This window comes from Dipodomys merriami, unplaced genomic scaffold (genome assembly GCF_024711535.1).
Source record: "Dipodomys merriami isolate MVZ:Mamm:240054 unplaced genomic scaffold, mDipMer1.0.p SCAF_22, whole genome shotgun sequence".
Classification (NCBI taxonomy): domain Eukaryota; kingdom Metazoa; phylum Chordata; class Mammalia; order Rodentia; family Heteromyidae; genus Dipodomys; species Dipodomys merriami.
Genome location: NW_027203604.1, coordinates 19560534 through 19630974, shown reverse-complemented (window position 1 = coordinate 19630974; position 70441 = coordinate 19560534). Strand labels below are relative to the sequence as shown.

The 70441-nt window shown below is 46.3% G+C and overlaps 3 protein-coding genes across 8 annotated transcripts in view; all 3 read right to left on the bottom strand.

The window, feature by feature from the left end:
• Positions 1 to 3017: 3017 nt before the first annotated feature.
• LOC138834845 (zinc finger and SCAN domain-containing protein 21-like) lies at positions 3018 to 9618 on the bottom strand. 5 transcript variants are annotated; one of them, XM_070033611.1, is made up of 4 exons: positions 9540 to 9618; positions 7384 to 7871; positions 6955 to 7129; positions 3018 to 4255 (listed from the first exon to the last, which is right to left on the bottom strand). In XM_070033611.1, exons 2-4 carry the CDS (start codon positions 7777 to 7779, stop codon positions 3426 to 3428), a joined length of 1401 nt encoding a protein of 466 aa, XP_069889712.1. In that variant the 5' UTR covers positions 7780 to 7871; positions 9540 to 9618; the 3' UTR covers positions 3018 to 3425. The 5 variants fall into 5 exon arrangements, with proteins under 5 accessions (XP_069889712.1, XP_069889715.1, XP_069889714.1 ...); XM_070033614.1 differs by having other exon boundaries at positions 7384 to 7810; positions 9540 to 9602; XM_070033613.1 differs by lacking the exon at positions 9540 to 9618 and adding an exon at positions 9241 to 9477.
• Positions 9619 to 31353: 21735 nt separating this feature from the next.
• Positions 31354 to 49484, bottom strand: LOC138834836 (zinc finger protein with KRAB and SCAN domains 1). Of its 2 annotated transcripts, XM_070033599.1 has the most exons (6): positions 49368 to 49484; positions 39691 to 40190; positions 39050 to 39203; positions 35996 to 36087; positions 35613 to 35739; positions 31354 to 32339 (listed from the first exon to the last, which is right to left on the bottom strand). In XM_070033599.1, exons 2-6 carry the CDS (start codon positions 40108 to 40110, stop codon positions 31447 to 31449), a joined length of 1686 nt encoding a protein of 561 aa, XP_069889700.1. In that variant the 5' UTR covers positions 40111 to 40190; positions 49368 to 49484; the 3' UTR covers positions 31354 to 31446. The 2 variants fall into 2 exon arrangements, with proteins under 2 accessions (XP_069889700.1, XP_069889701.1); XM_070033600.1 differs by lacking the exons at positions 35613 to 35739; positions 35996 to 36087.
• An 18605-nt stretch (positions 49485 to 68089) lies between these two features.
• The window catches only part of Azgp1 (alpha-2-glycoprotein 1, zinc-binding), a 6148-nt gene continuing 3796 nt past the window's right edge, over positions 68090 to 70441 (bottom strand). Inside the window, exon 4 of the mRNA XM_070033617.1 lies at positions 68090 to 70325. Within this exon, the coding sequence (XP_069889718.1) occupies positions 70042 to 70325 (284 nt within the window). The 3' untranslated portion in view covers positions 68090 to 70041. The remainder of the gene's footprint in view (positions 70326 to 70441) is intronic.

Here is a 70441-nt window from a genome sequence, read left to right as displayed (position 1 = left end):
GTAGGTGGGCCCTTTATGAAATGTATCAACTCAGGTTATTGGGAGAAAAAAGGACTCAAATGGACAGCCTTAGAAATGGGGTTCTCAACTAGGCGATGAGCCTGGGGTCCAGTCCCGGTTTATGATGGAGCCCCAAACACTTCTTTTTGCGGGTCTGGGAATGTGGCTTAGTGGTAGCGTGGTTGCCTAGCAAGCATGAAGCCCTGGGTTCAAGTCCAGCTCCACTGTCCTGATAGTCTCAGGCACTCCACAGGGTAACACCACTTCCGGCCCCCTGGCCAGGAATAAAAGGTCCTACTCACACTAGAGGACACCGGACGCCCGAGACTCAGCGCAGGTGCCTGGCCCCGCCCACTTCCGGAAGAAGCCATCCTGGGCGGGCCCTTGAGTTCAGGGGACCTCAAGCCCCTCTAGGACCTCGGGTTTCCAACAACTTCATGATCTCCCACCCCCCGCTAGTCGGGGGGCCAGAAGAAAGGGGGCGCAGCAAGGCCTTACTTCGCGGCAGGCAGGACTGATCGAATATATATGCCTTAGAGGGTGAAGGCATAAAAGCTATATTCAGAATGAACCAGACTTGGCATTTTGAGCCCGCAAATTTCCAAGTGAGCAGATAGAGGGTGGTGTGCAAAAAGAGTTAGAGAAACAGGGATGGCCATCGGGATTTTTTTTTTTTTTCCAGTCATGGGGCCTGAACTCTGGGCCTGGGCACTGTCCCTCAGCTCTTCAGCTCAAGGCTAGCGCTCTACCACTTGAGCCACAGCGCCACTTCCAGTTTTGTTTTGTTTTTTTGCTTATGTGGTGCTGAGGAATCGAATTCAGGGCCTCATGCATGCAAGGCAAGTGCTCTACCACTGAGCCATCTTCCCAGCCCCGGCCATCGGGATTTTATAAGGGTTTGAAAAGAGAACAGCCGAGAACTGCCCAGACCTCAGGCCTGGGGAGACCCCCGACATCCCAAGGGAGGCCTGGGGGCCTTGTTAGGGACATTTCTGGGCTTCCAGAGGAAGCTTTATGTCCTGTGGCTTCAAATCAGAACTGGCAGCTCCATCTCCTTTTATTTGCGCCGGTACTGGGACTGAACTCCAGCCTCCTGCTTTCACTTGGCCTTTTCACTTAAGGTTGGTGCTCTACCACTTAAATCCCACATCTACCTCTAGTTTTGTATTGGTTAATTGGAGATAAGACTTTCCTGCTGGAGCTGGCTTCAATGCTCAGATCTCAAGCCTCCCAAGTTGCTAGGATTACAGGCATGAGCTGCCAGCTTTATTTTGTTGGTTGTGGGGCTTGAACTCTGGTCCTGGGTGCTGTCCCTCAGCTCTTCTGCAGAAGACTAGTGCTCTACCACTTAAACCATAGCACCACTTCCGGTTTTCGGAGTGGTTTACTGGAGATAAGAGTCTCATGGACTTTCCTCCACCGGTTAGCTTTGAACCTCGAACCTCATTTGTCAGCTTCCTGAGTAGCTAGGATTACAGGCGTGAGCCACCGGCACCCTGTCAGCTTTATTTTAAGACTATTTTTTTAGGGCAGATGAACGTTTACAGCAACATTGAGCAAAAGACAAAATTTCTCAGATACATCCCATAATCTACACCATAGGCAGACTTCATATACATCCAGTGTCCACACCACACAGGCATACTCCATTACCAACATCCCCACCTAAGTGATAACAGGGCCTATAATACTAACATCTATCTAAAGTCACAGATTACATTAAGACTCAGTGGTGTACACTGCGCATAGATTTAGACTATAACACCAAACCGTTTAAAAATATATCATTGTGATTATACAGCTTGACTTTACTTAGTAAGATTTACAATTTCTCCAAGCCTTTTTATGGCTTGATAATTCATTGCTTCTTAAAACCGAGTAACATATACTGTCCTGACTTATCACAGGCTTATTCCCTGCCAAAGGACATCTTGGTGCTTTTGAGCACTGGGGAATAACAGGTACAAGTATCCATGTGCAGACCATTTTGTAGTTACAAATTTTTAGTTCCTTTGGGTAAATACCAAGGGATATGATTGCTGGGTCATACATTAAGAGCGTGTTCAGTTTTGTTAAGCTGTTTTATAATTAAGATCTTTTTTGGGGGGCGGGGGGAGGCTCGGTCATGGGGCATGAACTCTGGGCCTGGGCCATGAACTCTGTCCCTCAGCTCTTCAGCTCAAGGCTAGCGCTCCACCACTTGAGCCACAGCGCCACTTCCAGCTTTTTTTTTTTTTTTTGCTTATGTGGTGCTGAGGAATCGAACTCAGGGCCTCATGCATGCAAGGCAAGCGCTCTACCACTGAGCCACCTTCCCAGCCCCAAGGTCATTTTTGCAAAATGTCTTGTATGTGTCTATCATAGGACGTAGGTCACTAGATCTGGGGACTACAAAGATTCTGATCTTGTCAGGGACTTAAGCAGCAGTGGGTTTATTAATGCAGAAAGCAGAGCAAAAGTGTGCTGTCCAGATGGAAGTGGGCAGAGGTCCCAGTCTTGGAAAACTGGGCTGTGATGTTAGCTTCTGGAAATTGGATTGTACAGATTTTCATCAGCTTTGTATCATAACCAAAACCCATATGAAGATGACAGCCCAATGGGCAAAAGTACACTGATGTAGAGAAAGCATGTCATTGCACCTATCATAGCCACACCCAGCCACACACACACACCTGTAAGTCCCTAATCGAAACGTGCCAGAAGTCCCCATCTTTAAGAACAGTCAGTTTGCTGGGCACCGGTGGCTCACGCCTGTAATCCTACCTACTCAGGAGGTTGAGATCTGAGTATCTTGGTTCAAAGCCAGGCTGGGCAGGAAAGTCAATGAAACTCATCTCTAATAAACCACCAGAAAACCGGAAGTGGCGCTGTAGCTGAAGTGATAAGAGTGCTCACCTTGAGCTGAAGAGCGCAGGGACAGCGCCCAAGCCCAGAGTTCAAGCCCCATGACTGACCAAAAAACCCCCAAAACATTCAGTCACCAACACACCACTCATCACAATAATGGTCCTGAGGCATTACAGTGCTATGTTTATTCTGAATGCAATAAACTGTCTTCAGTGTGGCTCAATTCTTTACAAATACACTTGTGGAATATACAACGTTGAAATAGTTAGTTTCCTCCTTAAGCTTGATTCACATCAGATTTCAACTACAGAGGCAGGGGCCCTACAAGGCCGAGTGAGGCCTAGGGCAAATGGGTGGGGTGTCAGGTGGACTGGCCTTGGAGGACAAAACAGAGCCACAAGTGCCCTGCAGGCCTCCTGCCTAAGCGGCCGCCACAGAGCACCAGCTCTCAGGCAGCCCTGGCCACCAAGTGGCACAAAATCTATCACGAGCTGTTACTGTCTTTAGGGCTTCTCTAATATTATTAACCTTCTGAAACTTACTTACAAAACTCAAACAAGAAACAAGTTGCTGGGCAGCTAGAGCCCCTGCCCCTCCCCGGAGTGGACCTTCTGGTGTTTGGAGAGGTTGGACTTGCTGCAGAAGCTCTTCCCACAGTGGCTGCACCAGTAAGGCTTCTCCCCAGTATGAATCCGGTGATGCTTGTTGAAGTTGGAGCTGTGGTTGAAGGCTTTCCCACACTCCTTGCACTTGTAGGGCTTCTCGCCCGTATGCAGGCGCTGGTGCGAGCTGAGGCCTGCGTGCTGACTAAAGCTCTTCCCACACTCATTACACTGATAGGGTTTCTCACCAGTGTGGATGCGGTAGTGGCGGATGAGGCTGCCTTTCCCACTGAAGGCCTTGCCGCAATCTTTGCACTGATAGGGTGCCTCCTCTGTGTGCATCCTCTGGTGTTTCAGGAGGTCTGAGCTCTGCCCAAAGGCTTTCCCACACTTACAGTCATAAGGCCTGTCCACCAAGTGCGTTCTGTAATGCAGGGTAAGGTTGGAGCTGTGGCTAAAAGCCTTTCCACATTTGGTGCACACATATGGTTTCTCCCCAGTGTGCGTTCTGCGGTGTTTGGTAAGGTTGGAACTATTACTAAAGGCCTTTCCGCACTCGGCACAGATGTATCGTCTTGCCCCAGGGGCTGACTTAGGAGAAACCGATTCTGCCCCTTTCTTGGACCCTGCATGGTGAGGAGGGGCTTTTGCTCCTCTTCCCCTTTCTGGGTTCACCCACTGCCTCTCTGCCCTGACCTCACACTTGTTAGCAATAATCACGGGGATGAAATCCCTCATAAGTCCATCTTCTTCAGAACTTTTCTGCTCATCTGCTGACTCCTCATTCTGGGGGTTTGATTTGCAACCTGGAACAGGAAGCATAGTGAGGTATGTCACATGTCCTTGTTCTAAGCAAGGAACAGGATTGCCAAGTGAGGCAGACTGACTCAGAAGGGTGATGAAATACAGGAGAACTCAGCATGGCTGCAGGACAAATCATCCAATCATCAAAAGCTCAGGGGGGCTGGGAAGGTGACTCAGTGGTAGAGCGCTTGCCTTGCATGCCTGAGTCCCTGGGTTCAATTCCTTAGCACCACATAAGCAAAAAAGAAAAAAGCCAGAAGTGGCGCTGTAGCTCAAGTGGTAGAGTGCTAGCCTTGAGCTGAAGAGCTGAGGGACAGGGCCAGGCCCAGAGTTCAGGCCCTATGACCAGACCCCCCAAAAAACAAACAAAAGCTCAGGGACTGCCTTCAGGCCCTAAGTTCAAGACAAACCAGGACTGTAGCATACACATAAGGCAAAAACAGATGCAGGGACTGGGAAGGTGGCTCAGCGGTTGCCTAGCATGCACAAGTCCTCAGGTTCAATGCCCAACAACACATACCCACAGCCACACCCATACACGGTGGACACTCGCTCCATGTAAAATCACTGCATGGTCAGATCCGTGAATGAAAGCACCTGACTCTCAGCCCTAACCATCCACATGTTGAAAAAAAGGATTGTGAAAAATCAATGAAAAAACAAGTTGTCCTTCAAAACCTCACTCTTCTCTCTTCACCTGACCATCTCTTTCCTTCCTTGGCCAACAGGTGCTTCCAGGCTCATCCCTTCTCTGGCTGCCAGTGACCAGAACCTTAGCAAAGCTCCTTTCCATTCTCCATAATGAGCCAACCCTCAGCTGCGCACAGATACCCCTTCAAGTCCCTGCAGAGCCACAGACTTCACATGTGGGAAGAAATAACCAGAAATGTTAACATTTTAAATTTTCTCTGAGAAGTTGAAAACTTTTTCTTTTTGTGCCAGTCCTGGGACTTGAACTCAGCGGCTGGGCACTGTCCCTAAGCTTTTTTGCCCAAGGCTAGCATGCTACCACTTGAGCCATAGCTCTCCTTCCAAATTTTTGCTGTTCAACTGGAGATTCGTCCTCCAGACTTTCCTGCCTAGACTGGCTTTGAACTACAATCCTCAGATCTCAGTCTCCTGAGTAGTGAGGATTACAGGCATGAGCCACCGGTGCCTAGTTCACCTATTTTATTATATCTTGACTCCTAAGACATCGGACAAAATTTGACATTTTGTAGTTTTACCACCTAGATCTTATTTACTTGGATTGTATTTCCTTGAGGACTTTCTTTCATCAGTTCTGGACAATTCTGTCATTTTCTCTTTCTCCCGATTCTGTCTCTACATCTGGAGCGGCTAACTGCACAGACAGCAGACTCCACAGCTCCCTTAGCCCTTCCATCTTGGTCTTCCTACGCAGCAATTCAGGTAACAGTCTCAGATGCTGAATTGTCTATGACCACAGACTCACATTTACAAACTCTATGTATATTTTTAATCAAAGCTGCTTACTCTTCCCTTGAATGCTTCCTTTCTTCCTTGGGATGTGAATTCTTTTAAGCCAGTTTTTTTTTTTTTTTTTTTTTTTTTTGTCAGTCGTGGGCCTTGAACTCTGGGCCTGAGCACTGTCCCTCAGCTCTTCAGCTCAAGGCTAGCGCTCTACCACTTGAGCTACAGCACCACTTCCGATTTTCTGGTGGTTTATTGGAGATAAGAGTTTCACGGACTTTCCTGCCCAGACTGGCTTTGAACCATGATCTTCAGATCTCAGCCTCCTGAGTAGCTAGGATTACAGGCGTGAGCCACTGGCGCCCGGCTAAACCAGCTGTGTGTGTGTGTGTGTGTGTATGTGTGTCCACTGGCGCCCAGCTAAGCCAGCTGTGTGTGTGTGTGTGCGCGCGTGCACACACACACACACACCAAAACTGAGGCTTGAACTCAGGCCGGGCACTGTCCCTGAGTTTTTTGATTAAGGCTAATGCCACAGCTCCACTTCTGGCTTTTTTTTTTCCTTTGGCAAGTAACTGGGGATCAGAGTCTTATGGGTTTTCCTGCCTTGGCTGGATTTGAACGGCAATCCTTGCATCTTGTCCTCCTGAGTAGCTATGCTTACAGGTGTGCCACCACCACTGGTTTCCTAACACACTTTTCACTTCTGACAAGCTCTGTACAGCGTCAGCAGGGAAGGAGACTTCCAATGCCTTCCAGTTGCCTTCCCAGAGGCATCTGTTTTTTCTCTGTGGTCCAGGAAACTGGCCAAGGGTAGCACTGCCTGTGTGGTTAAAAAAGTAGAGACCTTTACATTAACTGGAGTGGCTGGGCGGATATAGTTCCCTCTCCTCCCCCAGATGCAGCGTCCTCAGCCAGGGTCCCAGCACAGAAGACACACTCTTGGAGGATCAATGAGTTTGATAAACAAACTGACCACACAGCTATGCACAGCTTGAATGAGCCACAGGAGATAATGTCACTGCATGAGACAACAGTGAGAAAGTGTTAAGAGAGACTATGATACCAGAACTAGAGAGAAGAGCACATAGTGGGAGGGAAGGTCATATGATAAGAGCTTTATTTATAGGTTATGCCATTGGGTAGGAAGAAAATTGAGGGAATGCCCCAATGCATTATTTTAAAAACACTGTATTAAACAGTTAGAGATGGGGAGCCCACCATCTTTGAACATGTCCCAAACCCAGGGGCATGGAGAGATGATCCTTACCTTGAATTTTTCTTAAATCTTGAGTGAAAACCTGCTCCTCACCAGTCTCTTGGATGTACAGAGGCCCCCAAGAATCGTATTTGGGACTGCTGTCACCAGACTGTTCCCTGCTTGGGGACTCTTCTGCAGTGCCTGAAGGTGACATCTGTTTCTGTTCACTTGGAGGAGTTGAGATCTGGAGACAGTAAGAAATGGCTGAGTTTGTGTGCAGTTCACTTTAAGATGAAAAATCTAAGAAGAATTATGTAGAACCTCTAGGAAAGGGGAAAAAAAAAAAATCACCCATTCTATTGGATTCAAGGACTAAAGGTGGTATACGATGGAGGAAACATGGCCTGATTTAGAAGCTTCCATGAAGCTAGTCTTACTCAAAGGCCAAAACCACATTCCTCCCTTCAACCCACTGGCCACAGAAAGCCTCCTGCCTACCTGCAGTCCTGGTTCGTCCAGCTCCCGCTCCAGGTCTTCTAAAAGAGTGACAGCCTCTTCTGCACTCTCTGGGCAGTGCTCCTGCACCCAGGCCCGGAGTTCCCGGGGCAGGATGGTCAGGAACTGCTCCAGCACCAGCAACTCCAGGATCTGTTCCTTGGTGTGGATTTCAGGCCTCAGCCACTCGCAGCAGAGCACCCGGAGCTGGCTCAGAGCCTCGCGGGGTCCTGGGGTGTCATGGTACCCAAACTGCCTGAAGCGCTGGCGGAACATCTCCAGGCCAGGACGGCATTTCCTTTTGTCTTCCTCCTCCTCCACTTTCACAGCTATTGGCCCTGCATGCTCCTGAGCCAGCCTGGGGCCAAGAACTGTGGCCATGCCTACCACTTTGGTCATCAGACTCCAGGAAACACTTCTCTAAGGTGGGCTGAGGAACAAAAATACTGGTTCCTTTAGGTTTCTGGTTCTTAGGGCCACACACCTTAAACCTATGAAAATATGGTTGTCATATTACCACCAAAATGGAAAGTATGGATTTTGGTCTTTATAGCCATACCTTTCAGCACACTGAACTATGGAAACTTTAGCCCCCATAAAACTGCCACATAAAAACAATAATTCTGACAAAAAAAAAAATGAGCTGGGCACTGGTGGCTTATGCCTATAATCCTAGCTACTTGGGACAATTAAATGTAAGAATGGAAATTCAAAATCAGCCCAGGAAGACAAACCAATTAATCAAGAAAAAGCCAGGTAGGGTACCAGCCAAGCAAGTAAGCCCACAAGACTCTATTTCTCACTAGCCAGCACAAAGTCAGCCAGAAAGCATGGCTCAAATGATAGAGGGGCAGAGTAAAAAAGTCAAAAGACATTCCTTGGGGTTTTTTTTGCCGGTCCTAGGGCTTGAACTGTGGGCTTGGGTACTGTCCCTGAGCTTCTTTTGCTCAGGGCTAGCGATCTACCACTTGAGCCAAAGTGCCACTTCTGGCTTTTTCTAAATAGTTTATTGAAGTAAGAATCTCATGATATTTCATGCCCCAGCTGGCTCTGAATCATGATTCTCATATCTCAACCTCCTGCCAATACCTAGTTATAGATGTGAGCCCCAGGTTTCTGGCTCTTCCTTAGGTTTTTAATCCCCAGTAACACACACACACACACACACAGAGTATAATTGCAATATAATTTTGGGCTTCATTTGATTGACACTTGTAACTAGAACATACTCAAGTTTTTGTTTTGTGGGTGGTATTGGGGGTTTGAACTCAGGGCCTTATGCTTGTTAGGCAGGTGCTCTACCATTTAAGTGACACCTCCTAGCCCTTTTTTGCTTTCACTATTTATTATTTTTGGGCCAGTCGTGGGGCTTTACCTCAGGTCCTGGGCACCATCCCTGAGCTTTTGTGTGCTCAAGGCTAACGTTTCACCACTTTAACCACAGCTCCACTATTAGCTTTTAATTGGAGATTAAGAGTCTCATGGTCTTTCCCTGCTTTGGCTGGCTTCGAACCGTGATCCTCAGACCGCGGCCTCCTGAGTAGCTAGGATTTTACAAAGCCTGAGCCACCAGGGCCCGGCGTGAGGCCAGGTTTGGATCTCAGTTCAGATGGCCGTTGAGAAGGGAGAGCAGCCCTCACTGGATGACCCGAAGCTCCGAGGAGGCCTGAGTCGCGCACACAAGTTCTTGTTTCTCTTTTGTGTTAACTGTTCCCTTTCCCTTCCTCCCGTCCTCGCGCTGCGCGGTGCGGCGGCGCCCGTGGCGGACGCCGGGCCCTCGAGCGCCGCCAGCGCCCCGCCCCGCGGCCCCGCCCCCCCGGGCCTTTTGTTTCTATTTGGTTTTCGCGACCCGGGCCCTACCTCGGCCTCCTCCGGTCTCCACCTCCACCGCGTCCCCGGGGTTACGCTCAGGCCCCGCCGCTCGCGGCCGGGACGGCTGCGGGGGTCACCGAGGCGGCGTTCGTGACCGCTCGGGAGGGTGGAGAAGGCTCTGCGGGGGCCCGACGCCTCCCCGGCCGGGGCGCCGCTCGGTCTTCCAGGACTGGGGTAGAGGGGACCCTTACAGGCCCCACCTGCCAAGCCCACCTCTCCCTCCCCAAACCTTAGGGCCCAGGCTCCCTCCTCCGCCCGATCCGCTAACCCGGGACCCGCAGGCTCACCGTGACTCAGAGCCGCGGGCGCCCGGAGACCCTTCCACGCACCGCGGGGCGGCGCAGCCGGAAGTACGTCACAGCCCCGCCCCCGCTAAGACTACTTGAGGGGGGCCGCTGCGCTCCCTCTAGGAATTTAGGAGGTCTTAGCTTGTTGGTTGGTGCCCATAACAGAGACGTAGAGGGTCCCAAGCCTGACTGGGAAGTTATGTTGCAAAATAATTTAAAAAAATATATATATATATTTATATATGTGTGTGTGGGTGTACATATATGTATTTTTATACTACATTATAAATATGTGGAATATAAACACATTTTATAGTATGTAATATATAATAGCATGTCACATACTGTTATGTATCATGTGATAATATATAATATAGCATATAATATATATTGTATATTATATAATATATACAGTATATAATATATGATACAATATATACCGTATATTATAATATATAATATACGATATATATTCATATGTGGTATATATGTGATATATTAATCTATATTACATATTATATCGTATATGTAATAAAATATATAATAATATTACTTTTTTTTTTCCAGTTCTGGGGCTTGAACTCAGGACCTGGGCTCTGTCCCTGAGCTTCTTTTGCTCAAAGCTAGCACTCTACTACTTGAGCCATAGCATCTGTGATGACCTTCCCCCAAAAAGAACATAAAATATGAAATCAGAAACATGGGTACAGACCCTAGGAATAAGACAGGTCTGACACTGACTGAAACGACCATTTGTATTAAGAATAGGACCAAAGGGCTGGGAAGGTGGCTTAGTGGTAGAGTGCTTACCTTGCATGCATGAGGCCCTGGGTTCAATTCTTCAGCACCACATAAGCAGGAAAAGCCTGAAGTGGCGCTAAGGCTCAAGTGGCAGAGCGCTAGCCTTGAGCTGAAGAGCTGAGGGACAGCGCTCAGGCCCAGAGTTCAAACTCCAGGACCAGCAAAAAAAAAAAAAAAAAAAAGCACAATTAAAAATAATAATAATTGGGCTGGGAAGGTGGCTCAGTGGTAGAGTGCTTGCCTCACATGCAGGAGGCCCTGGGTTCGATTCCTCAGCACCACATAAACAGAAAAAGCTAGAAGTGGCGCTGTGGCTCAAGTGGTAGAGCGCTAGCCTTGAGTTGAAGAGCTGAGGGACAGTGCCCAGGCTGTTCAAGCCCCACAACTGACCCAAAAAACAAACAAAACAAAACAAAACAAAACAAGAATAGGGCTAAATGTTAAATTTCATAAAAGGCTTGAGTAAAGTAGGGAGTTAAGCACCAGGGTGTCTCTGACAGGCACCTGCATTTCTAAGGTTGTCTTGTCTCACTTCTAGGCCATTTGCAGAGCTAATCAATGCTTTCCTAGGGCTGTGGAATCTGAATTTCTGCAAAGCAGAGCCCACCTAGCTCACTGCATTGAGCCAGGCATCTGCACTTCAAAGATAGCTTGCCTCACCTCCAGGCCTAGAAGCTGGGTGTCGCCTGCCGAGGCACCAGGATGTTTGCAAAAAATTTAGGCTCAGCCACCTTCATTACTTTGCTTTGATGACTTAGGGCCTCGGTTACAACCACCTGCGAATGCCTCCCCTCACTCCCCATTATGTGTTGGGAGCCAAGAAAGTGTATGGAAAGATAAGATTCCTCCAGCCCTAAGCAGACAACATTTGACTAACCATAAACATTTCTCTTATCTCCAGCCCTAAGCAAATGGCGCCTGGCTAACCATAAATATTTCTTAGAAAGACTAGAACAACGGCCAAAGGAAAAGCATGACCCATCCCTGACCCTGGGACTTCTCACCCTTGCTTCGGCAAAGTTTTTTCATTCTTTCCCTTCCCCTGTCCCTTCGGGTATATAAACCCTGCCTCACTTTAATAAAGCAGACCTTGACGCGACTCAGACTGACTTTGTCTTCCTTTATGCGCTTGGTCTCTTTTCTCTCTCGCCCCCATTGGTTTTTAGGAGGCGCCTCCTCGAGCCTAACGAATAACTGAACCTACTGGACGGGTCAATTATGAATATTGCCTTTAAATACCCTGAACTATTTGACTTTGCTGCTATTCTTCCCTATCTTGGTACAGTGAGTGGCAGTCACCATGGCTAATAAAAATTTCTAGCCCAATTGACTGAGTGTTGGTGACTCCTTTCGATGATTGTGGGTTGAAGTCCCATCAGCCCTGGGAAGTTGGGATACTTCAGTGCCACTTCTGGCTTTTACTGTTTATGTGGTACTAAGGAATCAAACCCAGGCCTTCATGCATGCCGGGCAAGCACTCTACCACTAAGCCACATTCCCAGCCCTCAGATTTGTTATTCTTAAAATCAAGAGCAGGTTGGCCAGGCAAAGGATTAGACAGGGGCTGGGAATGTGGCTCAGTGGTAAAGTGCTTGTGTTGTAAGGTAAATCATCCCAGAAGCCACGCCACATTTTAAAATATAGAATATTGGAGTCTTTATTATACAGTTAACAGGCTGCAGGCCGCCAGTTATTACAAAGGCCTGCAGCACGCAAATACACATAACACAGCTAGGAAACATGCTAAAGAGTAAAGAAATAACAAAAACAATACCAACAAGCCAATTCAGCTCCAATGGAGAGCTGAATTGGGACTCCATGATGACTGGAGATGAGCCAGGAGACAGGACACAGGACATGATCTCGGAGACACTCATAGCATGGCATCTGGCCGCTAAATTGGTCTGGGCCTAAATAGGTCAGCGCAGGGGGCAGATCCTCAGGAAATTCCCAGTCCCAGGCACTGGACTGACAGATTCACTAACCTATCAGCCAAGTTCCTGCCCCTGCCTCCAGGGGTCCGGGCACACCCATTACCTGGGAGGCCTGTGAATGGAGTGGGGGAGGGTCCTTCCCCCAGCATGAAGACAAGATTGCCAGACCCTACCATCCACCATGTGGCCAATATGGCACCAGCCAGAACTGGCCTTCTTCACTTGCTTCGCATGCATGAGGCCTTGGGTTCGATTCCTCAGCACCACATAAGCACAAAAAAGCCGGAAGTGGTGCTGTGGCTCAAGTGGTACAATGCTAGCCTTGAGCTGAAGAGCTGAGGGACAGCGCCCAGACCCAGAGTTCAGGCCCCATGACCGACAAAAAAAAAAAAAAAAAGGCTTAGACAGTTCTCACACCCCAATTAGGATGGCCTGTGTATGGTGACCTCTTCCTGCCTGTCCCCATGCAGAGTCTGCAGGTCATCACCGTGTGTGAATGTGGCCCATGTTGAAGAACACATGTGACTCATACACCAGTCAGGGACTTTTTTATTTTCTTTTCTTTTTGGTCTGTCATGGGGTTTGAACTCAGGGCCTGGGCTCTGAGTGAAGTGAGGAAACTGAGTCACAGCCATCCCAGATCCAGGCCAGGTTCTGGGAGCTGTTGTTTTACACAGCCATTCAGGTGCCTAGCCTGATGATGGGGGGGTGGGGTGGGGAGAGGTCTAAAGGTGGGGAGCTTCTCACTGAGCTCCCAGGCCTTGAGGTGAGACAAGCCATCCTTTCAATTGCAGATGCCCAGCTTAAAGCTCAGTGGGTAGAGCCAGGAGTGCCGGGCTTTGGGGAATGTGTAGATACATTATTTTGTTTAGCCCCAGGGGAGCCCTGCTCCTAGTGCTGCTACATTTAATACTTTTCTGAGGCTTGGTCTCCACCCAAAGTGGCCTTTGTCTTTAAAATCTCAGTGCAGGGCTGAGAAGGTGGTTCAGTGGTAGAGCGCTTGTCTTGCATGCATGAGGCCCTGGATTCGATTCCCCAGCACCACATAAGCAAAAAGAAAAAAAAGCTGGAAGTGGTGCTGTGGCTCAAGTGGTAGAGCACTAGCCTTGAGCTGAAGAGCTGAGGTACAGCACCCAGGCCCAGAGTTCAAGGCCCCACGACCGGACCCTCCCCCCCAAAAAAAAATCTTAGTGCAAGCTCTGTTCCGGGCTGCAGGTCTTTGTAATTAGCCACCTACAGACCACTAGTGCTCCAATAAAGACTCCAAAATTCAGACTCTTAAAATGTGCCTTCTCTGTTTTTCTCAGGACTGGATTTATATATGATTTAAGGTGTAATTATCATACACCATTGTAAGGTATATTAAATAGGTTGGTTTCATTAGGTAGCAGAGGAAGAGACTACCACACGCTATTCCGGCAGGAGAGGAAGTTTATTTACAGAACTGCTGCCACAACTGTGTGTGGTGGAGAGGCTTGGCTGAAAAGGAAAAGAGGTGACCCATCCTTGGGCCAGGACTTATCTAGGCCAGGAACAGGAAGAGGTGTGGCCTGGTGAGGAAAAGGTGTGGACACACTGGATCCTGTGACCTCAGGGTCTGGGACCCTCCTCAGGTCAGATGGGAGGCATGTGACCAGAGGTGGCCCAGGATGTGACCTAGCAGGAGGGGAAGGTGACTGCTTCCTGGTGTGCCAGTTACCTAAGTATAAACTTAGCCGAGAGGTAGGGCGGTGTCCCTGTGCAGACCTTACAACCATGAATCTTTTGTCTTTAGCTCTTTTTCTCAAGGATAGTGCTCTACCATTTTCAGCCACAGTGCTATTTTCCAGTTTTTGAGTGTTTAATTGGAGATAAGAGTCTCAGGAGGACTTTGGCTAGCTTCAAATGGGATCCAGATTACAGGCAGGAGCCACAGGCACCATGCACATTATCATTTTCAATCGTGTGTGTGTGTGTGTGTGTGTGTGTGTGTGTGTGTGTGTGTGTGTGTGTGTGTGTGTGTGTGTGTGTGTGTGTGTGTGTGGTGTTTGCAAGCCCTAAACTATGCACATTATCATTTTCAATCGTGTGTGTGTGTGTGTGTGTGTGTGTGTGTGTGTGTGTGTGTGTGTGTGTGTGTGTGTGTGTGTGTGTGTGTGTGTGTGTGTGTGTGTGTGTGTGTGTGTGTGTGTGTGTGTGTGTGTGTGTGTGGTGTTTGCAAGCCCTAAACTTCCTGAACAGAAATCCTAGGGGCTAGGGGCTAGGTGCTGGAAGGTGGTTCAGTGGTAGAGCGCTTGCCTTGCATGCCTGAGGCCCTGGGTTCGATTCCTCAGCACCACATAAGCAAAAACAAAAAAGCCGGAAGTGGCGCTGTGGCTCAAGTGGTAGAGCGTTAGCCTTGAGCTGAAGAGCTGAGGGACAGCGCCTAGGCCCAGAGATCAGGCCCCACAACTGGACCCAAAAAAAAGAAAAAAGAAAAAAAGAAATCCTAGGGGCTGCTTGGCTTTTCTGATGCATCCATGAGGATTTGATAAAGGAGATCTTTGCCTGCTCTTCTTCCCTCTGCTTTTTCTCAGCTACAGGTTTGCAGATTGAATCATCTACATTTCCCATGCTGGACCCAGGGAGTTGTCTGCAAAAGTCGCATGTGTTGTGTGACAGCAGCTTTCCTGAACATTATTTATTTACTTTTTGAAATAGGGTCTCACTATGTAGACCAGGTTGGCCTTGAACTCTGGATCCTCCTGCCTCAGCCTCCCTGAGCGCTAAGGTTACAAGCAGGTACAACTATGCTCAGCTTAAAACTTTATTTTCAAGCTGGGCGCCATTGGCTCATGCTTGTAATCCTAGCTACTCAGAGGATGAGATCTGAGGATGGAAGTTCAAAGCCAGCCTGGGCAGGAAAGTTCATGAGACTCTTATCTCCAACTAACCACCTAAAAACAAGAAGTGGTACTGTGGCTCAAGTGGTAGAGAGCTAGCCTTGAGCTGAAGAACTCAGGGACAGTGCCCAGGCCCAGTGTTCAAGCCCCATGGCTGACAAAAATAAATAAATAAGCTTAACAAAAAATAACTTTATTTTCAAAGACACACAAAAGAAAAAATTCACATAATGAGCTTTTATGTACTCAATGGTTAATTTGTCAATCTGATTTCCTCCATTCCATGTACTTGGACTGAATTACTTTGCAGATAATCTCAGACATAATGATCATTTTCCTGGGGAAATGATGGGCTGTTCTAGGTGTCCCACGTTACAAACTTGAGTTCACAAATTAATGCTAATCCACAAATAAGCAAATCTAAATGTATTAGACTTGAACACCATGCCACTGGTTGAACTAAGAGTACCAGGAAAAGTTTTCCTACCCTTAGAGAGCAGAAGACTACAGTCCTAGCTACTCAGGAAGCTGAGACCTGAGGATAATGGTTTGAAGCCAGGTGACCTAGGAAAGTCCATAAGACTCCAATTTACCAGAAACATGCTAGGAGTTCAGCTATGGCTCTTGTGGTAGAGCAAAAAAAAAAAAGCTAAGGGACAGTGGCCAGGCAGAATTTAAGCCCCACTACAGGTACAAATAAATAAATAAATAAATAAATAAATAAATAAATTATATATATATATATATATATATATATATATATATATATATATATATATATATATATATATATATATATATAATCCAAACTTGGAAAGGTTTTCAGTGTTTACTGTGGTCTCTGTCTCCCTGACTTTTAACAGGCTTTTACTTTTGCTGCTTTACACATGATTGACCAGTAGAGGTCGATCAAAACTTGATTTCTCTTTGAACTCTGCTGAGCAAGATTCCTGCCTATTAATTTGGAACACCTGCCTTTTCTCATTCCTGGAAGGAGCTTGTTCTTAAACAAACATTTGGACATTTGCTAAAAAAAAAAAAAAATGAAAGGAAGAAGAGTAAAAGTTCCAATGGTATAGGAAGATAATTTTTAAAAAGAAAAAAAGTAAGCAGGTATCACACTACTCAAAAGGGTATTGAAGTTTGAAGCCAACCTACGCAGAAAAGTTTGCAAGAGTTTTTCACTTAACCAGCATAAACCAGACATGAAGTTGTGGCTCATGTGGTAAACAGCCAGTCTTGAGCATAAAAGTCCAGGGACAGTACCTAGGCCTTTCAAGCCCATTATCAGCACCAGAAAACAAAACAATAAAAACATGTTCAAGGGTACTTTAAATTTTTTTTTTTCCGGTCAGTTGTGGGGCTTGAAGTCAGGCCCTGGGCGCTGTCTCTGAGCTTTTCTTCTCAAAGCTAGTACTCTACCACTTTGAGCACCACTTCCGATTTTCTGGTGGTTTGTTGGAAATAAGAGTCTCACGACTTTACTGCGCAGGCTGGCTTTGAACTGTGATCCTCAGATCTCAGCCTCCTGGGTAGCTAAGATTACAGGCATGAGCCACCAGTGCCGGGCTATTTTTTTTTTTTTTTGGGGTCCGGCCATGGGGCCTGAACTCTGGGCTTGGGTGCTGTCCCTCAGCTCCTCAGCTCAAGGCTAGCGCTCTACCACTTGAGCCACAGCACCACTTCTGGCTTTTTTCTTTTTGCTTATGTGGCGCTGAGGAATCGAACCCAGGGCCTCAAGCATGCAAGGCAAGCGCTCTACCACTGAGCCACCTTCCCAGCCCTATTTTTTTTTTTTAAGCACAGCAAGAAAGACCTGAGGATCTGATCAGTATAGAGACCTCTGCAATGGGATTTTGCAGTGGGGAACAGAGGTTAAATTCAATGCTAAATACAAGATGGACCAAGTAAGAATTTACAGACAAGGAATGGCATGGGAGATTAGTGGAAAATTACTGAAAAGAAGAAACATTAGGCCAGGTGCCAGTGGCTCATACCTGTCATCCTAGCTATCAGGAGTCTGAGATTTGAGGATAATGGTTTGAAGCCAGCTCAGGCAGGCTGATGAGATTCTGAATTAACTACCAAAAAAAACAGAAGGGGAGCTGTGGCTCAAGTGGTAGAGTACTAGCCTTGAGCACAAAAGCTCAGAGACAGCACTCAGGCCCCAAGTACAAGCCACAGGACTGGCACCAAAAAAGAAAGAAGGAAGGAAGGAAGATCATAGCCAGAGATGGTAGAAGATGTCAACAATCCCAGCACTTGGGAGGCAAAGGCAGGTGAATTGTGAGTTTGAAACCAGCTTTGGCTACACAGGTGTTCTAGACCAGTGTGGGCTACATAGTAAGAGTTTATTTCAAAAACCAGAAAACATCTGGCTGGCTGTGGCTCACACCTGTAATCCTAGTTACTTAGGAGGCTGAGATCTGAGGATCACAGTTCAAAGCCAGCCTGGGCAGGAAAGTCTGTGAGACTCTTATCTCCAATAAACCACCAGAAAACCAGAAGTGGCACTGTGGCTTAAGTGGTATAATGCTAGCCTTGAGCTGAAGAGCTGAGGGACAGCGCCCAGGCCCAGAGTTCAAGCCCCATGACTGACAAAAACCAAAAACAAACAAAAACTTGAAGAAAAAAAAGCCAGAAACATAGGTGTAAGAAGGATTCTGGGGGCTGGGAAGGTGGCTCAGTGGTAGAGCGCTTGCCTTGAATGAATGCATGAGGCCCTGGGTTCGATTCCTCAGCTCCACATAAGCAGAAAAAGCTGGAAATGGTGCTATGGCTCAAGTGGTAGAGTGCTAGCCTTGAGCTGAAGAGCTGAGGGACAGTGCCCAGGGCCAGAGTTCAGGCACCAGGACCAACAATCAATCAATCAATAAATAAAATAAGAAGAATTCTGGCTAGCCTGGCACTAGTGGCTTATGCCTGTAATCCTAGCTACTCAGGAGGCTGAGATCTGAGGATCGTTGTTTGAAGCAAGCCTAGGCAGGAAAGTCCATGAGACTCTTATCTCCGATTAATCACCAGAAAACTGAAGTGGCGCTGTGGCTCAAGTGGTAGAGTGCTAGCCTTGAGCTGAAGAGCTTAGGGACAGCGCCCAGGCCCAGAGTTCAAGCCCCATGACCAAAGGTTAAAAAAAAGGGGTTCTGGCTAGGAAGTGGCACTGTAGTTCAAGTGGTAGAGCACTAGCCTTCAGCTGAAGAGCTGAGGGACAGCACACAGGCCCAGAGTTCAAGGCCCATGACCGACAAAAAAAAAACAAAAAACAAAAACAAAAACAAAAGGGATTCTGGCTAAACTGACAGAACAGAGTTCTTCATAAATTCAGCTCAGACATACAACCACTGGTGCTGGGAAAACTGGGCGGCCACATGCAGAAAACTAAAAGTGGACCCCAGCCTATCACCATGCACCAACATCAACTCAAAATGGATTAAAGACCTTAACATTAAACCTGAATCTCTGAAACTACTGCAGGACAGAGTAGGAGAAACACTTGAACTAATAGGCACAAGAAGGAACTTCCTAAACAGAGTCCCAGGATCACAACAAGTTGGAGAGAGACTCGACAAATGGGACTACCTTAAAATAATAAGCTTCTGCACAGCTAAATCTATCGCAACCAAGCTAGAAAGACAACCAACTAATTGGGGAAAAAATATTTACCAGCAATATATCAGACAAGGGGTTAACATCCTGTATATACAGGGAACTCAAGAAACTAATCCCTCCCAAACCTAACAAACCAATTACTAAATGGGCAAGGGAACTAAAGAGGGACTTCTCAAATGAAGAAATAAAAATGGCAAAGAAACACGTGAGGAAATGTTCATCATCCCTGGTGGTGAAGGAAATGCAAATAAAGACAACCCTGAGATACCACCTTACCCCAGTCAGAATGTCCCACATCCACAAATCAGCCAATGACAAATGCTGGAGGGGATGTGGAGAAAGAGGAACCCTATTACACTGCTGGTGGCAATGTACACTTATACAACCACTTTGGAAAGCAGTCTGGAGGGTCCTTAGAAAGCTAAAGATTGGGGCTGGGAAGGTGGCTCAGTGGTAGAGCGCATGCCTTGCATGCCTGAGGCCCTGGGTTCGATTCCTCAGCACCACATAAGCAAAAAGAAAAAAAAGCTGGAAGTGGCGCTGTGGCTCAAGTGGTAGAGTGCTAGCCTTGAGCTGAAGAGCTGAGGGACAGCGCCCAGGCCCAGAGTTCAGGCCCCATGACCGGGCCCAAAAAAAAAAAAAAGAAAGCTAAAGATTGACCTCCCTTACGACCCAGTCATACCTCTTCTAGGCATCTACCCTGAACAACAGGAACCAATATACAAGGACACATGCACCTCCATGTTTATTGCAGCACTGTTCACAATAGCTAGGATATGGAAACAACCCAGATGCCCCACCACAGATGAATGGATCCAAAAATTGTGGTATCTATACACAATGGAATATTATGCAGCCATTAGAAATGACAAAATAATGGCATTTGCAGGGAAATGGATGGAGCTAGAAGGAATCATGTTGAGCGAGGTAAGCCAAGAGCGAAGAGACAAACAGTACATGGTCTCCCTGATAAGTGGATGCTAAATCCAAAATGTTAGATGATGCGACAAAACTAACAGGACTTAAGAAACAAAGAACTCCCACTCATCTGGTCGAACCACTACTAAATATCCCCATGCCGCTGATCACATGTATGGTGTATAACATGTGAACACCATTATATGTTATAGACTGTAATAGACAATTTGCTCCAGGAAAGTTAGAATGAACTTGTGACTTTAAATGAGCATGATTATTCCACAATACTGTGAAATTCTGGAAATTATGTAATCACTTAATCACACACACACACAAAAAAGAACCTTGGGGAAGGTAGGGAGGGAAGGGATGGTAGGGGGAAAACAATGGAGGGGGTAACAATGTTCAAGAGGAAGTGTACTCATTACCTCACTCATGTAACTGTAACCCTCTGTATAGTATCTTTACAATAAAAAAAAAAATTCAGCTCAGAGTGTTTGAGACATCACCTAAGGGACAGGGACAGTGGAAGATGAGGAACCCAATCAATAGGGAGGGCGATCAGATATGGAGGTTGCAGAGTTCTTGCTAAACTGAATTAACAGGGTTTGATGCTAAAACAGACTTTTATAACAAGTGTAGGAAAAGGTTCAAGAGCCTGAACAACCATGTTTTTTTTTTGGGGGGGGGGTGCGTCTGGTTGTGGGGCCTGAACTCTGGGCCTGGGTGCTGTCCCTCAGCTCTTCAGCTAAAGGCTAGCGCTCTACCACTTGAGCCACAGCACCACTTCTGGCTTTTCTTTTTGGTTATGTGGTGCTGAGGAATCGAACCCAGGGCCTCATGCATGCAAGGCAAGCGCTCTACCACTGAGCCACCTTCCCAGCCCCTTTACAACCATGCTTGACACAGCCAGAGAAAGGTTGCCATTGGCCTTCGGGTGATGGGAATTATCTGGAAGTAGGGTGTAAGTGACATCTAGTCTGGAAACTTGGAAGTATTTGGAGAAAGAATAAATTATAACATGCAGTGACAGTAAACCACAGAGTAAGGGACTGTCAAAATTCTAGGGCTGGGAATGTGACTTAGTGGTAGAGTGCTTGCCTAGAATACATGAAGCCCTGGGTTCAATTCCTCAGTACCATGTAAACAGAAAAAGCTGGAAGTGGCGCTATGGCTCAAGTGGTGGAGTGTTAGCCTTGAGCAAAAGAAGCTCAGGGACAATACCCAGGCCCTGAGTTCAAGCCCCAGGACTGACAAAAAAAAAAAAGTCAACTAATGGGCTGGGAAGGTGGCTCAGTGGTAGAGCACTTGCCTTGCATGCCTGAGGCCCTGGGTTCAATTCCTCAGCACCACATAAGCAAAAAAGAAAAAAGCCAGAAGTGGCGCTGTGGCTCAAGTGGTAGAGTGCTAGCCTTGAGCTGAAGAGCTGAGGGACAGCACCCAGGCCCAGAGTTCAGGCCCCACGACCGGACCCCCCCCCAAAAAAAATAAGGAACTTAGAAATAATATAAATTATATTGTAGAAAATGATTTTTTTTTTTTTTTTGCTGGTCCTGAGGCTTGAACTCAGGGCCTGGGTACTGTCCCTAGCTCTCTGTGCTTAAGGATAATTCTCTACTACTTGAACCACAGTCCCACTTCAGGCCTTTTCTGTTTATGTGGTACTGAGGAATCAAACCCAGGGCTTCATGCATGCTAGCCAAGCACTCTACCACTAAGCCAAATTCCCAGCCCTAATTATTTTTTGCTGGTGGTGGAGCTTGAACTCAGGGCCTTGGCATTGTTCTCGAGGCTCTCTGTGCTCAAGTCTAGCACTCTTAACACTTAAACCACAGCATCACTTTCAGCTTTGTTAATGTGATACTGAGAAATAGAACCCAGGGCTTCATGCATGCTAGGCAAGCACTCTACCACTAAGCCACATTCCCAGCCCCAGTTAGTTGACTTTTAAAACAGGGTTTTTCCAGGCTAGTCTCAAACTTGCCATCTTCATAATCCTAGCTACTCAGGATTCTGAGATCTAGGATCACAGTTCAAAGCCAGCCCAGTCAGGAATGTTTATGAGACTCTTAGCTCCAATTTACCACAAAGAGACAGAAGTAGAGCTGTGGCTCAAGTGGTAAAGCATTAGCCTTGAGTACAAAAGCTCAGGGACAGCTTCTAGGCCTAGAGTTCAAACTACAGAACTGGCAAAAAGAAAAAAGATAAATAAATCACTGGGCACCTGTGGCTCACGCCTGTAATCCTAGCTACTGTTGGGAGCCAAGAAAGTGTATGGAAAGATAAGATTCCTCCAGCCCTAAGCAAACTACATTTGGCTAACCATGAATATTCCTCCAGCCCTAAGCAGACAACATTTGACTAACCATAAACATTTCTCTTATCTCCAGCCCTAAGCAAATGGCGCCTGGCTAACCATAAATATTTCTTAGAAAGACTAGCACAGGTCTGGGAAAGTGGCTCAGTGGTAAAGTGCTTGCCTTGCATGCATGAGGTCCTGGGTTTGATTCCTCAGCACCACATATGCAAAAAGAAAAAAAGCCGGAAGTGGTGCTGTGGCTCAAGTGGTAGAGCACTAGCCTTGAGCTGAAGAGCTGAGGGACAGCGCCCAGGCCCAGAGTTCAAGCCCCATAACTGACAGCGTTCAGGCCCCATGACCGGACCCAAAAAAAAAAAAAAAAAAAAAAGAAATAAAGAAAGACTAGCACAACGGCCAAAGGAAAAGCATGACCCATCCCTGACCCCGGGACTTCTCACCCTTGCTTCTGCAAAGTTTTTTCATTCTTTCCCTTCCCCTGTCCCTTCGGGTATATAAACCCTGCCTCACTTTAATAAAGCAGACCTTGACACGACTCAGACTGACTTTGTCCTTCTTTATGCGCTTGGTCTCGTTTCTCTCTCACCCCATTGGTTTTTAGGAGGTGCCTCCTTGAGCCTAACGAATAACTGAACATGCTGGACGGGTCAAGCTACTAAGGAAGCTAAGATCTGAGGATCATGGTTCAAAGCCATCCAGGAAGGAAAGTCCACGAGACTCTTTATCTCCAATAAACTACCAGAAAAACGGAAATGGAGCTATGTCACAAATGGTAAGGTGCTTGCTAGCCTTGAGCTGAAGAGCTGAGGGACAGCACCCAGGCCCAGAGTTCCAGCCCCATAACTGACACAAAATAAATAAATACAAAAAATCCTGCCATCACCATTGCAGGGGCATGCATGGTCTCTTTAGTTGTTGGTATGTGCATGCATGCATGCATGCATGTGTGTGTGTATATGCCAGTAATTCTGGGGCTTCAACTCAAGGACTCAAAATTCTTGCCTAACTTTTGTACTCAAGGTTAATGCTCTACCATCTGAGCTATACCTCAACTTTTAGCTTTTTCCTGATTCATTGGAGATAAGCAGGGCGGGCTTCAAACCATGAGCCTCAGATCTCAGGCCCATGTAGCTAGGATTACAGGTGTGAGGTGTGAGCCATCAGCGTGTGGCTCTCTGCAGTTTTTTTTTGTTGTTGTTGTTGGTCATGGGGCTTGAACTCTGGGCCTGGGCGCTGTCCCTCAGCTCTTCAGCTCAAGGCGAGCGCTCTACCACTTGAGCTACAGCGCCACTTCTGGTTTTCTGGTGGTTTATTGGAGATAGGAGTCTCACGGTCTCTCCTGCCCGGGCTGGCTTTGAAACGCGATCCTCAGATCTCAGCCTCCTGAGTAGCTAGGATTACAGGCGTGAGCCACCAGCGCCCGGCTTCTCTGCAGTTTTTAATACTGGTGTCCCATAGTTAAGTGTGGCTTCTTAATCTTTGACATCCTGCCTGTACTTGTCCTTCTATAATGGCAGCTGCCACTTTCTCCTCATTCCTTAAAGGGCCAAGAAAAGACCTGTGCAACCTCTGAGTGGAAGATGTGTATTTGACCCAGCATCCCCCTAGGCAAAAATCCTTCCTTTCCCAGGATCCCATGTTACCTCAGACATGTTTGAATGCCTGAACTGCTATGTGCTTACCCAGTATGCTACGTTGCTCTAGATACAATTTTGCGTGATTTAGTGATGGATGAAAATAGTGAGAGAGCAATCAAGTCCACAAAGGATGGCAGGGGACAGTGAAGTAGAAGAACCTCAAATCCAGTTTTGCTATTCATGGAGTCCACCATTTTGTTTCCTAGACCTCTCTCATCTGTAAAATAGGGCATCTTCCCAAGGTTACTGTGTGGATGGCTATGTATTTTTTTTTTGCCAGTAGAGATGAAGGACTGCATGGTGTCAACAGTTTTCAGAAAATGGTTAAATGTGATTAAAAACAAAAAGGGAGACTGAGGGGCTGGGAAGTTGACTCAGTGGTAGAGGGCTTGCCTTGCAAGCCTGAGGCCCTGGGTTCGATTCCTCAGCACCACATAAGCAAAAAGAAAAAAGCCGAAAGTGGCACTGTGGCTCAAGTGGTAGAGTGCTAGCCTTGAGCTGAAGAGCTGAGGGACAGCACTCAGGCCCAGAGTTCAGGCCCCACGACTGGACCCCCCCCCCCAAAAAAAAAGGGAGACTGAAGGGGGGACAAAATGATTTGGCTGTGGTAGCTCTAGGAGTCTGGGAGATTCTTGGATCAGGAGCCAGGATTACAACAGACCAATATTGTTCAGCTAGGGGCCAAGGTAAGAATTGAGGTGGCTTAAAATTATAGGTCATGTCTGTCTTTTTCAGTGTTCAGGTCCAGCCCCCCTCCCTCCCCACCCCTGGGGGTAGGGTTTGAACTCAAGGCCTGAGTGCTGTCCCTGTTTTTTGCTAGGATTCTACCACTTAACCTTGCTCCACTTCCAGCCCTTTTAGGAGATACTTAATTGGAGATGAGTCTTGTGGACTTTCTTGGCCAGGCTGGCTTTGAACTGTGATCCTCAGATTTTAGCCTCCTGAGTTGGCCCAAGTTGGTAGTTGTACTTTCTGAACTGCCAGCCCCACATCTCTCTTCAGGGCCCAACACATGCTTTGTTTCTGTATTTCCTTTGTCTGTTTCTTTCTCCCACCCTTAAACACTGTACCCTCAGGACAGAGGCCAGTATCAAACCAACACTGTCACACCCATGAACCACTTAAACCAGTAATAAGGGGCAAAAAGATAACCTTCCACACATGCCACCTTTTATTCATCTCTTTATTCTACCGGCCCTGAAAGTGAGCAGAGCAGGGCTGAGTGTTTACTTAAGGAGACCAAAACCCAGGTGTAGAGGAAACCAGACCAAATGGCACCTCTGTTTGGGATTTTGAAATAGGGCAAATACATCAATTATTTAAATACGACAAAATAAAAACATAACATTGAATTTTGTGTGAGAATGTTGTGACTAACAGCGCTCCGTCAACTTTAGGTTTTTCTTACTCTATGAGCTTGATGAATTTATATGACCAAAGGCGACAAAAACCAGGTCCAAATGTTGCCACCTAGAGATACTTTATTACCATGACCCAGAAGAAAATGGCAAAGTATATAAACTCCCACAACTGCTTCCCCAAACACTGCTACTCCAACATTTGTTAGATATCACCAGCATTAGATGAACCACTGACTATAAATTTTATTCTGCTGCCTGAAAAGTTCAGGTCCTGATCAAGGTTCCAAATTCTGGCAAAGTTCTCTAAACTATTCAAATAAACAAAAAGCTACTTTTCCTCTAAGATTTCATTATTTAGTGAAAGAGGCCTTTCTAGAAATGTCAACCTAGATTTTAAATATTATTTAAGTCATTTATTGGCCAGGCACTGATGACTCACACTTTATAATCCTAGCAGCTCACATCCAGAGACCTAAGGATCAAGGTTTGGAGCCAGCCTAGGCAGACAAATCCTCCAGACTTATCTCCAATTAACTAGCAAAAAGCTGCAAGCAGAGGCGTGGCTCAAATGGTACAGTGCCAGCTGAGAGCACAAGGCCCTGAGTTCAAGCCCCAGTACTGGCACATGAGCATGTACGTATACGCACACATAAACACACACACACACACACACACACACACACACACACAAATCATTTACTGAATATCTAACATCTGGACTGGTTAAAATGAAAAATCCAGTTTTTAACAGCAATAAATTAATTCTGTGGGTATACAAAGACAAGCAAGTTTCTTTATTTGGTCTAATTTATTCTAAAAAAAAAAAAGCTGGGAACTGACAAAACAGGACAGATATCTTCTAGTCTACAAATAAAACAAGACAATGCCTGAGTTCACTCTCTATATAGATCTCTAGGCTTATCATGTTGGCCTGGCTGTAATAATCTCTATTTGACTAAAAGTTAATAAAAATACATATGCTCATTTTAAAATAATGATTTTGCTTGCATAACTCACTCTTTACCCTATACTGATACATACCTTTAGATTTTCCTGCATTGATCACAGCTAAGCTTCCTCCTGCCCTTCCGCATCAAGAACCTGCTTTTTGGACAGCATCTCCAAATCCAGCATGCTTTGTCCACCCACACTAGAAACTTGAGGCTGTGGAAGGCTGTTGTCCATCTGAGGTGCAGTAGAAGGAAAATAAGCACTAAACCCAACACATCCCCAAGTTTGCCTTCTCTTCCTTCCTCCCTCAGGCCTCTTCCCTTCCCATACACCTGACCTTGTTGGGAAACCGTGACCTTGACTCAGGACCTCAGCAGCTGGCTGGCTCCTCCCCTGGCCCAAAGGAATAGTAAAGCCTAACCGGAAAATGGAATGGAATGCAGGTTTCAGGGCTGCCTCTTTCTCACTGCTTCAAGTGTAGTCTTTTAGTAAATGGAGATAGGACAATCTCCAAGATTTCAAAAAAGGAGAGAATGGGGGTTTCTAAACTCTGGTGAGACCAGAGTTCAGACGTTTCCTAATACCTACTCTCTCTTTTCTGTTCAGAATTAACAGAGCAAAACACAAGATTAGTGGTGTCCACTAGAGGAACAAAGGCCGATGAGGTGAAAGCAAGTTCTCAGGTTAAGACATTCTGCAATTATGAGATGACCAAAGTATTTCCCGAACTTTCCTTTGACTTGCAGAACTGGAGATGGCTTATCTCCTTGTAACTTCAAGTTTGCTTTACAGAGCTTTGAAAAGTAAAACCCATCATTTCATTGTCAGCTATAATAAAAAAAAAAAAAACATTCATCTGAATAGCAAAATAAGTAGGTGCTTTTAGGGGGGGAAAAAGCCCCTCTCCAACAGTTATGTTTTTTAAAAAATTAAATTCTCCAGTAGTAGTTGAAAGAAAAATCCACCCTGACTTCTAAAGAAGCTATTTATACAATTTGCTTTCCTACTTCTCTATTTCACTTCATCTGTGTTCCTTTATCAGCACCCTCAAGTATTTCTGAGCAGCTGCAAAGAGCAGGATACAGAGATGGCTCCTCTGGCAAGTAGCTGCCGTCTGACTCACACATCCACCTCACGAGGATGGCACAATGAGTGTGGGTAAAGCGGTCCCTGTGCCTAAGGAACAGAGATGACCAACTCTACAATTTAAAAAAAAATAAAGAGAAATAAAGAAACAACTATGAATCTTTGCCACCCCTCCTTCCTCCTGGTCAGCCATCAGGGAAGGGGTGGAGCAGCAAAGCCCCCAGGAGCACAGCTTGAGGGGTACCTCAAAGGCTCCCCAGAGGACCTCTCCAGAGTGCCCCTAAGGGATGTCTCTGGGTCGAAGTCTAGTTCACAGCCCAAGTTTACTAAGCAAGAGGATTTACAACTTGGCGGGAAAGCAGGGTGGTAATGGTTGACAGAATGTGGTTGGTCGGGCTAAGTGGTCCCACAGCTGTTCCAGTACATTTTCTATTCTCCACAGAGCGTGTGCAGCAGCTCAGGTCAACGTCCTGGTTTGGAAGAAAAAACTTGAAGAGACTCCAGGTGCTTCCGGAAAAGATTCTACTTCGGTGCCTCAGGAAACTCTCTCGTGAATTTCCCCACCTCTATTCTTGGTTCAGTAAAGCACCAAGCTGTGGTGATTGTTTTCATCTCCTCTCCCCTCCTCCTTCCCAGTTCTTCTAGATTTTTTTTTGTGTCTATAATCACATTGATTTCTTCACTCCACAGATTTCATTGGTTGGAGTGATGGGTTCGGTCAAATAGATTTAAAATACATTATCTGTTTACAGGTAATATACAGGATGACAGAGGTGGGAAGTACAAAACACACACACAGAGATTATGGTTCATACAAAATATGTTTAAGTACTAGACATTTGCAGTCTCAGAAAGAAGTTGTACAATTTTTGCTATTTCTTCAGCATCTCCCTACATTTTATTCTGTGGATCCTGGATTTGAGTTTGAGTTCCGGTGTATCCCAATGAGAACAGGGACACAACAAAAAATTCATTTTCTGTCCAAAGCATTGAGTGCTAAGCTTGAAAGTTCTAACATATTAACCAGGTTTATTTACAGTGAAGGTTTCTTCTGATGCTGTGGGTCAAGATGTGATTAAAGGCTTTGCCATATTCAAAGAGGTTTCCTTTATGGAATAAATTCTCTAGTGCCTACAAGGCATGGAGCAAATGTATCAGTCTTTCCACACATTTGGCAGTTTCACATCTGTGCCTTTAATAGGAAGTGCCTTATATCTATGCTTAGCCTTGCCTGCCAGGCTGGAGTAGAAACATTTACTCCAGGACCTGAAGAATTTGACTTCTCTTCTTTGCAAGGTTAAAGTGTGTATTTATAAACTCTTTAAAAAGTTCCACTAGGTCAACTAGCATACTAATGATTAACTTTAGACTTTTAACAGATGTCAGCCAGTTCTGAACTTCTGAATGAGTATCCTGAGCTAGGTAACATGTTGGCATTTTTGACTGTGACCCAGTGACTTTCTGCACTAGGCAATGAATGAGCTGCAGATAGTTTGTGACCAGCTGGAGCCTGCTTTCCTCAGAAAACATACTTTCTGCCAAGTGTTGATGGCTCATGCCTACAATGCAAGCTATTTGGGAGACTGAGATCTGAGGATTGTCATTCGAAGACAGCCAGGGCAGGAGTCTGAGACTCATCTCCAATTAACCAGTGAAAAAAGCAGGAAGTCGAGCTGTGGCTCAAATGGTAGAGCAATAGCCTTGATCAGAAAAGCTCAGGGAGAGCGCCCAGGCCCTGAGTTCAAGCCCCATGATGGGTGCACGCACACACGCACACGCATGCAGATGTGCACACACTCACTCACACACACACACACACACACACACACACACACACACACCCCTTCAAACTGCAGCCTCCAGGTTGTGTCTGCAGAATACCTAAAGCAATCCCAGTGACTAGCCAGGTCAGTAAGGTGTTCTGATCAAAGGAGAATCAAATACAATGGCAAGGGCCATATTTCAGTTCAACTAAAACCCAGCCCCCAAATGTTGGGTGAATTATGCATATACTTGTGACTTAAAAAAATCCAATATGGAACTGTCCCCAGTCCTTTTCAAGAACAGAGTCAGGGCTGGGAAGGTGGCTCGTGGTAGAGTGCTTGCCTTGCATGCCTGAGACCCTGGGTTCAATTCCTCAGCAAAAAGAAAAAAGCCGGAAGTGGCGCTGTGGCTCAAGTGGTAGAGCGCTAGCCTTGAGCTGAAGAGCTGAGGGACAGCGCCCAGGCCCAGAGTTCAGGCCCCATGACCGGACCCCCCCCCCAAAAAAAAAGGAACAGAGTCAGTGTTGGGGTGGGTTCCTGGAGCTGGCCACCCTGCTTTCAGTCATGTTTTTCTTTTAAACACACCAGCAATCTTATATTCAACCACCACTGTGGCTCACCAAGGGAAATCCTTAATGTATTTCACTAGAGAAGGTGATTATGTTCTCTTCCGCAATATCTCTTCTGTTTTGCAGAAGTTGAAACTGGCTGACTCACGATGAAGTTCCCCCAGGCACTGACTCACGATGAAGTTCCCCCAGGCACTGACTCACGATGAAGTTCCCCCAGGCAACAATGAAGAAACTACACAGAAGCTATAAAGTAGCTGTGGTTAGTCCAAGTATGAAAGCCAAAGAGAGGCTAAATATGATGGCTGTGTAGAATTGTGGTTTAGTCTGATGCCACATGGGCCCCCATGTTGTCCTGTGAACTTCTGCTGTTGGTGAGCAAAGGACTGAAGAATGGAGGGAAATCTCATACTGTACGTGGGGGTGGAGGGAGGTGTTTGTGCCAATAGTCTCCAGGTGTGTTTCTAGGTATCTGCAGGGCTGTGACATGACAACCACCTCAAAGCTATTAGGAACAGAGCCTTCTCTATCGCTGAGCCCTTGACACCTACCTGCAAGGCCTATGACACAGTTTCCTGTGTGAGTGATGGTCCCTGACATCTTGTAGGGGGCACCCTGCATCCTCCTGTAGAGAGGATGGGAAAGACTCAAGTTCCCTAAACTTACCTCAGTCTTAGAGTGCTATCTGGCCCTGTGCACTGTCACCTGACACAACCAGTCATGTCTCAATCTGCTGGGGAACTTGCTAAATAAAGCAATGAGGTTCCAGTTATTGATGGCCAATGCCTTTGTAAAGTTTCTGGTGCAGCATGGGAAAATGCTTCTTCCCTAGTTTTCATTTTTCTGAAAAGCATTAAAAAAAAAATCACATCTTCTGAAATAAGTTTTAAGCAACTCTGAAAAAAGTGCCCAATTCATCGCATTTTTTAGCAGCTAAATGAAGAGAATTCTGGTTAAGATCTTTGCCATGGAGATGCCAAAAAATGACCTTAGTCAGTGTTCATATTACTCTTATGATGTCAACATTTCTGACATCCTGTGGTATCAACTCACTGATTCATGTTTAGGAAAAGTCCATACAGGCAGCCAACCACATCTTTTGCATACAGTTAGGACAAAAATAACATGCTTCTGGGTTCCAAAGAGCCTCTAAAAGCTGGATCAGCCACTGTATTTCAGGTACTCAGGATTCACGGGGCTTTATCTTAAGTGCGGAAGTCTTGCTGGAAGTCGAGTCATAAGGAGTGCCTTGTGTTCAGCACTAAGTCCAGTGCTGGGCTGTTTCCTTGACAACCAAAATATTTTGGGGAGTGGGGGGAAGGGAAGGGGTAATGATAAAAACTTCCAATGAAGGATTAAGAGCCAGTGTACAATCAAGTGCTCACTTGTGGAGAAATGCATTCTGGACATGAGGAAGCGTGTTGAGTCACCGCTGCTGTGTGGGCAGAACTGAGGTCCAAGCAGATAGAACCAACTACATGCGGCAGTCCTTTGGAACTGTAGATTGGCGCCCATCTCTCTCTTCCCAGAAGAGACAGAAATCTTTGGTTTGATACTCATCGGCACAGTCCTAGATTTCTACAGCTTTGGCAGGCTACCGGCGATCAGATAATGTAACTAGCCTGAGCAGCATGGCCCAATGTAGTTTTTGTTTTGCTTGTCCCTCTCTTTTTGAAGAAGACACAGGGCATTTGCAGCAAATGGCTCCTTGACCTCAGTGTTCCATGGGCAGGGCCAATTCTGATCTGTCAATTGTATGTTGTGATTGCTGCCGGGGCCCTTCAAAAGTATCCTTGGTGCTGGAAAACTTGACGTTTTACTGTGTGTGCTTATCTTGTGTGGAAATAGCCCCATGGACACACTGGAGTATCTTTACAACCAGCTTTTCCTTGCCAGGGTGTGGCTGCTGCCTACACACGCAAAGTAGACACTTCTGATCTTCACTCAAAGGATCCTTCCGTGCGACTTTGAAACAACAACAACAACAACAACAATCTGTCTAAGCTGTTTTGTTTTTTTGTTTTCTCTTCCATGGGCACACACCTCTGACATAATTTTAGACATGAAAGGGGGAAAATGGCTTGATGACAGATTCTTGTCTTACACGCAACTTTTGAGGAACGCTCCGAATGCATCCAGGGAGGCAGGACTGTACTCGGAGGCACGCTCCCGTGCGTGGATCCTATGATGCAGGGTGAGGGTGGAGCTGCGGGTGAAGGCCTTACCACACTTGGTACATTTGTAGGGCTTTTCTCGGGTGTGAATTCGCCGATGCAAAATCAGGTAGGAGTTTCGGTTGAAGGCTTTGCCGCATTCACTGCACTCGTAGGGTTTCTCGCCCGTGTGGATGCGCTGGTGCTTCGTGAGGTCCGAGCTCTGGCTGAAGGCCTTCCCGCACTCATTGCACTCGTAGGGCTTTTCCCCCGAGTGGATGCGCTGGTGCAGGATGAGGTTGGAGCTGTGACTGAAGGCCTTGCCACACTCGTGACATTCATGGGGCTTCTCTCCTGTGTGGATGCGCTGATGCAGGACAAGGTTCGAGTTGAGACTGAAGGCTTTCCCGCACTCGCCACACTCGTAGGGCTTTTCTCCTGTGTGGATGATTTTGTGGCGGATAAGGCTGGAGCTTCGGGTGAAGCATTTCCCGCACTCATCACACCTGTGGGCCTTTGCCCCTGGCGGGACATCTTCGGGGGTCTGAAAGTTGGAACTCAGGCTGAAACTTCTTCCCAGCGCTTTGCCCTTCTCCCGGGGGCCCCTTTCTCCCATGCTGGCCTTCTTCTCCTTGGCTGTAGCCAGCCCGCTTTCTCTCTTCTCTTTGCCCGTTTTGTCCTCGGGGTTTCTCTGCTGCCTTTCGACAACTCTGCCCTGATGTTCACGTTTCTCTCCGAACTCTTTCTGGGGTCTTCCTACGGTGTCCCCCTGTACCATGGAGTTTTCTGTGACTTCACTCTTGTATGTTGACTCCTCATTGTCAGTCCTGTTTTCACAGCCTGAGAACAATAAACAGTAAAACAACAAAAATCTTTGCCTAGGAGGCTGACATCCTGCTAGGCAGGAAACGCTGAGAGACTCCTATCTCCAATGAACCACCAGAAAACTGGAAGTGGAGCTGTGGCTCAGAGTGGCAGAGCACACCCATGGTTCACACCTGTAATCCTAGCTACTATCAGGAGGCCGATATCTAAGGATTGTAGGTCAAAGCCAGCCCAGGCAGGAAAGGCCGTGAGACTCTTCTAATAAACCACTCAGAAAACCAGAAGTGGTGCTGTGGCTAAAGTGATAGAGTGCTAGCCTTGAGCTGAAGAGCTGAGGGACAGCACCCAGGCCAAGTTTAAGCCCCATGACTACCACCACCACCAACAAAAAAGTGGCAGAGCACTAGCTTTGAGCAAAAAAGCTCAAGAACCCAGGTTCTGAGTTCAAGCCCTATGACCTACAAAAAAATAAAAAACAAAAACAAAAACAAAAAGACTGCCCTTTGTGTACGTACATTAACCGAGTGACTTTATTTTCCAAGAAGCTTCTATATGACTGCAAAATGACTTCATAGTACTCATCAAAGACAAAAAAAACCCAAGGGAAAAAATTGGGCCAATGATGAGTGGATCTGGGATGGAGTTAGAAAATGGGAAGGCTGGTCAACAGAGTAGCAGGAAGGAGAAATAACAGCAGAAGGTATGTGGGAAGGATGTGAATTATCAGGCATGGTAGGGAAAGAGCAGAGAATCAGTTAAGAAGGGACTGCCAGGTGCTAGGGGCTCATACCTATCATAGCTACTCAGAAGGCTGAGATTTGAGGATCATGGTTTAAAGCCAACCCAGGCAGGAAAGCCCATGACACTTTTTCTTTTTTGGTTAGTTGTGGGGCTTGAACTCTAGGCCTAGATGCTGTCCCTCAGTTTTTTAGCTCAAGGCAAGCACTATACCATTTGAGCCACAGTGCCACTTCCAGCCTTTTCTGTTTATGTGGTGCTGAGGAATCGAACCCAGGGCCTTATGCATGCAAGGCAAGTGGTAACTGAGCTACCTTCCCAGCCCAACACTCTTTAATGGTCAAAAAAGCTGAAATCGGAGCTGTGGCAAAAAATCTCAGGTACAGCACCCAGGCCTAGGACTGGCACCAAAAAAACAAAACAAAACAAAACAGAATGAAGGGACATGTAGTATCACAAACCTATTATATGGTCAATAGATAACTAACATATATTCAAAGAGTCTTATTTCATATACACTAAATGGTTGTTAAGTTTAAAAAAAGTAAACAGGTCAGTACCAGTGGCTCATGCCTGTAATCCTAGCTACTTAGGAGGCTGAGATCTGAGGATCACAGTTCAAAGCCAGCCCAGGCAGGAAAGTCCATGAGACTCTTATCTCCAATAAACCACCAGAAAATCATAAGTGGTGCTGTGGCTCAAGTGGTAGAGTGCTAGCCTTGAGCTGAAGAGCTGAGAACTGTCCCTCAGCTCTTCAGGCCCAGGCCCAGAGTTCAAGCCCCACGACCGACAAAAAACAAAAACAAAGTAAACAGGGCTGGACTGGAAGTGTGGCTTAAGTGGCACAATACAAGCCTGGTTCAAAGCCCAGTACAACTCTTCCTCCCGACTCCAAAAAAAAACAAAAGGCAGGTCGGAACAGCCGCAGAGACCTAGACTTGAGTGACAGACACAGGGTCAAAGAGCTGGTAATATAACTAAAGGCATTCATTAGGGATGTAACTAAAGCCTTCACTATGAGCGTGGAGAATAGCAGAGAGAAAAGGATGTGAAAACACTTTCAGAAGTGATCCATGGAGAGAAATGAAAACATGATTCCCGTCCCCCCTTCCCCCCCAGTCCTGGGGCTTGAACTCAGGGATTGGTGCTCAAGGATAGTGCTCTACCACTTGAGCCACAGCACCACTTCCAGCCTTTTCTGTTATGTGGTACTGAGGAATCGAACCCAGTGCATGCTAGGCAAGCACTCTACCACTAAGCCACATTCCCAGCCCAAAAATGTGATTTTCCAAACATACCACTGAGCCCTCATTTTAGGTGTTGACGGTGTACTGCTATGTATGATTTTCGGTGCTGACGGTGTACTGCTATGTATGATTTTCGGTGCTGACAGTATACTGCTATGTATGGTTTTCGGTGCTGACAGTATACTGCTATGCATGATGCACACCACCTGTGCTCTTATGGGAAGACCAAAACACTGTTTCATTTCTGTTCTACTTGTCTAGAAAAAACAAAAACAAAGCTACCTGGCCTTAAGAGAGCTCTGCAAGAGGTTGCACGTGATCCTGCCAGGCCCCTGAGTATCAGGATTGGAGTTGCCGAGGAATATTGAACCCCAACTTTCATGACGACATCACCAAAGGCTCAACAGTTGCAAGGAGGGGGGACCTGGTCTACTTCTCAATTCTAATTCACAGTCCTTCTCTATCGGGCCAGTTTTAAGAGTCTTCTTTCTCTCTTTTTATTCCCTTTTAAGTTATGAGAGTTAGTAATAGCTTATAAACACAGATGCATTCTTTGCCTTAACTTCCACCTAAATACTTAAAGAGCTAAATACTTAAAGAGATTACAGACACATTTATATCTAGGATTCCAAACAAAATCTGAGTTCCTTTAGTAATGTCATTTCTTCGCATCACCCTGTTATCTTCCCTCCCCCATCCTCCTGAGCAGAAGTACTGCTGTCACTGAACATGTGTAAGGATGTGGTGGTGATACTGTCTCCTAGGGGCTAAGACCTAGCAAAGGTTCAGGTGGTGGTATCAGCTGGGTAGGCCACTGAAGCCTCTTGAGCTTCTTCATTCTCACCTCTCAGGACCCAGAGCACTTCAGGAAAGATCACTATTAAGTGTGGAAACTGGGAACTGACCCGATGTGAAGCTCAAGTACAAGTCTATAGAATATCAGAGAGCTGTAGCAGCGCTCATCCAGGATGGAAGAAGAGAAGATGCCCCTGTGGAAAGATGCCTAACAGGTTCAGGGACAGCAGGATGGCATGTGATAGATAATCAGGTCACCTGGCCATCTTCAACAGGAAAGCAGCTCTCCTGACATGGGTACAGAGGTATCCAGGGGCAGGGAGCAGGGGCAAGACTCAAAGCATAAAGCTTATTTCTGATTTCAGAAAGAATCTGGGAGGCCTGGTACCATGATTCTGGAATTCCAGACAGAGGGAGTCAGTAGTCTTTAAACCCTCACCACTGTGTCCATCACACAACTAGCAGAGGCAAAGCACTCTCATCAGACAAGAACCCTGTGTTGTCTTACCCTGGGAAAACACCTTCCCACAGTTCTCCTGCCTGCTGTCCCTACTGAGAGTCCTCCGAGCCAGCTTCTGACAGCCCCATTCCTCCAGGATGAGGGACACAGCCATGTCCTCGATCTTCACCATTGCCTGAAAACACAGGAGATCCCCACACTCAGTTCTCCTCAAGCTTAGGGATGCCCCACTGCCCCAACTTGAAATCACGAACAAAGCTGATGCTGGGCTACAGGACACTGGGCAAGAAATTGTGACCAGAGCCTGGTGGCTGAGGGGGTTTGTGGTGGAAGGACACCATCCAAGGGGGTGGGTGGGGCTGGTGGAGGCTGCAGGGGGCACTCCAGGAAGGAGCCTGGGGACTTAGGAGGCAGAGGGGCCCATGGCTCACCTGGGAATCTGCTGTCAATAGTGCAGATGCCACCGCCTGGTCTCTGGGACTCCCTTGGGGGTGAGGGGCAGGAACATGGGTGGCAGGGAGAGCTGAGGGAGGAGAAAGGAGCTGTTAAGTCAATCAGCTCTGCCCTGAGCCTCCCTTACAGGAGGGCCCGGCCACTCCCATTCCATCATATGCCCGGCGTTACTGGATGTTTATCCAGAGAGAGCACCGGAGAGCAAGGAGAAGCAGGACTTAGTCTTCCCCAAGACTTCTACTCTTAAATGGGATTCATAGAATCCACAAAACAAAACAATCCTGAAAACCTCTTCGTCTGCCAGGCATTCGTAGCTGACAGCTATTAATTCTAGCCATGCAGGAGGCTGAGGTGTGAAAATTAAAATTTGAAGCCAGCCTGGATAGAGAAATCTGTGAAAATTTTATTTACAATTAACTAGAAAAAAGCCAGAAGTGGAGCTGTGGCTCAAATGGTAGAGCACCAGCCTTGAGCAAAGAATTTAAGGGAGAGCACCAAGGCTCTGAGTTCAAGTCCCAATACTGATACAAAACAAACAAACTACCTGGTCTAACTTCTTGCTTTCTGAGTTATAGTAAGTAGATTTTAGTTTAACATGGAAAAGAGAAACACTTTCTGCTCCCCACACAAGACATAAAAGCCAAAGACTCTAGCTCTTTAAAGAGGAGAAAAGCAAGGTCCCCAAATGGCAAATGATTTGTCTCCTGTCATCCAGTCTGTAATGGCAAGAGTCAGGTCTAGAAGCCAGGCTCCTATTCTCAGCTACAGAATGGGAACATTCAGCTTCAAGTCTAGACCACAGAACAGCACACATGCCCACACCATGAAAAATGGGGTATAGCTTAGAAAGACTGAGGAGGAGGAGGTGTCTGATCTCTTGCTAATTATGTCCTTTCATTTTCTTGCATATTTGGCCACAATAAGATTTGTAAGATATATAAATGGTTTAAATGGTGGTCTGTATAGATGTTTAAAGGTATGATGAAAGATTTCTGTAGTACATCACATGATCACAACAACAACGTGCCATGTACAGATAAAAACATACAAAAAATTAAACTCTGTAACTTAAGCCTCTTTCTCTCGCCTAGCCGAGTATTAGATGTGGAAATGCTATTGGTAGATAAATGATGGTAATGAGTACAAAAGTGTTAAGAGAAATGAATTTGAAACTGAATTATTAAGCCTTGTGACTACTTCCAACTGAGCAATAATAAGAATGATAAAGTCAACTGTACAGAAAGATCCAAGAACCTTCTGAGAGTTAGAAAACACAAAGATGAATAGGATAAAGAGGAATCTGAAGCTGGGTACTGTTGACGTACACCTGTAATCCTAGCTACTCAGGAGACTGAGATCTGGAAGATCTGTTCAAGGCCAGATTGAACAGAAAATACTAGCTGCTAGACTCTATGTCCAAAATAACCAGCAGAACGCAGGCCTGGAGATGAAGCTCACGTGGTAGAATCTCTCTCACAAGCATGAGACCCTGAGGTCAAGCCCCAGTACTCCCCCCTTCACCCCCAAAAGAGAGAGAAAATTGAGAATAAGTATGTATGTGTCTATTCACTCACAAACAATAACAACCACTCTCTCTGCACAAGGTCTCTACAACTGTTTCCCTGGCAACCTGATATATGAATACTTTCTCTAGTTTCCTCTCTAATGTGATGCTCTGTGATGTTTCACATACACCCTGGAAGGCTTTCCAGGAAGCTCCACCATCATCACAGACATACACTCTGATAAAGGACCAGGCTATGAGCAACTCTTCTTGCAACTCTTCTTGAACACTCTCATTTTTTTTTCCTTTGTGCTAACTTGAACTCAGGGCCTAGACACTATCCCTGAGATTTTTTTTTTTTTCCCTTAAGGATAGCACTCTACCAACTGAACCATAACCCCACGTTCAGCTTTTTGGTGGTTAACTGGAGATTAGAATTCTCATGGACTTTTCTGCCTGGGCTGGCTCTGAATCATGATCCTCAGATCTCAGCCTCCTGAGTTGTTAGGATTATAGGCATGAGCCACTGGTGTCTGGCACTCTTTCTCATTTTCTTTTAGTCCTTGTTTGTACTGACATTCTGTGCAGTTAGTCTGACTTTGAACTTGGAAAAAATACAAGTAAAATAGGTATTTATTCATATGACTCTGAGCTGTTATTTTCTTCAACCAATATTTTTAAAATTTTATTACCACTGTTGGAAAAATTTGAAAATAGCCTAGAAAAGAGTAATGTAATACAAAAAAATTTTTTTTATCTTTCTTGTTATACAAAATTCTTATAGTATTTAAATAAAGTGGATTCTTAAAAAGATTCACAAACCTGGGGCTGGGAAGGTGGCTCAGTGGTAGAGCGCTTGCCTTGCATGCATGAGGCCCTGGGTTCGATTCCCCAGCACCACATAAGCAAAAAGAAAAAAAAGCCGGAAGTGGTGCTGTGGCTCAAGTGGTAGAGCACTAGCCTTGAGCTAAAGAGCTGAGGGACAGCACCCAGGCCCAGAGTTCAGGCCCCATGACCGGACCCCCTCCAAAAAAAAAAAAAAAAAATTCACAAACCTTTTAAAAATGATTTAACACTTATTAAAGTGTTCTAATACCCAAGGATGGAAGTTGGATATGTTGTATACCTATAATCCCAGCACTCAAGAGGCTGAGGCAAGATGATTACAAATTCAGGATCAACCTAAGTTAAATAGTGAGACTTTGTCTTAAAATCAACAACAACAAAAAACAACAACAAACTCACCAGGCTGGAAATAATCTATCATTTATTCCCACCCTCTTCTATCAGGAGATTAAGAGCTACCTGGCCAGCTAACAGATGATGTGGAGGCCAATGAGCTCATCTTGTTGTACATAGAGCACTTACTGCCTTACTTATAGCATTCAGCTCTCAAGAGATGCTCTGGGAGTGCAGTTTTCCTAATATTTGGTAATGATAACAATTATGGAGAACAAGAACACGCAGTCCTCTTTCTCACAGGTACTCCCAACCTTGACTTTTTTCCCCACGAGTCCCTGCTTCTTACCTCGGGACTGCAAGAGGCGAGGTTTCCGAGATGAATGCTTGAAATGAGACTGGGTGGCCTCAGGGTGAAGGTCAAAACTTGAGGACTCCTGAACAGGATCCAGAGGCACCATCCCCCGGGCAAGCATCTCAGGCCCATGAACTTGACCTGGGACCTGAGGAAAATCAAAGGTTGATGGATAAATCACTGGTTTTATGTTTTTTTGTTTTTTAAATAGGGGGACAGGTGGAAGAGAGGTGAATTAAGAGTTTAAACTCAGGGCCTTTTGGCAAGCACTCTTGTTTTTTGAAACAGAGTTTTGCTATATAGTCTATGCTACCTTTAAACTCACTATCCTCTGGCCTCAGCTTCCTGAGTACTGGGCTTACAGGTGTGTGCTACCTCCCCATGCCTGGTAAATCATTTTTAAACTAAGAATTAAAATAGTAAAGAAAAGCAGGGAGAAGCCAGACACATTTTTGTGAAGGGTATAGGGGTTTAATGTGTGGGCTTGCAAACATCAAGCACAGGGTCTACCTCTGAGGATCCCCAAGTAACAGAATGCCCAGCACAAAGTGACCTAATAATAGCTCTATGTTAGTGACTTTCTCCTTGCTCCAAATCCCACACCCTTCTCACAGACAAGCTTTGAGCCATCCTACCTGCTGCCCAGACAGATCAAGCTCCAAATCTTCCAGGAGGGTCACAGCTTCCTCTCCGCTGTCGGGCCGGTACTCCTGCAGCCACACCTGGAGCTCCTTGGGCAGGATGGAAAGGAACTGCTCCAATACCAGCAGCTCCAGTATCTGCTCCTTGGTGTTTATTTCTGGTCGTAGCCACTGATGGCAAAGTTCCTTCAGTCGACTTAGCGCCTCTCTGGGGCCAAAAGTGTTCTGGTAACAGAAGCGTCGGAAACGCTGCCGGAACACCTCTGGGTCAGGAGGAGGTGCGTCCTGCAGGCCCTCCTGCCCCCATGCCTGCTCATCCTCATCATCCTCTTCCACCTTCACGATGACGATCCCATCTTTCTCCTGTGCAGCCTGGGGGGACAGACCCGAGGCCTCCCTCGACTCAGCGGTCATTGCTCAGGCTCAGGCAACCGGGACAAGTGATCCAAACAGGGCCCGGGCCGGCCTTTGTGTCCTCTGTTTCTGTACTATTCCTGCAGTGTGGAAAGAAATCATGAAGACCTTTATAAGGAGTAACTCATGCTGCTAATGCTTCAACCAAGTACTAGGAAGGCCTAGAGCCCATGGCTCAAACTTGTAATCCTAGCCACTCAGGAGGCTGAGATCTGAGGATCAGGATTTGAAGCCTGCCCAAGCAGAAAAGTCCATCACACTGTGTTTTTTTTGGGGGGGTCCTAGGTCTTGAACTCTGGGCATAGGCGTTGTCCCCGGGCTTTTCAGCTCAAGGCTAGTGTTCTACCACTTGAGCCACAGTGCCACATCCAGTTTTCTGGTGGTTTATTGGAGCTAAATCTCACAGCCAGGGCTGGCTTTGAAAGATGATCCTCTAGGGCTGGGAAGGTGGCTCAGTGGTAGAGCGCTTGCCTTGCATGCAAGAGGCCCTGGGTTCGATTCCTCAGCACCACATAAGCAAAAAGAAAAAAGCCGGAAGTGGCACTGTGGCTCAAGTGGTAGAGCGCTAGTCTTGAGCTGAAGAGCTGAGGGACAGCACCCAGGCCCAGAGTTCAGGCCCCACGATGGGACCAAAAAAAAAAAAAAAAAGATGAAAAGATGATCCTCAAATCTCGGCCTCCTGAGAAATAGGATTATAGGCATGAGCCACCAGGCCAGCTCCATTACACTCTTAACTCCAATTAACTACCAAAAAGCTGGCAGCAGAGTTGTGGTTCAAGTAGGTAGAACCACCAGCCTTGAGCAAAAACAGCTCAAGGACAGGGTCTAGGCCCTGAATTCAAGCCCCAGGACCAGCAACAAAAAACCAAAACAACACCAACAAAAAAACACAAAACACACACACAAAACCCCATAAAAACCAACAAAGCAAAACAAGCAAAAAACAAAAACAAAAACAAAACTTGCAACTAATTTCTATAGCTGTTAAAAAAAAATCCAAGGGCTGAGAAGGTGGCTCCGTGGTAGAGTGCTTGCCTTGCATGCATGAAGCCCTGGGTTCAATTCCTCAGTAGTACTACAGAAGCAGAAAAAACCCAAAGTGGCGCTGTGGCTCAAGTGGTAGAGTTAGCTGAAGAGCTGAGGGACAGCGCCCAGACCCAGAGTTCAGGCTCCACGACTGACAAAAAAAAGGAGCCTGAGATCTGAGGATCATGGTTGAAAGTCAGCCCAGGCAGGAAAGTCAGACTATTATTTCCAATCAACTACCAGAAAACTGGAAGTGGCTCAAAGTAACAAAGCACTTGCCTTGAGCCAAAAAGCTCAGGGACAGTGCCCAGGCCCTGAGTTTGAGTGCTACAATTGAACAACAACAATTACCATGGATAGATCATGAGTTACTCAGCCAAGCTGACAATGTGATACAAGCATCAGAAGCCATAGATTTCTGGAAGTATCTTTTTCATCTTTTCAGCCTCAAAACTCAGCATCAATTTGAAGTTTTAGAAACAGATCCTTCAACTGCTATACCAAAGTTACTTTAAACAAGAGCTGTATTCATGCTTTTGCTGTGCTGGGAGCCTGCAGAGGCCGTGAGTGTGCTCGCCACTCTACCACTGGTCAACACTTACAGTTCAGAGTTTTAAAGGAGCAAACCGCTTATACACGTAGCTCTCACTAATTGAACAGTTCAAATGGAAATCATGTACATTTAATAAAACATTATCTTTAAAGTAGCACAACTTCAAGTTCTTTTATTATGCAAAATATTGGTTAGAACAGAATACTTTGTACAGTTGCTCTAACAGGTATGGATGTTTGGTCTTCCCTTGTTCAGATTTGCATTCTGTGGCTTCAGTTCAGGCCTGATTTCTGCCTGTCTGAACACACACAACATACCGAGGCTGCTTAGTATTGCTAAAGTATGCTTCCAGTTGTTTCCTGCTCCTTAATTAGTGCCAGTGAGTCCCTGTTATTTACTAATTCCGAAGTCCAAGAGTTTCCACCTTCACAATACACTCTACTCTTCTTATTTACCGTCATCATTTTTCTTGGTGGTGGTGACCCTCCAGATTTCCACTATAATCTAGTCCTTAACTCCTTTTCTGTGAGCAGTCTTCAACCATATCAACTGTAGCCAGCAAATTTGTATTCGATTTTCCAGCTGCATAAATCTCTCTTGATTAAAGATACCTGCTCCACAACCCCGCCCCCCCCCCTTACTGTGATAATAAGCATGATAGGCAATGAGTAGATACTGGAGGTATTTTACTACGGTAGGTGCTGGTGGCTCACACCTGTAGTCATAATTAATTACTAAAGAGGCTGAAATCTGAGGGTCAGTTCCAAGCTAGCCAGGACAGAAAAGTTAATGAGACTCTTTATCTCCCACTAACCAGGAAAAAGCTGGAGAGATGTGGCTCAAGTGGCAGAGCCATCAGCCTTGAATGAAAAAGCCAAGTGAAGGCTGGGAAGGTGGCTCAGCAGTAGAGTGCATGCCTTGCAAGCATGAGACCCTGGGTTCGATTCCTCAGCACCACATAAACAGAAAAAGCTGGAAGTGGCGCTGTGGCTCCAGTGGTAGAGCGCTAGCCTTGAGCTGAAGAGCTGAGGGACAGCACCCAGACCCAGAGTTCAGGCACCATGACTGGCAAAAAAAAAAGAAAAGAAAAAGCCAAGTGACAGCACAAGGTCCTGAGTTCAAACCCCAGTATCAGCACAAAAACAAATAGATATCCTACTAGTACCTTAACTGTTTTCTGCCCAACACTTCACCTTTGGACTCCTCTTTTCTTTTTTTCTTTTCTTTTTTTTTTTTTTGGGGGGGGGGGGTCCGGTTGTGGGGCCTGAACTCTGGGCCTGGGCGCTGTCCCTCAGCTCTTCAGCTCAAGGCTAGCGCTCTACCACTGGAGCCACAGCGCCACTCCTGGCTTTTTTCTTTTTGCTTATGTGGTGCTAAGGAATCGAACCCAGGGCCTCAGGCATGCAAGGCAAGCACTCTACCGCTGAGCCACCTTCCCAGCCCCATGGACTCCTCTTTTCTTAAACACAGTCTTAAGCACCAGGGAGAATTCTTTGCTCACACTGTCTGAACCACAGCTCAATTTTTTTTTTTTTTTGGTGGTTAATTGCAGGTAAGAATATATTACAGACCTTCCTTCCCTTGGCTGACTTTGAACTGTGATCCTCATTTCCTCTTAGGTTGCATTTTGTCCTCTACCCCATTCCATGAACCCTCCTGCTGCCGCCCAGCCTCAGATACAGGGGTCTCATATCCTGAGATTTTCTCCCCAGCCCTTTCTGCCTTTTTAAGTCCTATTCATTCTTCTAAGCCAAGATGCCATTTGCCCATCAATGCTTGCTGCTCAAAAACTTGCAGGTTGGAGCTGGGAAGGTGGCTCAGTGGTAGAGCGCTTGCCTTGCATGTGTGAGGCCCTGGGTTTGATTCCTCAGCACCACATAAGCAAAAAGAAAAAAGCCGGAAGTGGTGCTGTGGCTCAAGTGGTAGAGTGCTAGCCTTGAGCTGAAGAGCTGAGGGACAGCGCCCAGGCCCAGAGTTCAGACCTCACAACTGGACCCAAAAAAAACAAAAACAACAACAAAAACTTGCAGGTTAAGAGCCAATTAACTAAGTGCTGAGTGTGAAGTGTATATGTGTATGCATTGTGCAATATGGAACACCTCAAGCTGGGCACCAGTGGCTCATGCATGTAATCCTAGCTACTCAGGAGGCTGATATGAGGATCCCGGTTTGATGCCAGCCTGGGCAGGAAAGTATGAGACAATTATCTCCAATTAATCACAGAAAAAGCCAGAAGTAGAGCTGTAGCTCCAGTGGTAGAATGTAGCCTTGAGCAAAAGGAGCTTAGGGACAGTGCCCAGGCCCAGAGTTCAAAAGAAAAAAAAAAAGCAACAAGGAACACTCACTTGGTCACACAATATTAGGCACAAGTTACAATTATCATCTCACTTTATTTATTTATGTATTTTTTTGGTACCAGTCCTGGGGCTTGAACTCAGGGCCTAGGTGCTGCCCCTGAGCATCTTTGGCTCAAGACTAGAGCTCTAGCACTTGAGCCACAGCTTCATGTCTGGATTTTGGGTAGTTTAATAGAGGTAAGTCACAGACTTTCTACTTAGGTTGGCTTTGAACCACGATCCTTAGATCTCAGCCTCCTGAGTAGCTAGGATTACAGGTGTAAGCCACTAGTACTCAGCCATCATCTCACTTTATGATAGAACAGGTTTACTAACATAGTATTCAAGGTCACAAAGCAAGTGTCTGGTAGGGCAAGAATTTGAAATTAACTGTGAACTCTCTATGCAACTTCTTTAAGCATTATGCATGTAAGGTGGAGAAGGGCTTCTGGGCATACATTTTTTGAAATGAAGGTCAATGTAGATGACTACAAAAAATAATCACTCATCTATCATCCACTGTTCTATGGGACACAACAAAGCAGGAGACCTGAATGTGGCCGTCTGTAGCAAAAACTAGGTGGGAGCTTCAAATAGCATAACAGAACAGAAGGGTGTGGCAGCTGGAGATCTCTACTTTTGTTGGGAGTAGCACAAGAAGGCACTGGGGAGGAAGACCAAAGGGACAGAGCATGGGCACTTTTTTGCTCCAACTGAGCCAGCTCATTTTCTCTCATGATCTTCTACTCTGGGGCACAACCCATAGCAGAAGGGCTGGGTTTTATCCTGACTGATCTGATCTCCACTACTAAACATCTCTGATTCTTCAGGTGTTTGCTGTGTGATCTTTTTTTTTCCCTTGCTTCTCAACCACACTATTATCTACATTATGTATCTTTCTACTTCTTCACTCTTTTGGTGATCAGTGGGTTTGAATTCAGGGCCTTGCATTTGCTAGGCTGGGACTAGATGCTCAGGTGATGATACATTTCTTTCTACTTTGTAGACAAACTTAGCAATATCTGACAAATATTACTTTAAAAAATTATTGGTTGCATTTACAATGTTATTTTGTTCATTCATTCTGCATTCACTTTCGCCCTCAAATTTATTCAACAGGCTACTTGGAAGTTTCTACCACTTACTATTGATGGCTTGGGGAAAATAACTTTTTGTATACATCATTTTCCTCACCTGGGCAATGGGTATCTACCCCATGAAGTTGTGGAATTACTTTAATATATACAAAGCATTTAAAAATGTCTCGCAGCCAGGCACTGGCGGCTAATGCCTGTCTTCCTATCTACTTAAGAAGTGGAGATCTGAGGCTGCAGTTCCAAACCAGCCTGAACAGAAGTTTGTGAGACATTTATCTTCAACTAACCACCCAAAAAAGCCAGTAATAAAACTATGGCTCAAGTGGCAGACCACTAGCCTTGAGCAAAAGAGCTCAGGGACAGTGCTCAGGCCCTGAGTTCAAGCCCAAGCACTGGCCAAAAAAAAAAAAAAAAGTGTGTCTGGTGTCTAGTAGCCTCTGGAGAATAATTGAACTTTTTTAAATAACTTAAGAAATATAACTAAAGCCAAGTGCCAGTGGCTCATGCCTGTAATCCTAGCTACTCAAGAGGCTGAGATCTGAGGATTGCAGTTAAAAGCTAGCCTAGGCAGGAAAGTCCAGGAGTCTCTTATCTCCAATTAACCACCAGAAAATTGGAAGTGGCTCTGTGGCTCAAGAGGTTGAGTGCTCTCCTTAAGCTGAAGAGCTCAGGGATAGCACCCAGGCCCAAAGTTCAAGTCCCACAACTGACAAAAAAAGAAAAGAAAAGAAAAAGAAAAAAAAAAAAAAGAAATATAACTGTACCTTCCAATGTTGAGGCTGCTTAACTGGAGAAATGCTGTGACAGTGAAAACAGCATGGCTGGAGTAACTGCATTCTAGTCTCCCACAAGTAGTCACTCTTAGTTATTTAATTTCTCTGGCATTCAGTGTCCTCATTAGTCAAAAGTGGGTGAGGAAGGGGTGGAGTAAAAACTACCTTGGGGATCCTTCTGGGATGAAAACCATTCTGACATACCAACTACTTTAGATAAGCAATCAAAGATAAAAATAAACTACTTTTGGACCAAAGGAAAATAAGCCTTGGAGTTGCAAGCTTAGTTTATTTCAAAGACTGTTTTCTCAAACAATGCATAGTTCTGAAGTTGAAATAAATAAACTGTCCCAACACTCCCACTTTTTAACAGAGATATTTTCTCCTTTTCTTTTGTGCAAGTCCTGGGGCTTGAACTCAGGGCTTACGTGCTATCCTGAGCTTTTTCATTCAATTCTAGTGTTCTACCACTTGAGCCACAGTTCCACTTCTAGCATTTTGGTGTTTAATTAGAGATAAAGAGTCTTACAGATGGGCTGGGAAGGTGGCTCAGTGGTAGAGCGCTTGCCTTGCATGCCTGAGGCCCTGGGTTCAATTCCTCAGCACCACATAAGCAAAAAGAAAAAAGCCAGAAGTGGCGCTGTGGCTCACGTGGTAGAGTGCTAGCCTTGAGCTGAAGAGCTGAGGGACAGCGCCCAGGCCCAGAGTTCAGGCCCCACAACCAGACCCAAAAAAAAGTCTTACAGACTTTCCAGTCTGGGCTGGTTTTGAACCACTAATCTCAGATCTGAGCCTCCAGAGTAGCTAGGATTATAGGCATGAGCCACTGATACCCAGCCTCAGGGATATGTTTCAAAATATTTAAAAAAAAAAAAAAAAGCCGGGCACCGGTGGCTCACACCTGTAATACTAGCTACTCAGGAGGCTGAGATCTGAGGATTGCAGTTCAAAGCCAGCTGGGGCAAGAAATTCCTTGAGACTCTTATCTCCAATAAACCACTAGAAAACTGGAAGTGGTGCTGTGGCTCAAGCAGTAAAGCACTGGCCTTGAGCTGAAGAGTGCAGGGACAGCACCCAAGCCCAGAGTTCAAGCCCCATGACCGACCCCAAAAAAAAAAGCTACCCTTGAAAGACAGCCAAACCAGGCGCCAGTGGCTCACGCCTGCAATCCTGAGATCTGAGAATCATGATTCAAACCAGCCTGGGCAGGAAAAGTGAAACTGCAGTGCAGGAAAGTTGGGGCAAAAAATTTGAGACTCTACTAAAAATAATTAAAGCAGAAGAGTTGGGTGCTGGTAGGCTCACACCTAGCTAGCTACTCAGAGGCTGAGATCTGAGGGACCAAGTTGGAAGCCAGCCTCCACAAACAAATCCAGGAAACTTAACTTCAATTAACCAGCAAACAGTTGGAGATGGTAGTGCACCAGCTTTGAGTCAATAGCTATGGAGGAGAAGGAGAGGCCCAGAGTTAAGAGTACTGGCTCACAAAAACAAACACCCTACAGCAAAAAGTACTGGAGATGTGACTCAAGTGGTGGAGTCCATCTAGCAAAGGGAAGGAAGGCTCTGAGTTCTACCCTTAGAAACACACACACACACACACACACACCTAGTTACCCAGACACACACACACACACACACACACACACACACACACACACACACACACACACACACACACACACACACACACACACACACACACACACACACACACACACACACACACCTAGTTACCCAGAGAATACTGACATTACCACAGAATGGAAAGATTCAGCATATTAGACTCCTTGTAATTAGATGCAATATAAAACACACTAAAAGTTTTAGCCTTAACCCTAGCTACTCAGAAGGCTGAGATCTGAAGATGAAGGTTCAGTGACAGCCCAGACAGGAAAGCCCATGAGACTCTTATCTCCAATTAAGCACCAAAAAGCCAGAAGTGGAACTCAAGTGGTAGAGTGCTTGAACAAAAGGCTCAGGCCTGAGTACCCAGGCCCTGATTTCAAGCCTCTGGACTGGCACACACACAAACAAAGGTAACTTTAGCTACTTAGCTCTCCTAAAGAGGGAGGCTTCCCAGTTTCTATTTTAAGATGGGTGAAAACTGCCTGAAATAATAAACAAGAATCCTGCCTTGTAATTCATATCGGAGAAACATCCCACAGCAAATCTTCATTATGGTTCACTATGTAATAAATTATAAAGCTATCTCTCTACATTTGGGCATGTATACAGTTAATAGGGCTTTCATGATGTGGTTAAAATGAATTCTCCACAATTCAATAAGTATTTATTGAACACCACCAATGCGCCTAACACTAGCGGGTACAATAAATGCTTTCTTTGGTCCTGGGCCATGGAACAGCCACTCTCTGTAATGACAAGTGTCTTTTTGTGTACTGAAAGCATAGCAGGAAAGGGCAGGGAGGGAAGGGGGAGTGTTAGGCCAAACTGTAGATTTGTTTTCTTCCTCCCAATTGCATTGACCATATCCAAGCATTTCAAAATTGGGAGAGATTTTTTTTAAATAGCTGATATACGTATGTATATATATAAAATATGTATATTATGTATATTATGAAACTGACAGTTGGTAAATATGTCTTATTCAAGGTCACTAAGTCTCCTATTGGTCCAGTGCAAGTTTCACGGTCCAGTGCAAGTTTCACAAATTCCCTTTACTCCTCACTCCACTCCAAGCATAGTGGACAGAAAAATCCATGTACTTGCCCAGACAGCTCATTTAAAAGAGATTAAAAAAGAGAGAAAAAATGGCTTTCAAAACCTTTCACGAAACTAAAAGAAAAGTGGGTGTCTATAATCCCTATAGTGGATCTCAATCCACCCATGACCTAGCTTCAAAATTATTTTCAATCACCGCTTAGTGGGGAATGGAGGGAAAATGTATGCATCCCAAAATCAAGACGCATTTTCCATCTCAAGTTCCTCAAGGATCCAGAAAAAAAAAAAGTAAGCCCATTTACAAATAAAACAAAACACGAGAAAGAAAAACAAACACAAAACCCCCAAACCTCACCGGGATCAAAAGCAAATGGCGACAACGGGACAGCAAAAGATAAAAATAGATAAAAAATAAAAATCGAGACAGGGGTCAGTCCGCAGGCGACCCCGTTCTCACAAACGTCAAACGACGACGATGACATCACGGGCCTGCCTGGGGCCCGATGACGACATCGCGGGCTTTGGGTCTGGAAGGGGCCCGCACCCCGATTTCTCCACGGGGCTCGGAGCACCCCGGGCCCCCTCGCTCCTCCCCGCCGGATCCGGGGCGTCTTCCTGGGCGACCTCGCTCCTCGCGGCGGGCCGGGCCGGCAGGGGAGCCGGGGGTCCCTTTGCACTCGGCCGGGGTCGCCCGCAGAGGTCCCCCGGGCCGCAGCTGCGGGGCCCGCCCTCACGCACACAACCCTGCGGCCCGCCCGCCCTCCCCAGAGGCCGGCCCAAATCTCACCGTGTGCCCCGAGAGCGGCCAGAGGGCGCCGGGCGAGAATGGGGAGCTGAGTGCGGGGGCTCAGGCCGGGCACCGGGCACCACACACGGACCTAGGCCCTCCGGACGCCTCGATACAGACACAATGAGTCACAAAGGCCGGAAGTACGTCAGCTCTCCGTCTTCCGGGACCCGCGCTGTGCTTCCGGGTTCTCTCTAGGAACGCAGGAGGACTTTGCATCTCGGTTCCTGAACCCCCTTCTGTCAAGTTTTCAGCGTCATGATCTGTGTAAGGCTTGTATGTTCCCAGTTAATGAGGGGACAGACAGGAGTGTGTGTGTGTGTGTGTGTGTGTGTGTGTGTGTATTCAGGCTTTTTTCCTGATGCAAACGTATTCATAGGACAATTAGATTTCTCTTCCCTCCTAGTTTTGGGCAGTCTTTGTCATAATTACAGTTATTATCAAGCAATAATAATCTTTAGTAATTGTATGTCTATGGCCAAGGAGCTGTAGCCAGGGTGTAGACAGAGGAAGATCACAGTGAAGTCAGGGTGTCTGGTTTCACAAAGCTGACCTAGTGAGCTATGCCAACTGAGTGGGTGGTATTTCCAATACCTGGCCCTTGAACAAAGGACATTCTTTCACAAACAGGCTTGTTTATAAGATTTTGAGCCTTGCTCATCTGGAATATTGCTATTATGGAAGATCAAGAGGAGTTTTCAGAATAATCACAGATGCTTTTGCCTTCAAGGTGCTTTCCCAACCAACAACAATGATCACTTTTACCTTAAGGGGTAAAGCAGGAATAAGGCTACAACCTTGAGTAAGGTTGTGACTATTTGTACATTGCAAAAGAGGTTGGTGGAGGAGTATCTTGGCTGAATGACTTCTAGTATGTGGAGAGAGAATGTGTGTGTGTGTGTGTGTGTGTGTGTCTTGGCTGAATGACTTCTAGTATGTGGAGACAGAACGTGTGTACGTGTGTGTGTGTGTGTATACGTGCTTGTGTCATCTTGGGGCTTGAACTCAGGGCCTGGAGCTGTCCCTTAGTTTTTGCTGCTAGAAGTTAGTGCTCTACCATTCCAGCCACAGCTCCACTTGTAGGTTTTTGGAGAAAAGAACCTCACCAGACTTTCCTACACAGGTTGGCTTCAAACTGCGATCCTTAGATCTCAGACTCCTGAATAGCTAAGATTATGGAAATGGTTCATTAGCTTCAGGTTTAGAGAGATAATTTATTTTTTAAAAAAGAACAAAAAACCTTCTAAAACTGTAAAGCAATTACAGTATCATTAAAGGAAATTTGCAAAATGGAGAAAAATAATCACTGTTATCTTTCCATTGTAACACAATGGCTTTAATTCATCCTTTTCCTGTATGTTTTCATACATATATGTGTATATGTAACATTGCTTAATATATATTATATTCACATTATAATATACAGAAATATAACTATATATAACATATTATATACACATTGTTTAAAACCCAGGAAGTTGACTGTGTTGTAGCTACTTCTCTTCCTGATGTCCTCCATTGTTTGCTTAGCCACAGAACTTTGCTTGGCATCAGCTCAAAGCACATACACACAAATCCTCACCTCATCACCCCCTTAGGCTGTCACTTAGTCAGACTAACACCTAGCCCAACCACAAATAACATCCTGTGCCCCAATCAACCACAAGATACATCTTTAGATACCCCACCCTCCCCAGCAGTCCCTCCCCTAGGGCAGAACCCTTTCCCCCTTCCCCCTTTCCATCACCTGGGCAGTCAGCCCCCTCCTTTAGGCCCTTCCAGTAGCCCACTTGTTGTCCTCCCCTATGAAACCCTACAGTTTGTAAGTGGCTGGGCTCTATGTGTGTGTGCACGTGTGTGTGTGTGTGTGTGTGTGTGTGTGTGTGTGCACGTGCGCATGTGCACATGTGTGCGTGTGTGTACCTGGGTGCTTTCCATTAACTTTTTATTTTTATTATTTATTTATTTATTTATTTATTTATTTAGTCAGTCAGTCGTGGGGTTGAACTCTGGGCTTGGGCACTGTCCCTGTGCTCTTCAGCTCAAAGCTAGTGCTCTAAGGGTAAACAAAGGAGGAGGCTGCAATGCTTGATAAGAAATGTACTCATGGCCGGGCGCTGGTGGCTCACACCTGTAATCCTAGCTACTCAGGAGGCTGAGATCTGAGGATCGCAGTGCAAAGCCAGCCCAGGCAAGAAAGACCGTGAGACTCCTATCTCCAATAAACCACCAGAAAACCGGAAGTGGCGCTGTAGCTCAAGTGGTAGAGCGCTCGCCTTGAGCTGAAGAGCTTAGGGACAATGCCCAGGCCCAGAGTTCAAGCCCCACGACCGACAAAAAATAAATAAAAATTAAAAAAATTAAAAAAAAGAAATGTACTCATTATCTTGCCCATGTAATTGTAACCCCTCTGTACAGTATGTTCACAAAAAATAAAAATAAAAAAAAAAGCTAGTGCTCTACCATTTGAGCCACAGTGCCACTTCTGGTTTTCTAGTGGTTTATTGGAGATATGAGTCTCACAGACTTTCCTACCCGGACTGGCTTTGAACTGTGATCCTCAGATCTTGGCCTCCTGAGTAGCTAGGATTACAGGCATGAATTGAATCACTAAGCCACATTCTCAGCCTGGCATTTCTATTTCTTAAAGATGGATTCTAATGGGACTAGGAAGGTGGCTCATTATTAGAGTGCTTGCCTTGCATGCATGAGACCCTGGGTTCGATTCCTCAGCACAACATAAGCAGAAAAAGCCGGAAGTAGCACTGTGGCTCAAGTGGTAGAGCGCTAGTCGTGAGCTGAAAAACTGAGGGACAGTGCCCAGGCCCCATGACTGGCCAAAAAAAAAAAAAGGATTCTAAGTAATGAGATTACTGATCCCACAAGCACCAATGACTATAGGACATGGTGTTGATGATGCTGAATTACATAGTCAGGTGACTTCTACCAAGAGTTTTGAAAGAACTCAAGGTAGAATTGTTGAAAAAAAATCATAAGACAAAATAGTTTACAATTACAAAGAGATATGGTGTTTAGTGACTGGCAGGCTGCCCAAGTAAACATGAGCTCTCGAAAGGTAACCCAGCAACTGAGATCTCTCAACTTTTACTTCATGTTCCAAAAGAAGGCAGAGCTATTACTGAAGAGAGGTGTCCTTGACTTGTGTCACCCACAGTCCCTTGTGGGGTGCACTGGGGACCTCATGAATCTAGTGACTTTTGCTTCTTGAGTTCCTTGGGGTTCTCTCTGTGTAAGCTACTTGATGATCAACCTCATAGGGAGAATTAGTGTTTGTTATGACACCAGGGATATGAACACACATAAGCTGTGTCTGTGTGCATCTGTGTGTGTGCGCATGCATGCACACATGCACACTGGCACTGGGGCTTGAACTCAGGGCTTCACCGTCACACTTGATTTTTTTTTTTCCCTCAGGGCTGATGCTCTCTCACTTGAATTGCTCCTTCATGTCTAGCTTTTTGGTGGTTAATTGGAGATAAAAGTCTCAAAGACTGCCGGGCGCTGGTGGCTCACGCCTGTAATCCTAGCTACTCAGGAGGCTGAGATCTGAGGATCGCGGTTCAAAGCCAGCCCGGGCAAGAAAGACCATGAGACTCCTATCTCCAATAAACCACCAGAAAACCGGAAGTGGCGCTGTAGCTCAAGTGGTAGAGCGCTCGCCTTGAGCTGAAGAGCTGAGGGACAGCGCCCAGGCCCAGATTTCAAGCCCCACGACCAACAACAACAACAAAAAAAAAGTCTCAAAGACTTTTCTGTCTAGCTGGCTTTGAACTGTGACCTCAGATCTCAGCCTCCTGAGTAGCTAGGATTACAGGTGTGAGCCACCAGCAGCTGGCTAAGGACACTTTTTCAGTCTTTTGAGGATATAGGTACACAACTACAGAAACATCTCACTTGCTTACTCATCTCATTGCTCATTTTTAATGACAGAATACCAGATCAGGCTGCCATTTCTTCTGTCTTTAGTTGTGGGCCTGAACTCTGGGCCTGGACGCTGTCCCTCAGCTCTTCAGCTCAAGGCTAGCGTTCTACCACTTGAGCCACAGCACCACTTCCGGCTTTTTTTTCTTTTTGCTTATGTGGAGCTGAGGAATCAAACCCAGGGCCTCATGCATGCAAGGCAAGCACTCTACCCCTGAGCCACCTTCCCATCCCCCCTGTCTTTACATTTTAAGCATAGAGAAGAGGAGGCTCAGTGGCTGTACTGCAGAAAGGTGACCCAAAGGGAGGAGGAAATGAAGTCCTACTTGGCTTCATTTGGCTGGGACCATTGGCAGTCCAATTACAGGTGAGACCCCACATACATGTGCCCCTCTCCACAGTGTAACTCACTTCTAGGAAGGATGGAAGGACACACCCAGATGATCACTGTGTGTGATCACCAGGTTTATAACCTGAACATCAGTTTGGTTCAAAAGTGGAAAATAAATAAGACAACCCAACTCTCCCAGGAGTATTTGGCCAGAAGTTAAGTACTCTTAAAGCACTGTTAGTGCTGGGCGCTGCCAGTAGCTCATACCTGTAATCTTAGCTACTTGGGAGGCTGAGATCTGAGGATTGCAGTTCAAAGCCAGACCGGGTAGGAAAGTCCGAGACTCATATCTCCAATAAACCACCAGAAAACTGGAAGTGGGGCTGTGGCTCAAGTGGTAGAGTGCTAGCTTTAAGCTGAAGAGCTCAGAGACAGTGCCCAGGCTCAGAGTTCAAGCCCCATGACTGACTTAAAAAAAAAAAAAAAAGCACTGTTACCGTTAATAATGGGCCTGGGCCTTGATTGTAAATATCCTTTTTAATCTTTGTTCTTCCTTTAACTAAGATATCAATGGCTGGGAGCCGGGCGCTGGTGGCTCACGCCTGTAATTCTAGCTACTCAGGAGGCTGAGATCTGAGGATCACGGTTCAAAGCCAGCCCGGGCAGGAGAGACCGTGAGACTTCTATCTCCAATAAACCACCAGAAAACTGGAAGTGGCACTGTAGCTCAAGTGGTAGAGCGCTCGCCTTGAGCTGAAGAGCTGAGGGACAGCGCCCAGGCCCAGAGTTCAAGCCCCACGACCGACAAAAAAAAAAAAAAAAAAAAAAAAGATATCAATGGCTGGGCAATTTGATTCCATAATTAATAGTTATTAAGCCCTTCCTGGTACCTGGCTTGGAGGACTGACATCCAAGCAGCCTTTCTTTGGCAGTTAGCTGGACTGCCCTTACAATAACCTAACTGCCATAAATACTCATGGATGCCTTACAAACATAGCAACTTGCTGCTGAAGCACAACTCCAGGTCCAGAAGGCAATATTCCAGCTATGACTATTTCAAATAACCTGGTTGGGTTTTTTTTGGTCTGGTCATGTGGCCTGGGTGCTGTCCCTCAGCTCTGCAGCTCAAGGCTAGCGCTCTGCTCTACTGCTTGAGCCACAGTGCCATTTCCGGCTTTTTTCTTTTTTCTTACGTGGTGCTAGGGAATCAAACTCAGGGCCTCACGCATACAAGGCAAGCGCTCTACCACTGAGCCACCTTCCCAGCCCTGGTGCTTGTCTTTCTGCCATCACAAATCTGAGTGAAACAGCCAGGCCACAGTCCAGAGGCTGCCCAGTGGGAGATTTGTGATTGGTCCAAACAATCCTTTTTTGCATGAAAGGCTGTGATTGGTGCAAACTACACTAGCCAGAATCCTTTCCTGGCTACCCAAGCAGGCTCTGCAACTCACTTTTCACTCAAGTCATCTGGGAGATGCCTTCTTGTGCTGTCCCTTGGCATTGCAATATTAGGCCTGATAAAAGACTTCTCCCAAGTGGTCTTTCCTTGCCTACTTGGGAAGAGGAGACAGTGTTGTTAGTGGAGGCAGCAGCTGTCACAGTGAGTAGGGAGCTGAAGTGTTTCAGAAAGTAATGGGATCTAGAGCTCCAGGAAGCAGAGGCATTGTCCTGATCTGAAGGTTGGCAGGAGGAAGCAAGAGGAGGCACAAGGCCATGATGATCATGGAAGGCTGTGAAAAGTCAAAGATGAGAGACTGTGGGCCCCTAGTTACTGGAAGAGTTCTAAGGAGCTGTCAAATCTTGAAAAAGGTGACATTCCACTACCCAAGCTGGTTCTTACAGATCCCACTAAGAACCAACAGGCAATCAATAAGCTTTCAACCTGAGCACCTATAGGCATTAACCTCTGGTCTATAGAGCCTGAAGCCATAACCTCCTCTATTTCAGGAATGGAGCTATAAGCCTCTAAGTCTGTTGGCCTCAAAGCCTTTGGCAATCAATAGTTCAGGTCTGCTAACACTAGAAGAGCCATTCCTTCCTCTTCAGGATTTCTACATGACAGAGACAAAAGGGCAAGATCTCCCTCTTGTCCCTGAGTTCTGAGTCTCAACTTCTACCTTTCTGGTCTGGGAAGTTGGCTCAGTGGTACAGTGCTTGCCTTGCATGCATGAGACCCTGGGTTCGGTTCTTAGCACCACATATGCAGAAAAAACTGGAAATGGTGCTGTGGCTCAAGGTGCTCAACTCAAGAGCACTAGCCTTGAGTTGAAGAGCTGAGGGACAGCGCCCAGGCCTAGAGTTCAAGCCCTATATCCAAAAAAAAAAAAAAAAAATCTACCCTCTCCTTGTGCTTGATAATCCTGATTTAGGAATTTGTTTAGTGTATTGATGCATTTATGATTGATGTATGGCTTTGCTCCTGCTATTTTTTTTTTCATCTAAGGGGTCAGTGAAGTTTTAACTGATCTGTTTTCCCATCTTTTTCTTGCTCTCTATCATTATTTACCTGCTTGCCTCCACTTTATAGTCAAATGGGGAAGATGACAGAGTGGAAAGAACATAAATCTAAAGTGTGTGTGTGTGTGTGTGTGTGTGTGGTTTTGTGCAAGTTACCTGAGGTCTGTCTCAACTCCTACTGAAGGAGCGTTCGGCCTCCTGGGTTAGGTAGGTTTAGATAGGTATAGAAAGGGATAGTAGACATTAATATGTGGCAGACAACCTGTGGCCTATCATGGCACTTCTTCCCATAATGCCCTGGGTTCTCACTCTGCCAATAAAAGGATCTGGGGAGGTGCATACACAACCATGAAGCAATCAGTGCAAAGCGTGAGTAAGGAGATCCCAGAGGAGCCTCAGGCTATAAAAGCCATCAGATTCCCATGCCTGAGCCCCTTTCTGTCTGGAAAGTCTGCACCCTACTTTTTGCTTTCAGGTAAACTGGCTCTGTCTGCTTTAAACACTTCCCTACCTGTTAATACTTTAATTGGCAGAGAAAGGAACCTGAATGCTAGACAGCATCACTATCTCTACGATAAGGAAGATGGTTTTGAGCAGTTCACACACACCTGTAATCCCAGCATTTAAGAGGCAAAGGTGGGAGGTTATCTACATTGTGTCTACATAGTAAGACAGAAACAAGAAGATGAACAACATTCCTTCCCCCTCAAAATAAACAAGCAAAGCAGGATAATTTTAAAAACTGTAAGGTGCTTTGTACACCCCAGCCATCACATTTCCTCCCCAGGGGCCTTGTAAATACTCGGCAAGTGCTGTCCCACTTGAGACTGAACCTCAGTCTCAACCTCCTTCACCATTTTGTTATTTATTACTAATATCTTATTAGCATACATTAGTTGTACAAGGCGGGAGAGTATGTCATTGTGACATTTCCATAAAGTGTATTCTCATCAACCCCACCCCTTCTAACACTCTCCTTTATTCCCTCTTCCTCCTTTTCTTTTCTTTTCTTTCTTTTTTTTTTTTTTTGTGCCAGTACTGAATTCAGGAGTAGAGCATTCTCCTTAGCTGGTATTGTACTACTTGAGCCACATCTCCATTTCTGGTTTTTGCTAATTAATTGGAGATAAAAAGTGTAAGGTTTTAGGTGAGAAAAGGACCATGCAGAGAGGAATAAAAGATTGACAGGAAAGCTTATTGGGGTAAGCTCTCTGGCAAACTCCCTGATCGGGATCAGAGAGATCACACTGAGTGTAGTTGTAGCAGAGCTTTTATAGGCAGGGTGAAAGCAGAACTTGTAGTGAAGGAGGACTTAGGTAGCACATAGCTTGTTTTTCCAGTTTGAGTGGTTAACTTAGGCCAGTGCACTGGAATGGTTGACTCAGATGGTGTTTTTGGTAGGGATATGGTCTTTTGCGGCAGCAGCCCCTTTTCCTCTCATGGCCTGACATTTTTCCCAGTTGCCTACTTCTCCAGCAATCTGACATTTTCTACCTAGGTTGGCTTGGAACTGTGGTCCTCTGATCTCAGCCTCCTGAGTAGCTAGTATGACAGGCATGAGCCACTGGTGTTTCCTTCCCCTATCCCCTGCTATATTCCTTTCCCCTACCCCCTCCTCAGTGCTGGGGATGAATCTCAGGTCCTCAGGAACCCTAGACCAATGCCAGTGCTCTGAGCCACACCTCCAACCCTGTCACTATTTATTTTTCATCCCCTTGCAACATAAAAGTGGGGAAACACCCTTGACATTTCTTTTTTTTCTTTCTTTCTTTTTGGCAGTCGTGTGGCTTGAACTCAGGGCCTGGGTGCTGTCCCTGAGCTCTTTTGCTTAGGGCTAGTGCTCTACCACTTTGAGCCACAGCTCCACTTCTGGTTTTTAGTGGTTAATTGGAGATGAGAGTCTCATGGGGACTTTTCTGCCCAGGCTGGCTTTGAACCTCAGATCTCAGCCTCCTGAGTAGCTAGGATTACAGACATTGTTGTGCCCCCGTCGCAGGACCCCCACCAAGAAGACCACGAGAAACAGATGTTCCGAAATGCAAAAGCAAGGCTTTATTCAGGCAGGCTGCAGCTTGGGCCTTGTGTCCTACACACCGACACAGCGGAGCTTAGGAGGAAGGCCCCGAGCTGAAGTTTCACAGGGCTTATAAAGGCAAAAACCACAAAGTTACAGCAACCAGATGTGTTAACAGGACATTCTAGGGCGATAAGGGGTTATAGAGGGTTATCAGACCATTTGGGCCAGGGCAATAAAGGGCAGTAGGGGTTATCTGTGAAGTGAGGGAAGTTTGTGGCCACAGATAACTCTGTTCTTGGGATTTATGTGAGCTCTGGTTAACTTCAACACAGACAGGTCAGTTCCTGGAATTTATGTTTGCTCTGGGTCACTCATACTTTAACATAAATGACAGGATGGCTGCTGCCTCAAAATGGAGTTACTTCAACTCTTCAGCATGACCCACCAGCCTCTGGCTTGACATTTCTTTTTATTTGTTGTTTAGGTATTAATTAAATGGGAAGAAACTAAAAAACAAACAAACAAACAACAAAAAAACCCCAACAAAACAAAAAAAAACCCCAAACAAAACAAATTTTCTGTAAATTTCCCCAAATTGTCCACATTCACTCTGGAAGATCAGAGGAGCGCCCCAGGAATGGAGCAGGCCTGGGACAGCACAGAAGTCTGAGCTTGACTGGCATTCCCTCGGATGTCTAGCCAGACGACTCCTGCCCTGTGCAAACATCTCTCACCCTGTCAAGTAAACAGCCCAGACACCGGGATTGGAGGCACAGGGCTGGGGACTTGGGCGACATTTTTAGTCCTGCCTGCTTTTCCCTTCCCCTCCCCACCAACAGAGTCATCCATCCTGGTCTATGTCTTGGCTCTCACAGTCTTTCTGTAAACAGGGCTGGGGTGCTCATGGGGTTGAGTACAGCCAGGCCCCAATTCTTATATACTCTACCTTGAATAAACACCTTACAAAGAATCTTTGTAAAGGTTCCAGGATGTCTGCAACAGAAGGCCCATCAGGAGGTGGGGAGGGAAGGGAGGGTTGATGGAAAGGTGGTGGTGATGGGGGGAGGTGGGTAAAGTTTAGGGGGTGGGAAAGAGACAGTGCCTCCCAATCTTCTGTACCTAGGTTGGGGAGAAACACTGAGCCTAATGTTTGACCTGGAAGGGGAGTATCTGAGAAGGGGAGTGATTTCCCAAGGCCCCAACTCTTTCCTACCTTAGCATGTCAACTGGGAAGAACTCTAGTGTCCCCTCAAGCAGTGCAGGGTGAATATTAGCCAGGTAGCTCAGTAATCCTAGCTACTCAGGAGACTCTGATCTGAGAATCCAGATTCAAAGCCAACCTGGGAGAAGGAAATTCTGTTCAAAGTTAGGGCAGTTAAAATCCAATTAACTAATCCAGGCGCCGGTGGCTCACTCCTGTAATCCTAGCTACTCAGGAGGCTGAGATCTGAGGATCACGGTTCAAAGCCAGCCTGGGCAGGAAACTCCATGAAATTCTTTATCTTCAATAAACCACCAGAAAACCGGAAGTGGAGCTGTAGCTCAAGTGGTAGAGTGCTAGCCTTGAGCTGAAGAGCTCAGGGACAGCTCTCTGGCCCAGAGTCCAAGGCCCATCACTGACCAAAAAAAAAAAAAAAAAAAAATCCAATTAACTAGCAAAGGTAGAAGTGGAGGTGGGGCTGAAATGGTAGAGCACCAGCCTTGAGCCAAAAAATAAAAAAATACAAGAACAAGGTCCTGAGTTCAAGTCCCAGTACCGACACAAAAGAAAAAGAAACAATATTAAGACCAAACGTCAGGAGGAGAAAATGCACTCTGGCTTCCAGATTGAATTTTATATCCTTTTTTTTTTTTTTTTTTTTTTTGCTGCCTTATCCTTTCTGTGTTTCCTTGCCAGGTAAACTAGGATGTGAATGTCTGTCACTTGCTGGACTCCTGTGTGAAAGGAATATGTCTCCTATCTATCTATCTATCTATCTACCTACCTATTATCTATCTGGAAGGTCTGCCACAGGAAGGTGAGACGGACTCCTCTCTCCTCTTAGCTAAGTCCCCGCCCAGTACCTGTGTCACCTAGAGGCAGTCAGCTCCCCCTTCCCTGAGGTAACATCCACATCCAGTGTCTCCCTCCCCTTCCCTCCTTAAACCCAGATGGACTTCAGCTCACCCCTTTCAGCCTGTGCTCTCCACCACGCATGGTGGGGCAGCAGTTCCATAATAAAATAAACTTCTCAAGCCCGGCCTATAATCCTGGCTACTCAGGAGGCTGAGATCTGAGGATCGTGGTTCAAAGCCAGCCCAGGCAAAAAAAAAAGCTGTGAAACTCTTATCTCCAATAAGCCACCAGAAAACTGGAATTAGCACTGTGGCTCAAGTGGTAGAGCGCTAGCCTTGAGCTGAAGAGCTGAGGGACCGTGCCCAGGCCCAGAGTTCAAGCCTCACAACCGACATAAATAAATAAATAAATTCCTGCCTGAATACCTCGAGGTATTCTCTTCATTGGCTACCTAATTAAGCCTATTTACCTTCCACTATCAATTTGTGAATGTACCACTCTGCTTTGGATTAAACCCAGAAATCAGACATGAGCTCTACCACTCCACCCTCCATGGCTAGAATCCTTTTTTTTTTTTGGTGGTGGTGGTGGTACTGATGCTTGAACTTGCTAGGTAGGCACTCTACATCTTGAGCCATGGTTCTTAGCCAAGTCCTGCAGCTTTCTCTGTTAGTTTAATTAATTCACACAAATATGCAGTTTTGTTTTCCGTTGTTTTTTTTTTGTCAGTCATGGGGCCTGAACTCTGGGCCTGGGCGCTGTCCCTCAGCTCTTCAGCTCAAGGCTAGCACTCTACCACTTGAGCCACAGCACCACTTTCGTTTTTTTCTGCTTATGTGATACTGAGGAATCAAACCAGGGCCTCATCCATGCGAGGCAAGCACTCTACCACCGAGCCACCTTCCCAGCCCCTCCCTCAGATTCTTTAGCACTCTACCACTTGAGCCACTGCCCCCCTTCCAGCTTATTCTGTTTATGTAGTACTGAGGAATCGAACTCAGGTCTCATTCATGCTAGGAAAGCACTCTACCACTGAGCCACCTTCCCAGCCCCCTTGTTTTCCTTTTTGAGATGATCTTGCTACAGCTACAATGTATTGACAATGTCAAGGCTGTACTTGAGCTCACAGCCCTTCTTTTCTCCATCTCCCAAGGGCTGAGATTATACCCAGTTTACAAGTATTTCACTTAGTAGTTGTTATTATACCTCATTGAGAGATGGGGACACTTAATAAGTAGCGCTGACTGGTCCAAATACACATTTGCTAGTGGCACAAACAACTCTTCATTCCGACTGTCAGTTCTGTCCCTTGGAACAAGAAGGTAAATTTCTTTCCTGGATCATTTGAAAGCTGACATTGGACAGGGACTAGACTATGGGAAAACAAGTTTTTATTGCTTGATGACAGAGCTCTGATTTGGAGAACAGCCTGCTCAGAATTACCTCTCCAGATAGCTCCACCCACTGGACTCTTAGCACTTGGGTTAAAATGCAGGGTAAAGCAACAATCGACAACTTGTTCTACTCAGGATAGAGCTTGGCAGCAACTCCTGGAACTACTGTATGGCACCTTTTCCACTCCAAGGCCATCTTGGAGGCTGCACTGGGGAGAAAGAATCAGTCATGCTTACACTTACAGACAGAAAGTGGTGCTGGGAGGTGTTGCTGGGGAAGTTCAGAGGCAGGTGGACATGGAGGTGTATGCCTGTAAATTCCACCCCTTGGGAAACTAAGGCAGGAGGCTGAGTTCAAGTTCTCCTCTTGAGAAACAGACAAGATATACAAGTAGTTGATGGATGTGATGGTGCCCACCTGTCATCCTAGCTATGTAGAAGGCAGGAGATAGGTGGATCATGGTCTGAAAGCCCACTTGGGGAGAAGTTATCTGAAAACAAACAAAACTCCAACATAGCCAAAGCTGGGAGCTGTTGACTCAAGATTGTAGAGATCTGAGGGTTGAGGTTCAAAGCCAATTCAAATATCTCCAATTAAAAAGCAAAAAGGCTCACGCCTGCAATCCTAGATACTCAGGAGTTGAGATCTGAGGATCATGGTTCAAAGCCAGCCGGGGCAGGAAAGGCTGTGAGACTCTTATCTCCAATAAACCACTAGAAAACGGGAAGTGGCGCTGTGGCTTAAGTGGTAGAGTGCTAACCTTGAGCTGAAGAGCTGAGGGACAGTGCCCAAGCCCAGAGTTCAAGCCCCACAACTGGTCAAAAAAAAAAAAAAAAAAGCAAAAAGCTGGAATTGAAGGTATGGCTCAAGTAGCAGAGTGCTAGCTGTTGAGAGGTAAAGCTAAGACAGAGCACAAGACCCTGAGTTCATGCTCCAATACAACAAACACACACACACACACACACACACACACACACACACACACACACACACACACACACACACACACACACACACACACACACACACTCTCTCTCTCTCTCTCTCTCTCTCCCTTTCCTTCAATACTCAGGATGATGAAAATAAGGCAGAGGTTTTATAAAACAACTTTGGTTGACCTGTAATCCTAGCTACTCAGGAGGCTGAGTTTTTTTTTGTTTTTGTTTTTTGTGGGGGAGGATTAGGAGGTCATAGAGCTTGAAATCAGGGCCTGGGCACTGTCCTTGCACTTTTTCAATAAAGGCTAGTGCTCTACTACTTTGACCACAGTTCCACTTCTGGTTTTCTTGTGATTAGCTGGAGATAGAAGTGTCACAGCCTTTCCTGCCTCGGCTGGTTTTGAACCATGATCTTCAGATTTCAGCCTCCTGAGTAGCTTGGATTATAGGTGTCAGACACTGGCACTTGGTTCCATAAGACTCTTATCTCCAATTGATCACCAAAAAAAGCCAGAAGTGGAGCTGTGGCTCAATTGGTAAAGCACCACACACAAGTGAAAAAGTGACAGTGCTCAAAGACCTGAGCTCAAGATCCAGGCCCAGAGCGTGCCTTTGAGCCTTGAAAAAGCCAACCAAGTACTCAGGATCTGAGTTCAAGTTCCAGGACTGGCAGGAAAAAAGAAAAAAAATCCCATTGAGATATTTGCATAGACTACAAAGGTACATTTACCTCTGAGGAGCATCTACCATCATGCTTGCTCGCTCTGAGATGTCCCAGGGTGGGGAGAGACCCCCTTCAAGCCCGGGGATGCCCGGGTAGTTCCTGTCAACTCTACACTTTGATTGATTTTCCCCCACTGAAGCAGGGCAGTGAAGTCAACCATCGTGTCCTATGTGTTCTTACAGTCACAGTAAAGACGAAAGACTCCACAGCCGAGGGCCCCCACCCCAACAACACAAAGCACCCGCTGCCCCCCAATACCAAGGCCAAACCAGAGCGGCGCGGCCCACGATGACCCCGCTGACCCCCCGCAAGCCACTGTAGCCTGGGAGAAACAAAGGCCGGAAGTGCGGCCGGAGCCTCCCCGCCCCCATAGTCTCTAGACGCCCTCTCTAGGACCCCGGAGGTCTCCCGTCTCGATGGTTTCTTGAGGTTCAAGGACTCAGACCTCCAAGGATAGGAAAAACAAGTGAAAAGAGAAGGGGCGAGGAGGGGAAAGAAAGGCTAATGTGTGTGAGAGCAACCTCATCTAGGTCTAAAGGTCAACTGAGGGGTTGCAGGCTGGCTGATTAACATCCTGGCTCCCTCCATCAGAGAAGCAAAGAGATTTGCTCAGTGACATAACTGGGCCAGAACCCAGATGGAACTTGTAGTAATGATGGGCTGAGGGGGGGGGGGATCATAATATAGGCATGAAATCATAAATGTATGTATGAGATGTGGTTCCTATGCATGAAACCTTAGTGTAAGGTATATTAAATACGTAGGTTTCATTAGGTAGCTGATGAAGAGAACACCACAGAAGTTTATTTATTTATTTAGGGTCCGGTTGTGGGGCCTGAACTCTGGGCCTGGGCACTGTCCCTCAGCTCTTCAGCTCAAGGCTAGAGCTCTACCACTTGAGCCACAGCGCCACTTCCGGCTTTTTTCTTTTTGCTTATGTGGTGCTGAGGAATCAAACCCAGGGCCTCAGGCATGCAAGGCAAGCGCTCTACCACTGAGCCACCTTCCCAGCCCTTCTTTTTTTTTTGCCACTCCTGGGGCTTGAACTCAAGGTCTGTCCCTGAGCTGCTTCTTCTTTCTTTTTTTGCCAGTTGTGGACCTGAACTCTGGGCCTGGGCTCTGTCCCTCAGTTCTTCAGCTCAAGGCTAGTGCTCTACCACTTGAGTCACAGCGCCACTCCCGGCTTTTTCTGCTTATGTGGTGCTGAGGAATTTAACCCAGGACCTCATGCATGCATGCAAGGCAAGCACTCTATCACTGAGCCAACTTCCCAGCCCAGCTTCTTTTTGCTCAAGGCTAGCACTCTACCACTTCAGCCATAGCACCACTTCTAGCCTTTTCTGTTTATGTGGTGCAGAGGACTTGAACCCAGGGCTTCATGCATGCTAGGTAAGCACTCTTCCACTAAGCCACCATATTCCCAGCATGCTCTAGCGCTTTGAGCCATAGCACCATATTCTGTTTTCTGGTGGTTCATTGGAGATAAGAGTCTTATCGACTTTCCTGCCTGGGCTGGCGTTGAACCTTGATCCTCAGATCTAAGCCTCCTGAATAGCTAGGATTACAAGTGTGAGCCACCAGTGTGTGACTGAGAAATTAGAACTCTTGTGCATGACTCTTGTGAAAGCCCCTGTGAAAAAGCATTATGGTGCTTTCCTCTTTCTTCTTCTTTTTTTTTTTTTTTTTTTTGTTGTTGGTTGTGGGGCTTGAACTCTGGGCCTGGGCACTGTCCCTCAACTCTTGAGCTCAAGGCTACTGCTCTACCACTTGAGCCACAGCACCACTTCCAGCTTTTTCTGTTTATGTGGTACTGAGGAATCGAACCCAGGGCCTCATGCATTCGAGGCAAGCACTCTACCACTGAGCTACCTTCCCAGCCTCTCCCTCCTACTCTTTAAAACAAATTAAATTAGCATAAAGTGTGTACAAAGAGATCTTATTTGGTCATGTGCATATATGCATACAAGATCAAGATCAGATGCCCCTCCAATCATAATTCAGCAACCAGTGGCAGGGTTTATGGTGCCGTCTAGTGGCGATAGTACAAAACTGCAATAGAACCTAAGGAGGTATTTTTAGAAATTTCTGAATTCTGAAAACCACAGTTCTTGTCTGTGCAGCCTAAGCAGAAAATGTGATGCTGGCTTGCACAGTGTTAGAAGAGTGTGCATAAAGCTTGGGTACTCAGTGGTCTAGAGAGTACATGCTCTGAGCCTGGAAAGGTATTTATGGACAGTAAATTGAAATAACCCAGGAAGCCAGGCCCTGGTGGCTCATGCCTGAAATCGTAGCTATTCTGAAGGTTGAGATCTGATGATTATGGTTCAAAGACATGCTGGGCAGAAAAGTCTGTGAGACTCATACCTTCAATTAATTATCAAAAAGCTGGATCTGGAGCTTTGGCTCAAGTAGTAGAGCACTAGCCATGAGCAAAAAAGCTCAGGGATAGTGCCCAGGCTCTTAAGTTTGAGACCTAAGACCAGCACCCCTCAAAAAAAAGTTGCCAAAAAAAAAAAAGTTGCCCACTAATTGCGTGGGGGTGGGGATCAAGTTCTGGCTGCATTATTCATAAATGAAGTTGGCCTGGCCATTTCATCCCCAGATCTCTATTTGTGACCTGTAGAACAGGAATTATCTCATGTTGTGAAATTTTCCACTTTGTCTTCTAAGCTTTTCTTGTTCACTCAGGCTTCTGTCCATAGTTCCAAGATCTTTTTTTTTTTTTTTGAGCATTATTTTTTCTATTGTGAAAATACTGTACAGAGGGGTTACAATTACATGGGTGAGATAATGAGTACATTTCTTATCAAGCATTGTAGGCTCTTCCTTTGTTTCCCCTTCCCATCCCTTCGTATCCTCCCCACAGTCCCCCCCACCAAACACATCTCTCTGTTGCAATAGGTCCTCCTGTATCCCTGTTTTAATGATTTGTTTTTTCCCTTCCCCTCCACATATACCAACATCAGTTCCATGATCTTTTAAAATTTTTCTCCTTTTTCTTTGAGACAGAGTCTCAGTGTATAGGCCCAAACTCATGATCCTCAAACTCATGGTTCTCTAGCTTCAGCCTTCCAAGTACTTGGATTACAGGCATGTGCTACTACACTTGGCTCTCAGTGTTTGTTTTGGTTTTTGTTTTGGTTTTTTTTTTGGGTCCGGTCATGGGACCTGAACTCTGGGCCTGGGCGCTGCCCCTCAAGACTAGCACTCTACCAACTTGAGACACAGCACCACTTCCAGCCTTTTCTGCTTATGTGGTGCTGAGGAATCGAACCCAGGGCCTTATGCATGCAAGGCAAGCACTCTACCACTGAGCCACCTTCCCAGCCGTTTTTTTTTTTTTTGTGTGTGTGTGTGTGTGTGTTTTTATCCACACACATGGGGCACACACAACCTTTTCCACCAACACCACACGCAGCGCACACACAACTTTTTCCACCGACACACAACATACACGGCACAACACAACCTTTTCCACCAACACAACACGCGGCACACACAACACATTTCCCTTCATTATCCGGATCCGGAGTCTGGGCGGCGCGTGGGGTCCTGCACACCCCCACCAGCGTGCGGGGTGCCGCGGACCCCCCCCCCCCCCCAGCCCCAGCCCCAGGGTCTCTGCGGACCTCTCCGATTCTGCCACTGCCCGCGCAGGCCGACCCGCCGCGTGGACCCCTCGCCCCGTCTTGTGTTTGTTTTTTAAAAGACAGCTTTACCTGTACAGCTCACCTATTTACAATACATGCTTCAATGACTTTTAGTGTGTTCACAGGTTTTTTTTGGTGCCACTTACTGAGGCTTGAATTCAGGGCCTGGATGCTGTCCCTGAGCTTTTGTGCTCAAGGCTAGCGCTCTACCACTTGAGTACAGTTCCACATCCAGCATTTTTTCTGGTTAACTGGATAAGTGAAAGAGGATGGGACATATCCATCCTGGGAGACCACACAGAGGCAGGCAGGCACAGGAGAAAGATTATTATAAGGTTTATTAGAGTAGCCATATTTTCCCCAAGAGGGAGCACATGGCCTCTGTCACCATCCAGCTAGCAGGAGGGTCTGGGGAAGATCAGAAGTGAGGTAGATGGGAGCTCAGGTTGGTCTGGGTGGAGAGAGGGAGGGGCCAGCTGTATGGCGGGAACTCCAGGAATGGGAGGGGCCCAGGTGTGGGTGGAGCTGAGGACTAAAGGTGAGCATAATACTAACAATAAAGAGTCTCAGACTTTTCTGCATGGACGGCTATGAACCATGATCCTCAGGTTTCAGCCTCCCGAGTGGCTGGGATTACAGGTGTGAGCCACTGATGCCCAGTTTGGAGAATTCTTTAATGGTCATTGAAAATCTGTCAGTGGTATTTTGTTGGGTGGGCAGGAGATGTCCATATTTGGTTTCCTGGGTTTCTAAATGTCCTTGTGTGCCCCTTTCGATGGTTCCACCCAACTCCCCCTCACACTTCTCACAGAGGTTAGAAGCAATCTTTGAACTTTTCTTGGCAAGCTGTCTTAGGCTTTCTGCCCTCCTCAGAATTCTGACTCTGTCTGGGAAGTTCGCCCTAGGTTTCTGAGTGGCTTGGCGTCCTCATCTTCTCCCACATCTGTGTAGAATTTGAGATTTCCTTTCCCCTTTGCCAGCCCCCTTTCCTTGAGCTGGACCTTACATTCCAATCTGCCCTGGCTGCTAATGTTGACTTTGCTTTCTTTTCCTCTTTTATCCAAAGTGTTTGTTCTGTTCTGTTTTATTTGTTCAAGGCATTACTATCTTTTGTAATCTCAATTGGTGTATTTTACCCTCTACTTCCTGGAGTCTACTTTCCCCCCGGAACCTCTCTACTGTTTACACAGGTTTGGGTGAGGGGATTGTGGGTTTTTGTTTGTTTTTTTTTTTTTTGGGTCTGGTCGTGGGGTCTGAACTCTGGGCCTGGGCACTGTCCCTCAGCTCCTCAGCTCAAGGCTAGCACTCTACCACTTGAGCCACAGCCACTTCCGGCTTTTTTTTTTTCTGCTTATGTGGTGCTGAGGAATTGAACCCAGGGCCTCATGCATGCGAGGCAAGCGCTCTACCACTGAGCCACCTTCCCAGCCCCCGGATTGTGGTTTTCATATGCACCAAGGAAGTCATTTCTGATGCCTGTCATCTTAGCTACTCAGGAGGCTGAGCTCTGGGGATGGCAGTTCAAAGCCAGCCCGTTCAGGAAATTCTGTGAGGTTCTTATCTTCAATTAACCACCAGAAAACCGAAATGGAGCTGTAACTCAAGTGGAAGAGTGCTAACCTTGATCAAAAAAAGCTCAGGGACAGCACCCAGGCCCTGAGTTCAAGCTTCAGTACCAGTGTGTGGGTATGTGCGTGCGCGCGCACACACACACACACACACACACACACAACACACACACACACACACACACACACACACACACACACGGTGTAGCCTTTAAATTTAGGCTTTCAAGAAAGACTTTTTTTTTGTACTGGGGTTTGAACTCAGGGCTTGGCAGGCTGGCACTCTTCCATTTAAGTCACTCCTCTGTCCCTTTTTTGCCTTAGTTATTTTTCAGATAGGGCCTCTCCTCCCCTTTCAGGATTGGCCTCCCAATGTAATCCTCCTCATTTCTGCCTCCTGAGGATCTGGTATTACAGGCATGACCTCCCTGTCTGGCCCTTAAGACAGATGCTGTTGACTCACAATTCTGAAAGTTAGAAAGGATTTCTTAAGCATCTCAGGCAGAGGGATTGAGTTTGGGGGTAACCCAGGGTGGGAGCATGGATTCTTACTACTCTTATTTCTTGACAGGCTATAAAGGAAGGTGTTGTGTAGGAAGGAGCAGCCCAGGCATAGGCAGTTGAGGCTTACTAGAAAAACCAGGTGTGAAGGTTCTGCCCTGACCTGGGGCATTTAATACTGTGATAGCAGTGAGTATGTGAGGAAGAAGAACTCATTCAGATGGGTCTGGGGGTGGGTGGGGGTGTCCCAGAATGCCAGGGCTGGCTCTTAATTTCTTGGGGGTGGGCTCTTTGTGGTCTCAGACCCATGCAGCTTGGGATAACCTGGTGGAGGGTGGTGTCTACAGGGAGAGAGGGAATGCTAGGGAAACTGAGGCACAGAATATATTTAGGGTGATGGCCACATTTATACACATCAATAGTAGACTACCAAGCCATGATGAAGGGAGGTGTGAGCCACGTTCAAGGTCAAGACCCATTCAAGGTCAAGTTAACCAAGGTGAATACATTGCTTTAAGTAGATAGAATTTCAGATGACTCCAAGGGGATGCGTGACAAAAATGGACACGTACTTGGGCAGTGTTTCAGTTTAAAGATGGCTTTCTTTGCTAAACTGGGCAAAGATATGATTATTTTATTCTATTTGTGTGTGTGTGTTAGTCCTGGAACTCGAATTCAGGGCCTGAGCACTATCCCCAAGCTGTTGTGCTCAAGGCGAGCACTCTACCACTTGAGCCACAGCACCACTTCCGGTTTTTTTGTGGTTCATTGGAGTTAAAAGTCTCACAGATTTTCCTGCCAGGGTTGGCTTTGAACTGCAATTCTCAGATCTCAGCCTCCTGAGGAATTAGGATGACAGGTGTTGAGTCCTCAGGGCTCCGTCAAAGGGATGATTTTGAGAGGGGGGTTACAGATGGGACAATTAGTATTATTTTGTTAAACAAGGGAGTGATATTTGGCAAAGGGCGTGATCTCCAAGCCTTCTGCCTTGAAATCTATCACCTGGATTTGCGCCATCCTTTGTGTTGCTTCCCCAGGGACCTTGGTGACATCTCCCTCTCATGGAGCCAAGTCCTCCACCTTGGCCCTGGCTCTCTACCTCTCATGCCACTGCACTGTGAGGGGCTGGGGCAGGGCCGGGTGCTGTACGCTGCACTTGTGGTGGCCTCTGTCCTGAGGGTCAATTCTCATCAGCACCCAGGCCTGGTAAGTGCCATTCCCGCTGGGAAGAATGACGCTCTCTGATTCAGACTCCTGGGCTACGCGGGCCTGGTTCCAGTGCAGGCTGATTCCTTGTGGATAGAAATCATACGCTAGACATTTGAGGGTCCTGTGTCTTCCAGGGACCACATGGCTTGTGATCCGTACAGAAGGAGGGTCTGTAGAGAGATAAAATGGGGGAAACTGAGGACTCGAAGTAATCTCCTTCTCTGTGCCTCCTCCTGCCCCTCTCTTCCCAGAAACCCTGACACAGGTCAGGGAAGGTGGAAGCCTC

Excerpts from the sequence above, each read along its gene's own strand:
- LOC138834845 (XM_070033611.1), bottom strand. The coding sequence starts at position 7,779 with ATGACCAAAGTGGTAGGCATGGCCACAGTTCTTGGCCCCAGGCTGGCT. Across the intron at positions 7,130-7,383 it reads TGGACGAACCAGGACTGCAG|ATCTCAACTCCTCCAAGTGA; the intron begins GTAGGCAGGAGG and ends TACTGTCTCCAG. Across the intron at positions 4,256-6,954 it reads AGATTTAAGAAAAATTCAAG|GTTGCAAATCAAACCCCCAG; the intron begins GTAAGGATCATC and ends TTCCTGTTCCAG.
- LOC138834836 (XM_070033599.1), bottom strand. The coding sequence starts at position 40,110 with ATGACCGCTGAGTCGAGGGAGGCCTCGGGTCTGTCCCCCCAGGCTGCA. Across the intron at positions 36,088-39,049 it reads TCGCCTCTTGCAGTCCCGAG|CTCTCCCTGCCACCCATGTT; the intron begins GTAAGAAGCAGG and ends CTCCTCCCTCAG. Across the intron at positions 35,740-35,995 it reads TATTGACAGCAGATTCCCAG|GCAATGGTGAAGATCGAGGA; the intron begins GTGAGCCATGGG and ends CTGTGTTTTCAG.